Source organism: Embiotoca jacksoni, unplaced genomic scaffold (assembly GCF_022577435.1).
Source record: "Embiotoca jacksoni isolate LCO1_2020_lvr unplaced genomic scaffold, fEmbJac1.0.p SCAF_54, whole genome shotgun sequence".
In the NCBI taxonomy this organism is placed as follows: domain Eukaryota; kingdom Metazoa; phylum Chordata; class Actinopteri; family Embiotocidae; genus Embiotoca; species Embiotoca jacksoni.
Genome location: NW_027185408.1, coordinates 1134256 through 1195203, shown reverse-complemented (window position 1 = coordinate 1195203; position 60948 = coordinate 1134256). Strand labels below are relative to the sequence as shown.

The window sequence follows — 60948 nt, the reverse complement described above, 5'->3', positions numbered from 1 at the left end:
GACGGGATCTGAATTCACCTGGTGAGGATTTAATTTACTTCTGCCTGAATTCATCACATCACCTCCTTTAAACAAGTGAAATATAACTTCTACCAGGTAGATCAGAAAAACACACCTGGACAGAAATGAAGAGAGTTCATGTTGTTTCCTAACATCCATCCTCAGTGGAAATCTGAACAGGATCTGAACTGTATTTACTTTGGCGCCCTCTGGTGGTGGAATCCAGAGTGACACTGTTGTAGTGTGAATGTTGTTGTACGTACTGAGCAGGTTGTTGTGTTTGTGTGAAGCTGTGGGCTCTGCTATGGATCAGTTGGAGGACAGAGAGGACGGAGTCCGTCCCTCTAAAACCACTCTGTGTGGGGAACATGAGAGCCGGACCGAAGCTCAGAGGTGAGACGACCGTCTCTAACTGTCCACGACTCTTCTCCACGTCACAGCTCAGCACTCACATCACTGCACCATCATTATTCTCACTCAGAGCTCTGTGTGTTCTGTTGAAGAACAAAGCAGCAGCTCAGACCTGCTGGACCTGGACCTGGACCTGGACCTGGACCTGGACTTGGACCTGGACCTGGACATGGACCTGGACCTGGACCTGTTCCCAGCTGTGTATCCATGAAGAGTGACTGGTCTGTGGAAAGATTTATTGACTTCAAAGATGGACACCAGTCTGTTAAACAAAGGTAATAATGTTTAAAGTTTGTCTTTTGGTTTCAAACCCTCCTGATGTCATAACGTCTTTGTGTTGAATTTATGATTCACCTCGATAGAAGATTGGAGACATCTGGAGAGACAGTTGACAGCTTGGACAGATGATCTCAGGCAGTTGAATCTGTATGTTCGTTGAAAGGAACCAAACTGTCTTCACACAGAGACTCAGAAGGAAATCTGTTCAGGGAGCTGGAGAGGAGGAAGAGTTGTCTGTAACAAGTAACCCTGCATGACGTGGTCCTACAGTCAGAAACCTCAGAGCAGGCCATCATGTTTGAGCTGACAGTGAAGATCAAATTAAAGAGGCCCACAAGAAGAAAATGGTCAAAGATCACAGGGGTGGGATCACCTCAGCTCAGAGGATCAAAGGACGTCAGACTCAGATTCTTTAGTCTCTTTAGTTCAGCAATGCCAGTTTGTTGGAACTGCAGGTTCATGGAAACACACTGGATGTATTCATGTTTCTGTTAGCGTCCAACAAAACACACAATCTGCAGGGTTAAAACTGAAAGCTACACATCTCTGTTTCCATCAGGATCCTTCAGCAGGAACTAGATTCTCTTGAACCCAGCTGTGTGTCCATGAAGAGTGACCGGTCTGTGGAAAGACATGTAGACTTCAAAGATGGACACCAGTCTGTTGAACAAAGGTAATAATGTGAAATGTTTGTCATTTAGTATCAAACCCGCCTGATGTCATAATGTCTGAACTCATTGATCACTTTCTTTCCATTCAGTGTGAAACTGAAACCCAACTGTTCTTGTGTCCGGGTATTCAGAAAGAGGGTTTTCCAGTGTTCAGCAGGGGTGATCATATTTATACATTTAAAGACTCCATGCAGAGCCGGGCTTCATCGGACCACACAGAGGAGACCCATACAGACCAGGCTGGTGGCTGCCTCCACATGTCTCTCAGTCTGAAGAAGTTCTGTTTTGAAGTTTTGTTGATGAAGGGCAGTAATTTAAAACGGATGTTTTGTCTTCCTGTTCAGCTTCTGTCAGGTGTTGGTTGTCTTGGTAGTTAAAAACATGAAGTCTCTTTACTTTATGTTTCTGGATTAATTGTGACCAAACATCTTCTGTTTTGATGTTGACTTTACAGGGTTGATCAGCAGGACTCAGACGTTCCTGAAACAAACCTGGACTCCATATTTCTGGTGTGTAAACACACAAACTAAATAGTGAATTACCAAAACTCACATTGTCCCTGCTGCACTCTGTAGACCAGCAGGATTTCAGTCCAAATTTAAAATGATCTGATACGTTCTGTGTATTAAAGTTGATATATTTCTCTGTTTCAGCTGCTGGAGGAGAACATGATCAGTTTTGTAAAGAACGAGCTGAAGAAGATGCAGAAAATTCTGAGTCCAGATTACCCAGAATGCTTAGAGAGTGAGGATGAGGAGGTATTGGAGGGTGAGGATGAAGAGCAGAGGAGGAGCAGAGAGTCATTTCTGAAGATCACACTACACTTCCTGAGGAGACTGAAGCAGGAGGAGCTGGCTGACCGTCTGCAGAACAGTAAGAGGATTTTAACAGCTGGAACATGATGGAAAGAGGAAACATGGGAGAAACTTAGATTTCCAAACTCTGCTGTTAATATGATGCAAACATCTTCATCACATCTGTGAATTCTTCTGGACTGAAAACAATCAGAAACTGTTTGTCCACAACTGATGTGAAGAATTGATTTCATGTAGACAAAATATTTAAAACGTTTATCTTCAGGTTTAATGAGACATTCACTTGTTGTTTGTTTGTTTGTTTGTTTGTTTAGGAACTGTTGTTCCTGAGTGTCGACAACATCTTCAATGTAACCTGAGGAAGAAGTTCCAGAGTGTGTTTGAGGGGATTTCTAAAGCAGGAAACCGAACCCTTCTGAATGAGATGTACACAGAGCTGTACATCACAGAGGGAGGGACTGCAGAGGTCAATGATCAACATGAGGTCAGACAGATTGAAACAACATCCAGGAAACCAGACAGACCAGAAACAACCATCAGACAAGAAGACATCTTTAAAGGCTCACCTGGAAGACATGAACCAATCAGAACAGTGCTGACAAAGGGAGTGGCTGGCATCGGGAAGACAGTGTTAACACAGAAGTTCACTCTGGACTGGGCTGAAGACAAAACCAACCAGAACATCCAGTTCATGTTTCCGTTCACTTTCAGAGAGCTGAATGTGCTGAAAGAGAGAAAGTTCAGTTTGGTGGAACTGGTTCATCTCTTCTTCACTGAAACCAAAGCAGCAGGAATCTGCAGCTTTGAACACTTCCAGGTTGTGTTCATCTTTGACGGTCTGGATGAGTGTCGACTTCCTCTGGACTTCCACAACAATGAGATCCTGACTGATGTTACAGAGTCCACCTCAGTGGATGTGCTGCTGACCAACCTCATCAGGGGGAAACTGCTTCCCTCCGCTCGCCTCTGGATAACCACACGACCTGCAGCGGCCAATCAGATCCCTGCCGAGTGTGTCGGCATGGTGACAGAGGTCAGAGGGTTCACTGACCCGCAGAAGGAGGAGTACTTCAGGAGGAGGTTCAGAGATGAGGAGCAGGCCAGCAGCATCATCTCCCACATCAAGACATCCAGAAGCCTCCACATCATGTGCCACATCCCGGTCTTCTGCTGGATCACTGCTACAGTTCTGGAGGACGTGTTGAAAAGAAGAGACGGAGGAGAGCTGCCCAAGACCCTGACGGAGATGTTCATCCACTTCCTGGTGGTTCAGGCCAAAGTGAAGCAGGTCAAGTATGATGGAGGAGCTGAGACAGATCCACACTGGAATGAAAAGAGCAGGAAGATGATGAAGTCTCTGGGAAAACTGGCTTTTGATCAGCTGCAGAAAGGAAACCTGATCTTCTATGAATCCGACCTGACAGAGTGTGGCATCGATATCAGAGCAGCCTCAGTGTACTCAGGAGTGTTCACCCAGATCTTTAAAGAGGAGAGCGCGCTGTACCAGGACAAGCTGTTCTGCTTCGTCCATCTGAGCGTTCAGGAGTTTCTGGCTGCTCTTCACGTCCATCTGACCTTCATCAACTCTGCTGTCAACCTGCTGAAGGAACAACAAACAACATCTTCTTTATCTAAAGTCTTCAGAAACAAAACAAAACTAATCCATCTCCACCAGACTGCTGTGGACGAAGCTTTAAGAAGTCCAAATGGACACCTGGACTTGTTCCTCCTCTTCCTTCTGGGTCTTTCACTTCAGACCAATCAGACTCTCCTACGAGGCCTGCTGACACAGACAGGAAGTAGCTCACAGACCAATCAGAAAACAGTCCAGTACATCAAGAAGAAGATCAGTGAGAATCTGTCTGCAGAGAGAAGCATCAATCTGTTCCACTGTCTGAATGAACTGAATGATCGTTCTCTAGTGGAGGAGATCCAACAGTTCCTGAGATCAGGACATCTCTCCACAGATAAACTGTCTCCTGCTCAGTGGTCAGCTCTGGTCTTCATCTTACTGTCATCAGCAGAACATCTGGATGTGTTTGACCTGAAGAAATACTCTGCTTCAGAGGAGGCTCTTCTGAGGCTGCTGCCAGTGGTCAAAGCCTCCAGCAAAGCTCTGTACGAGGATTTATTAACCATTTCAAACATGTTTCATTTTGTAAATGACAAATAAAACAGTTTGTGTTCATTGTTAATTCTTCTCCAGGCTGACTGTCTGTAAGCTGTCCGAGAGAAGCTGTGAAGCTCTGTCCTCAGTTCTCAGCTCCCAGTCCTCCAGTCTGAGAGATCTGGACCTGAGTAACAACGACCTGCAGGATTCAGGAGTGAAGCAGCTGTCTGCTGGTCTGGAAAGTCCTCACTGTAAACTGGAGACTCTCAGGTCAGGAAATATCTGGTCATTGATCAGTTAATTATTTCTTAATATTAATTTTGCTGCAGATGTTCAACCTCTGTAGGATTTTCCTTCTTGTTTCTGGAGTTGATGATATTTTTCTGACTCCAGTCTGTCAAGTTGTCTGATGTCAGAGGAAGGCTGTGCTTGTCTGGCCTCAGCTCTGAGCTCCAACCCCTCCCATCTGAGAGAGCTGGACCTGAGCTACAATCATCCAGGAGACACAGGAGTGAAGCTGCTGTCTGCTCATCTGGAGAGTCCTCACTGTAAACTGGAGACTCTCAGGTCAGGAAACATCTGGTTTTTGATCAGTTAAATATTTCTTAATATTCATTTTGATGCAGATGTTCAATGTTTGTAGGATTTTTGTTCTTGTTTCTGGAGTTGATGATATTTTTCTGACTCCAGTCTGTCAGGTTGTCTGATCTCAGAGGAAGGCTGTGGTTCTCTGGCCTCTGCTCTGAGCTCCAACCCCTCCCATCTGAGAGAGCTGGACCTGAGTAACAACGACCTGCTGGATTCAGGAGTGAAGCTACTGTCTGCTGGTCTGGGGAGTCCTCACTGTAAACTGGAGACTCTCAGGTCAGGAAACATCTGGTTTTTGATCAGTTAAATATTTCTTAATATTCATTTTGATGCAGATGTTCAATATTTGTAGGATTTTTGTTCTTGTTTCTGGAGTTGATGATATTTTTCTGACTCCAGTCTGTCAGGTTGTCTGATCTCAGAGGAAGGCTGTGGTTCTCTGGCCTCTGCTCTGAGCTCCAACCCCTCCCATCTGAGAGAGCTGGACCTGAGTAACAACGACCTGCTGGATTCAGGAGTGAAGCTACTGTCTGCTGGTCTGGGGAGTCCTCACTGTAAACTGGAGACTCTCAGGTCAGGAAACACTGAATTCATCAAACTCGACTTTTATTGAGTTATTTAACTCTAATTTAACACGTTTTTTGTTTCTTTCAAGTCACAAATCTTTGCGAAAATCTCCCCTACATTATTGTGGTTTTGTTGTAATTAAAACATTTTTAAATTAAATACATGTAGAGTAACAACCAAACTAAATGTTTGATTCCAGTAGTTTCAGTGATGTCAGCTTTTAAATAAATGTGGGGTAGCCAGTTATTAGCCAAACAAAATGGAAACATTTTTATAATTGAAGACATATTCTTAAATCATATCAAGATTAAGATTAATTGGGTCAAATATGTACATTTGGTTTTCAGGCTGACTGACTGTAACCTGTCAGAGAGAAGCTGTGAAGCTCTGTCCTCAGTTCTCAGCTCCCAGTCCTCCAGTCTGAGAGAGTTGGACCTGAGTAACAACAAGCTGCAGGATTCAGGAGTGAAGCTGCTGTCTGCTGGTCTGGAGAGTCCTCACTGTAAACTGGAGAATCTCAGGTCAGGAAATATCTGGTTGTTGATCAGTTAAATATTTCTTAATATTAATTTTGATGCAGATGTTCAATGTTTGTAGGATTTTCCTTCTTGTTTCTGGAGTTGATGATATTTTTCTGACTACAGTCTGTCAGGTTGTCTGATCTCAGAGGAAGGCTGTGCTTCTCTGGCCTCAGCTCTGAGCTCCAACCCCTCCCATCTGAGAGAGCTGGACCTGAGCTACAATCATCCAGGAGACTCAGGAGTGATGCTGCTCTCTTCTGGTCTGGAGGATCCTCACTGGAAACTGGAGACTCTCAGGTCAGGAAACAATGAATCCATCAAACTCGACTTTTATTGAGTTATTTAACTTTAATTTAACAATTTTTTTGTTTCTTTCAAATCACAAATCTTTTAGAAAATCTCCCCTATATTATTGTGGTTTTGTTGTCGTTAAAACATTTTTAAATTAAATACATATACAGTTACAACCTAACTAAATGTTTGATTCCAGTAGTTTCAGTGATGTCACATTTGTATAATTGAAGACATGTTCTTAAATCATATCAAGATTTAGATAAATTGGGTCAAATATGTCCATTTTCTTTTCAGACTGACTGTCTGTAACCTGTCAGAGAGAAGCTGTGAAGCTCTGTCCTCAGTTCTCAGCTCCCAGTCCTCCTGTCTGAGAGAACTGGACCTGAGTAACAACGACCTGCTGGATTCAGGAGTGAAGCTGCTGTCTGCTGGTCTGGAGAGTCCTCACTGTAAACTGGAGACTCTCAGGTCAGGAAATATCTGGTTGTTGATCAGTTAAATTATCCTTTAGTTCATGTTGGTGCAGATGTTCAACATCTGAAAGATTTTCCTTCTTGTTTCTGGAGTTGATGATATTTTTCTTACTCCAGTCTGTCAGGTTGTCTGATCTCAGAGGAAGGCTTTGCTTATCTGGCCTCAGCTCTGAGCTCCAACCCCTCCCATCTGAGAGAGCTGGACCTGAGCTACAATCATCCAGGAGACTCAGGAGTGAAGCTGCTGTCTGCTGGTCTGGAGGATCCTCACTGGAGACTGGACACTCTCAGGTATGGACAGACAACCAGAGCTCACACAGTGCAGGTTTGTCTCATTGATTTGACTTCATGTGTTGTTGCTCAGGTCCATCATCATGAAGGATGACTTGTTTCTCTAGTTTCTGTTCAGAGGAGTGAGGAGGTCTGAGTTAGGAAACATGTGGATCCTCAGAAGTCTTTTATCAAATGGAAACAGCTGTTCATTAGAAACATTGTGAAGTTGGTGTCAAATCCTTCTCATCTTGAACCATGTTATCAGCCTGGCTGTTGGAACGACAGTGTTCATCAGTCGATCACCACTTTGGTCCAAACTGATTCATCTCAACAACTAATAAACATAATGAGATGAACTTCTGTTCACACAAATTTGAGAAGTTCAGGATTCAAAGTTCAGCCTCAGTCTTCATTCTGAAATACAGTCGTTTTTACATTAAGTTTTAAAATCAAGTCAGTTTTATTTTTCAGTCCAGAGTTACAACTTTTCCTCCCAGAGCTTCAGTCTCTACAGCTGACTCCCTCCATCATTACACCCTCGATTCTGAACATGTAAATTACACAAACCAACTGAATGTGGTGGTTGGACTGATCTGTGAACAGTCTGGAAACAGTTCAGCTGTTCATGTGAATGTTGGTCAAACTGTTCATTTTAAGGGACAACAGGCAGAGACCAATATTTCACATGTGGGAGGACATCAATAAAAACAGAGCAGATCAGTGGAGACTGAGTTCTCTGATTATTTCTACATCACTTCTTCTTCAGGTGTTTTCCTCACAGACAGCAGTGAAACCATCAGAGAGACAGTTGACACTGATGAGTTTCAGCCTGTTTCTGTGACTCACTGACAAACGGAGGAACTCTGAGGTAGAGAGAAAGTGGAGAGGAAGGGAGGAGAAGGGGGAGAGGAGGGAGACAGGAGGGGGAGAGGAGGAGGAGAGGAGGGGGAGAGGAGGAGAGGAGGAGGAGGGTAGGAGAAGGAGGAGAGGAGGAGGAGAGAAGGAGGAGAGCAGGAGGAGGAGGGAGAGAGGAGGTAGAGAGGAGCGGGAGAGGAGGGGGAGAGGAGGGGGAGGGTTGAAGACAAGTCGAGTTGCTGCATTCTGGATGAGCTGCAGAGAACGGATGGTACTAACAGGTAGACCTGCCAAGAGGGAGTTATAGTAGTCCAGGCGTGAGATGACCAGAACCTGGATCAGAACCTGGATCAGAACCTGGATAAACACCTGGACCAGAACCTGCGCCGCCTTCTGAGTGAGAAGAGGACGTATTCTCCTGATGTTGTGCAGCATGTATCTACAGGAACGTGTTGTTGCAGTGATGTTGGCAGTAAGAGAGAGTTGACTGTCGAGTGTCTCCGAGGTTCTTAACAGTCAGGGTCGGGATAACAGAGTTGTTGAAGGTAGTAGTCAGGTCGAGGGTGGGAGAGTCTTTCTCTGGAAGGAAGAGCAGTTCAGTCTTGTGGAGGTTGATTTTCAGGTGGTGTGAGGACATCCACTGAGAGATGTCAGTCAGACAGACAGAGATTCATGCTGCTACCTGTGTTTCAGATCGGGGAAAAGAGAGGATCAGTTGGGTGTAATCAGCAAAGCTGTGGTAGGAAAAGCCATGTGAGTGAATGACAGAGCCGAGAGAGTTGGTGTACAGAGAGAAGAGGAGGGGACCCAGGACGGAGCCTTGAGGGACACCAGTAGTGAGAGGACAAGGTTCAGACACAGATCCTCTCCAAGTTACCCAGTAAGTGAGGTCGTTGAGGTAGGATGAGAACAGGGAGAGAGCAGAGCCTGAGACACCGAGGTCCTGAAGGAGGAAAGAAGGATCTGGTGGTTCACTGTGTCAAATGCAGCAGAAGGTCTAGAAGGATCAGGACAGAGGACAGAGAGGCTGCTCTAGCAGTGTGAAGCTGATCAGAGACAGAAGGAGGACCGTCTCTGTTGAGTGGTCTGTTGAAACCAGACTGGTGGTCAAGAAGATTGTAGTTACAGAAGCTGGGTTTGAAAATGAGGATCATATATCATCTATCTTTTTAGTAAAGTAGTTGATAAAGTGGTTTGGTAGGAGGGAGGAGGGAGGAGAGGGGGGGGGGTCAAGGAAGTTGGATAAGATGGAGAAGAGGTTTTTGGGATTGGAAAATGAGGATTGAATCCTGGTTTGGTAGAAAGAACTTTAGGCTGCAGAAATAGAGGCAGAGAAAGAGGAGAGGAGAGATTGATAAGTGAGCAGGTCGTCAGGGTGGTTAGATTTTCTACATTTCCTTTCTGCTGCTCTCATAGTGTCTCTCAGACAACCACGGAGCTGGGGAGGACTGGAGGACATGGAGGAGGACAGAGACAATCAAGAGAGGAAGACAGAGGAGAAAGGAGAGTGTCTGTGGCTGAGTTTGGATGCATGAGGGAGAAAGAGTCAGTTGAAGGGAGGGCAGATAAAACAGAGGAGGGAGAGAGGAGGGGGAGAGGAGGGGGAGGGAGAGGGGAGGGGAGGTTGAGAGGAGGGAGAGAGGAGAGGAGGGAGAGAGGGAGAAGAGAGGAGAGGGAGAAGAGGGAGACAGGAGGGAGAGAGGGGAAGAGAGGAGGGAGAGAGGATGAGGAGAGGAGGGGGAGAGGAGGAGGGAGAGAGGAGGGGGATAGCAGGTAGAGAGGAGGGAGAGAGGAGGGGGAGAGAAGGGGGTGAGGAGGGAGAGAGGAGGAGGGAGAGAGGAGGGAAAGAGGAGGAAGAGAGGAGGGAGAGAGGAGGGGGAGAGGAGGGGAGAGAGGAGGAAGAGAGGAGGGGAGGGGGGAGGGGAGGGAGAGAGGAGGAGGAGGGAGAGAGGAGGGGGAGAGGAGGAGGAGGAGAGGAGAAAGAGAGAAAGGGGACAGGAAGGAGACAGGTGGGGGAGAGGAGGTACAGAGGAGGAGGAGAGGAGGAGAGGAGGAGGAGAGGAGGAAGAGGGAGACAGGAGGGGGAGAGGGGGAGGAGAGGAGGGAGACAGGAGGGGGAGGAGTGGAGAGAGTGGGGAGAGAGGCGGTGGAGAGGAGGGAGAGAGGAGGGAGAGAGGAGGAAGAGAGGAGGTGGAGAGGAGGTAGAGAGGAGGGAGAGAGGAGGAGGAGAGGAGGGAGAGAGGAGGGAGAGAGGAGGGGGAGAGGAGGGGGAGAGGAGGTGGAGAGGAGGGAGAGAGGAGTGAGAGAGTAGGGGAGGGGAGGGGGAGAGGAGGGAGAGAGGAGGGGGAGAGGAGGAGAAGAGAAGGGGGAGAGGAGGGATACAGGTGGGGGAGAGGAGGTACAGAGGAGGAGGAGAGGAGGAAGAGGGAGAGAGGAGGGAGACAGGAGGGGGAGAGGGGGAGGAGAGGAGGGAGACAGGAGGGGGGGAGTGGAGAGAGTGGGGAGAGAGGCGGTGGAGAGGAGGGAGAGAGGAGGAAGAGAAGAGGTAGAGAGGAGGGAGAGAGGAGGAGGAGGGAGAGAGGAGGGGGAGAGGAGGGAGACAGGAGGGGGGGCAGTGGAGAGAGAGGCAGTGGAGAGGAGGGAGAGAGGAGGAGGAGGGAGAGAGGAGGAGGAGGGAGAGAGGAGGGGGATAGCAAGTAGAGAGGAGTGAGAGAGGAGGGGGAGAGGAGGGAGAGAGGAGTGAGAGAGGAGGGGAGGGGAGGGAGAGAGGAGGTGGGGAGGAGGTAGAGAGGAGGGAGAGAGGAGTGAGAGAGGAGGAGGAGGGGGAGAGTAGGGGGAAAGGAGGGAGAGAGGAGTGAGAGAGTAGGGGGAGAGGAGGGAGAGAGGAGTGAGAGAGGAGGGGAGGGGAGGGAGAGAGGAGGTGGGGAGGAGGTAGAGATGAGTGAGAGAGGAGGAGGAGGGGGAGAGGAGGCAGACAACTTAGTCCTTAATAGAATTAGAATAAAAGACCATCAGTTGAACTCTAAACTTGTTCTCTTTGACTCTCAGTTACTTGAGTGAAAACAAGAATCCAATCACAAACAATTCCAGCTACCAAAAACCATCCAAGCTTTATCAGTCAAGATATCCTAAAACAGCAGATGCAATAATAAACTTGATCAGAGAAGCGTATTTAAAGATTCTACTTTGTCTTAGTTCAAGTGATCCAGCTGGATGTCGTCCCCCAAAAGTCAAAGCCTGACAAAAAGTATCATCATTAAACTTTCTATGAACGAACAACAAGTCAGGAAGTAAAGAAAGAAAAAAGCCATCAGATGTGTCAGATGATAAACTGCAGCTGTGTCGTGTCTTTTTCTCTCCATCAGATTTCTGTGAACTTGAACTGGACACAAACTCAGTAAACAGAAAACTCAAACTGTCTGACAACAACAGGAAGGTGACGAAGGTGGAAGAAGATCAGTCATATCCTGATCATCCAGACAGATTTGACTGGTGTCCTCAGCTGCTGTGTAGAACTGGTCTGACTGGTCGCTGTTACTGGGAGGTCGAGTGGAGAGGAAGAGTTGTTATAGCAGTGAGTTACAGAGGAATCAGAAGGAGAGGAGACAGTAATGACTGCTGGTTTGGAGGGAACAATCAGTCCTGGATTCTGATCTGCTCTGATGGTGGTTGTTACTCTGTCTGTCACAATAACACAGTAACATTCATCATCTCCTCCTCCTCCTCCTTCTCCTCCTCCAACAGAGTAGCAGTGTATGTGGACTGTCCTGCTGGCACTCTGTCCTTCTACAGAATCTCCTCCGACACTCTGATCCACCTCCACACCTTCAACACCACATTCACTGAACCTCTGTATCCTGGATTTAGGTTCTGGTCAGATGGTTCCTCAGTGTCTCTGTGTTCTCTGTAGGAGGAAGAGTCTGTGGAAGTGACAGCAGCTTTAAATGTTGATGGTGGATGAAGTTTCTCTTTGGTTCACCGTTGAATCACTGATTGTGATGTCAGAATATGTTTTGTGTCAGAAGTAGTGAAATGATGTCCTCACCTCTGAACTTTGACCTTCACTTCCATGTGGACAGATGAAGGTCAAACTGAGCTCTTTGGCTGCTAAACATCAGCAGATTCTGGATGCAGACGTCCTGCAGTCAGTCAGGACAGTGAAAAGAGGCTGGATTCTACAACAGGACAACGATCAGAGCAAAACCTCACAATCCACCATGAACTGCTTGAAGAAACACCAGCTCAGGCTGTTGGAGTGGCCCTCAGGGGCCCCTGACCTGAACATCACTGAACATCTGTGGGGAGATCTGAAACCTGCTGCAAGATGGCCTGAAAATGTCTCCGAACTGGAGGGGCACAAACTTTTACACCTCATAAATCCTGTTGAAATGTTTTCTGTCTTTCAGTTGATGAAATGAAACGTGACCGTACTTAGATATTTGAAGAAAGGCTCATTTAATGTCTGTTTGCTGTAGAGGTTGTGTTTAAGATGTTGTTTGAACAAACTATGTCCAACCCTCTGTAATATCACTGAAATGTTCAAGTATTGTAAATAATTCACATTTCTATCAGCTGACAATAATTGTTGAACTTAACCTGTTTCTGCTGAATCTACAGTTTGTTTCCAGCTGAAAGAAGTTGTTCATGAATGAAAACTAAAGTCTGTATCAAACAAATGCAGCTTTTAGAATTATTGACAATTTATCAGCTCCAAATATGTGAAATTAGAAGTTTATAAGAGCTTCTGTTGGTTTGTTATCAATAAAAGTAAAAAGTCTACTTTTTAGTAGTTGATTTTTTTTTTATATTTTAACCACGATTTAAAAAACATGACCGATCCCCAGTATTACCATCTTTACACTATTGTTTTACACATACTCATGTTTTCCAACTGACTTGTAAAAGAAAATTAACACATAAAATAACAATAATCTCGTCTTACATGAGTATTAAACTGTTGTAGAAATACATTTTCTGTCATTCAAACAGTTTGGAGTGTGCTAGTGTCATCTAGAAAGCTACTTTTAGTAAATAACTGGATTAAAACTAGTCTAGTAAAGTAAACAGCTTACTGGATAAAAACCTGAACCTCGACGGATACATTTTTTTTTTTTTTCACTACAGCAACATTATAGATACAGGAAAAGCAATCAAACAACAGAGTAAAAATATGAAATACTAAACATAAAGATGCACAATATATACAATAAAATAGAATAATATTAATTAAATTAACCTTAACTAAACAATAGTACAAGGATATAAACAAACAACCAACGGTGTTATTGTTGTGAGATTGATTTGACCAGAGGTGAGTTATTGTACAGTCTTATTGCATATTTGCACTTATTGAAAGTAGCAGGAAGTGTCCAGGGACCGTGAAGAAGGAGAGCCGAGCTGGTAGCAGAAATGAAAAGGAGCCTGAGGTGGAAAGAGGAGGACGAAGGAAAACCACAGACTGATGAGAAAACTGTTCTCTGGGTTTGAAAAGTGAAACCATGAAGTGTAAAACCTCTACGGGCCACTAGGGGCTCCAAAAACCACCTGTCAACTTCCTCAAACTTTTATTTCCTTGTTCGGAGGAAGTCTGAGAGCTGAGAGACGTCTGAACTCGTCCTGCTGTCCGCTCCATGTTTCTTCTTTCTCTGCTCGGTTTCCATCTTAAAGCTGCTGATTAACTTCTTCACTCGCCGGCTTCACGACGATTATTTCCTCCATCAGAAGGTAACAAACAGTTTCCATCTTCATCTGATAGGTTTTTGACACGGAACCGGTCCGATCAATAAAAATGCCGTCGCTGTCTGTCAGATCAACGCTGACTCTTCTGAAGCAGCTCCTGAACTTTTAAACCCAGCTCAGTTTTCCTGAACTCGTTCTGTGTTTTCTGTTGCGACCGCATGAAGAGTCGACATGTTCAGTAACTTTGAAACCGTCGATCATTTTAACGGCCCGTGTGATTCAGTTAGTGGGGAGCGTTCACTGTCCGGTCTGACGTTGTTCACAGCTGGACTGGTTGGTTATTAACAGGTAATAAAGTCATCAAATATGTGACAGTCAGTCAGAGATCTTTGAAAATGTTCACAGTGAGGAGGAAACAGAAACACGTTCAATTCTCTTTCTGGAATAACGGAGCATGTTTTTCACATCATGTCTGCATCATGTGTTCAGAAACATGTTTTATATTCTCACTGTCTCACTGATGAATGTTTTGCTGTAGATGATGTGGGATTCATAAAAAAACAACAAGGTTCAAAGTTCTTTTATTGCAGCTATAAAATGATAAAACCTTCTGTGATGACATCGTTATCATCCATCAATGATTAAACAGCAAAGACATCAAATACGACACGACTACAGAAACAGTTTAAAAAGATGTTTTTCACTGAGGTCATATTTCAACATCAGCGACTCTTAGAAACTACAGCTGTGTTGAATGTTTTCATGGATCTGTTCAGACTCTCTCAGCTCTTTGTTGAGCTTCAACACAGATGGAGGCGTCGCTGAAAAACAGCCTCAGCTCCTCCAAATGGAGCAGATTTTACAAGTCAAAGAAAATATGAACTTTTATAGAAAAGTTACAGCCTGTTTAGGTTTAATACTTTTACAGACTCTCTGTTCTTTCCTTCTTTCATGTAGCAGATAGAAATATTCACATTTATCTTTGGACTCTGAGATATTTTATTTTCTTGTGATCTGAGTTGAACTCTGGTTTTCTGTCATCTTGAAGTTTCCAGACTTTGACAGTGAGGTTCTGAGAGGATGACGAAGACGTCAGACTGATGATGAAGCAGAATCAGCAGCAGCTTCTCTCTCTGTGTTTCCTCTGCAGGTGAAGGTAGAACGACTCTGTGACGGGATCTGAATTCACCTGGTGAGGATTTCATTCACTTCTGCCTGAATTCATCACATCACCTCCTTTAAACAAGTGAAATATAACTTCTACCAGGTAGATCAGAAAAACACACCTGGACAGAAATGAAGAGAGTTCATGTTGTTTCCTAACATCCATCCTCAGTGGAAATCTGAACAGGATCTGAACTGTATTTACTTTGGCGCCCTCTGGTGGTGGAATCCAGAGTGACACTGTTGTAGTGTGAATGTTGTTGTACGTACTGAGCAGGTTGTTGTGTTTGTGTGAAGCTGTGGGCTCTGCTATGGATCAGTGGGAGGACAGAGAGGACGGAGTCCGTCCCTCTAAAACCACTCTGTGTGGGGAACATGAGAGCCGGACCGAAGCTCAGAGGTGAGACGACCGTCTCTAACTGTCCACGACTCTTCTCCACGTCACAGCTCAGCACTCACATCACTGCACCATCATTATTCTCACTCAGAGCTCTGTGTGTTCTGTTGAAGAACAAAGCAGCAGCTCGGACCTGCTGGACCTGGACCTGGACATGGCCCTGGACCTGAACCTGGACATGGACCGGAATCTGGACCTGGACCTGGACATGGACCGGAATCTGGACCTGGACCTGGACATGGACCTGAACCTGTTAGCAGCTGTGTGTCCATGAAGAGTGATTGGTCTATGGACAAAACTATTAACTTCAAAGATGGACACCAGTCTGTTAAACAAAGGTAATATTGTTTAAAGTTTGTCTTTTGGTTTCAAACCCTCCTGATGTCATAACGTCTTTGTGTTGAACTTATTATTCACCTCGATAGAAGATTGGAGACATCTGGAGAGACAGTTGGCAGCTTGGACAGATGATCTCAGGCAGTTGAATCTGTATGTTCGTTGAAAGGAACCAAACTGTCTTCACACAGAGACTCAGAAGGAAATCTGTTCAGGGAGCTGGAGAGGAGGAAGAGTTGTCTGTAACAAGTAACCCTGCATGACGTGGTCCTACAGTCAGAAACCTCAGAGCAGGCCATCATGTTTGAGCTGACAGTGAAGATCAAATTAAAGAGGCCCACAAGAAGAAAATGGTCAAAGATCACAGGGGTGGGATCACCTCAGCTCAGAGGATCAAAGGACGTCAGACTCAGATTCTTTAGTCTCTTTAGTTCAGCAATGCCAGTTTGTTGGAACTGCAGGTTCATGGAAACACACTCGATGTGTTCATGTTTCTGTTAGCGTCCAACAAAACACACAATCTGCAGGGTTAAAACTGAAAGCTACACATCTCTGTTTCCATCAGGATCCTTCAGCAGGAACCAGATTCTCTTGAACCCAGCTGTGTGTCCTTGAAGAGTGACTGGTCTATGGGAAGACTTATCGACTTCAAAGATGGACACCAGTCTGTTGAACAAAGGTAATAATGTGAAATGTTTGTCATTTAGTATCAAACCCGCCTGATGTCATAATGTCTGAACTCATTGATCACTTTCTTTCCATTCAGTGTGAAACTGAAACCCAACTGTTCTTGTGTCCGGGTATTCAGAAAGAGGGTTTTCCAGTGTTCAGCAGGGGTGATCATATTTATACATTTAAAGACTCCATGCAGAGCCGGGCTTCATCGGACCACACAGAGGAGACCCATACAGACCAGGCTGGTGGCTGCCTCCACATGTCTCTCAGTCTGAAGAAGTTCTGTTTTGAAGTTTTGTTGATGAAGGGCAGTAATTTAAAATGGATGTTTTGTCTTCCTGTTCAGCTTCTGTCAGGTGTTGGTTGTCTTGGTAACTAAAACCATGAAGTGTCTTTACTTTATGTTTCTGGATTAATTGTGACCAAACATCTTCTGTTTTGATGTTGACTTTACAGAGTTGGTCAGCAGGACTCAGACGTTCCTGAAACAAACCTGGACTCCATATTTCTGGTGTGTAAACACACAAACTAAATAGTGAATTACCAAAACTCATATTTTCCCTGCTGCACTCTGTAGACCAGCAGGATTTCAGTCCATATTTAAAATGATCTGATACGTTCTGTGTATTAAAGTTGATATATTTCTCTGTTTCAGCTGCTGGAGGAGAACATGATCAGTTTTGTAAAGAACGAGCTGAAGAAGATGCAGAAAATTCTGAGTCTAGATTACCCAGAATGCTTAGACAGTGAGGATGAGGAGGTGTTGGAGGGTGAGGATGAAGAGCAGAGGAGGAGCAGAGAGTCATTTCAGAAGATCACACTGCACTTCCTGAGGAGACTGAAGCAGGAGGAGCTGGCTGACCGTCTGCAGAGCAGTAAGAGGATTTTAACAGCTGGAACATGATGGAAAGAGGAAACATGGGAGAAACTTAGATTTCCAAACTCTGCTGTTAATATGATGCAAACATCTTCATCACATCTGTGAATTCTTCTGGACTGAAAACAGTCAGAAACTGTTTGTCCACAACTGATGTGAAGAATAGATTTCATGGAGACAAAATATTTAAAACGTCAAAAAGTTTATCTTCAGGTTTAATGAGACATTCACTTGTTGTTTGTTTGTTTGTTTGTTTGTTTGTTTGTTTGTTTGTTTAGGAACTGTTGTTCCTGAGTGTCGACAACATCTTCAATGTAACCTGAGGAAGAAGTTCCAGAGTGTGTTTGAGGGGATTTCTAAAGCAGGAAACCGAACCCTTCTGAATGAGATGTACACAGAGCTGTACATCACAGAGGGAGGGACTGCAGAGGTCAATGATCAACATGAGGTCAGACAGATTGAAACAACATCCAGGAAACCAGTCAGACCAGAAACAACCATCAGACAAGAAGACATCTTTAAAGGCTCACCTGGAAGACATGAACCAATCAGAACAGTGCTGACAAAGGGAGTGGCTGGCATCGGGAAGACAGTGTTAACACAGAAGTTCACTCTGGACTGGGCTGAAGACAAAACCAACCAGAACATCCAGTTCATGTTTCCGTTCACTTTCAGAGAGCTGAATGTGCTGAAAGAGAGAAAGTTCAGTTTGGTGGAACTGGTTCATCTCTTCTTCACTGAAACCAAAGCAGCAGGAATCTGCAGCTTTGAACACTTCCAGGTTGTGTTCATCTTTGACGGTCTGGATGAGTGTCGACTTCCTCTGGACTTCCACAACAATGAGATCCTGACTGATGTTACAGAGTCCACCTCAGTGGATGTGCTGCTGACCAACCTCATCAGGGGGAAACTGCTTCCCTCCGCTCGCCTCTGGATAACCACACGACCTGCAGCGGCCAATCAGATCCCTGCCGAGTGTGTCGGCATGGTGACAGAGGTCAGAGGGTTCACTGACCCGCAGAAGGAGGAGTACTTCAGGAGGAGGTTCAGAGATGAGGAGCAGGCCAGCAGCATCATCTCCCACATCAAGACATCCAGAAGCCTCCACATCATGTGCCACATCCCGGTCTTCTGCTGGATCACTGCTACAGTTCTGGAGGACGTGTTGAAAAGAAGAGACGGAGGAGAGCTGCCCAAGACCCTGACGGAGATGTTCATCCACTTCCTGGTGGTTCAGGCCAAAGTGAAGCAGGTCAAGTATGATGGAGGAGCTGAGACAGATCCACACTGGAATGAAAAGAGCAGGAAGATGATGGAGTCTCTGGGAAAACTGGCTTTTGATCAGCTGCAGAAAGGAAACCTGATCTTCTATGAATCCGACCTGACAGAGTGTGGCATCGATATCAGAGCAGCCTCAGTGTACTCAGGAGTGTTCACCCAGATCTTTAAAGAGGAGAGCGCGCTGTACCAGGACAAGGTGTTCTGCTTTGTCCATCTGAGCGTTCAGGAGTTTCTGGCTGCTCTTCACGTCCATCTGACCTTCATCAACTCTGCTGTCAACCTGCTGATGGAACAACAAACTAAATCTTCTTTGTCTATTTTCTTCAGAAACAAAACAAAACTAAACCATCTCCACCAGACTGCTGTGGACGAATCTTTAAGAAGTCCAAATGGACACCTGGACTTATTCCTCCGCTTCCTTCTGGGTCTTTCGCTGCAGACCAATCAGACTCTCCTACGAGGCCTGCTGACACAGACAGGAAGTAGCTCACAGACCAATCAGGAAACAGTCCAGTACATCAAGAAGAAGATCAGTGAGAATCTGTCTGCAGAGAGAAGCATCAATATGTTCCACTGTCTGAATGAACTGAATGATCGTTCTCTAGTGGAGGAGATCCAACAGTCCCTGAGATCAGGACGTCTCTCCACAGATAAACTGTCTCCTGCTCAGTGGTCAGCTCTGGCCTTCATCTTACTGTCATCAGAAGAACATCTGGACGTGTTTGACCTGAAGAAATACTATGCTTCAGAGGAGGCTCTTCTGAGGCTGCTGCCAGTGGTCAAAGCCTCCAACAAAGCTCTGTACGTGGATTTATCAACCATTTCAAACATGTTTCATTTTGTAAATAACAAACAAAACAGTTTGTGTTCATTGTTAATTCTTCTCTAGGCTGACTGGATGTAACCTGTCAGAGAGAAGCTGTGAAGCTCTGTCCTCAGTTCTCAGCTCCCAGTCCTCCAGTCTGAGAGATCTGGACCTGAGTAACAACAAGCTGCAGGATTCAGGAGTGAAGCAGCTGTCTGCTGGTCTGGAGAGTCCTCATTGTAAACTGGAGACTCTCAGGTCAGGAAACATCTGGTTTTTGATCAGTTAAATATTTCTTAATATTCATTTTGATGCAGATGTTCAACATCTGCAGGATTTTCCTTCTTGTTTCTGGAGTTGATGATATTTTTCTGACTCCAGTCTGTCAGGTTGTCTGATCTCAGAGGAAGGCTGTGCTTCTCTGGCCTCAGCTCTGAGCTCCAACCCCTCCCATCTGAGAGAGCTGGACCTGAGCTACAATCATCCAGGAGACTCAGGAGTGACGCTGCTCTCTGCTGGTGTGGAGGATCCTCACTGGAAACTGGAGACTCTCAGGTCAGGAAACAATGAATCCATCAAACTCGACTTTTATTGAGTTATTTAACTCTAATTTAGCACATTTTTTGTTTCTTTCAAATCACAAATCTTTTAGAAAATCTCCCCTATATTATTGTGGTTTTGTTGTCGTTAAAACATTTTTAAATTAAATACATGTACAGTAACAACCTAACTAAATGTTTGATTCCAGTAGTTTCAGTGATGTCACATTTGTATAATTGAAGACATGTTCTTAAATCATATCGAGATTTAGATAAATTGGGTCAAATATGTACATTTTCTTTTCAGACTGACTGTCTGTAACCTGTCAGAGAGAAGCTGTGAAGCTCTGTCCTCAGTTCTCAGCTCCCAGTCCTCCTGTCTGAGAGAACTGGACCTGAGTAACAACGACCTGCTGGATTCAGGAGTGAAGCTGCTGTCTGCTGGTCTGGAGAGTCCTCACTGTAAACTGGAGACTCTCAGGTCAGGAAATATCTGGTTGTTGATCAGTTAAATTATCTTTTAGTTCATGTTGGTGCATATGTTCAACATCTGTAAGATTTTCCTTCTTGTTTCTGGAGTTGATGATATTTTTCTGACTCCAGTCTGTCAGGTTGTCTGATCTCAGAGGAAGGCTGTGCTTCTCTGGCCTCAGCTCTGAGCTCCAACCCCTCCCATCTGAGAGAGCTGGACCTGAGCTTCAATCATCCAGGAGACTCAGGAGTGAAGCTGCTGTCTGCTGGTCTGGAGGATCCTCACTGGAGACTGGACACTGTCAGGTATGGACAGACAACCAGAGCTCGCACAGTGTAGGTTTGTCTCATTGATTTGACTTCATGTGTTGTTGCTGAGGTCCATCATCATGAAGGATGACTTGTTTCTCTTGTGTCTGTTCAGAGGAATGAGGAGGTCTGAGTTAGGAAACATGTGGATCCTCAGAAGTCTTTTATCAAATGGAAACAGCTGTTCATTAGAAACATTGTGAAGTTGGTGTCAAATCCTTCTCATCTTGAACTATGTTATCAGCCTGGCTGTAGGGACGACAGTGTTCATCAGTCGATCACCACTTTGGTCCAAACTGATTCATCTCAACAACTAATAAACATAATGAGATGAACTTCTGTTCACACAAATTTGAGAAGTTCAGGACTCAAAGTTCAGCCTCAGTCTTCACTCTGAAATACAGTCGTTTTTATGTGAAGTTCTAAAATCAAGTCAGTTTTATTTTTTAGTCCAGAGTTACAACTTTTCCTCCCAGAGCTTCAGTCTCTACAGCTGACTCCCTCCATCATTACACCCTCGATTCTGAACATGTAAATTACACAAACCAACTGAATGTGGTGGTTGGACTGATCTGTGAACAGTCTGAAAACAGTTCAGCTGTTCATGTGAATGTTGGTCAAACTGTTCATTTTAAGGGACAACATGCAGAGACCAATATTTCACATGTGGGAGGACATCAATAAAAACAGAGCAGATCAGTGGAGACTGAGCTCTCTGATTATTTCTACATATCTTCTTCTTCTTCAGGTGTTTTCCTCACACACAGCAGTGAAACCATCAGAGAGACAGTTGACACTGATGAGTTTCAGCCTGTTTCTGTGTCTCACTGACAAACTGAGGAACTCTGCTTCATGTTGAACAGCAGTTAGGACTCCTGTTGGATAGAAAATCATTGTGACTGTTTCTTCCTCCAGGGTGGACCATGGTGGAGAGCAGAGGTTAAAACCTGGTCTGAGGAAGTGTAAGTTTGACTGACACACATTACATTACATTTAATTTAATTTAGTTGACGCTTTTGTCCAAAGCGACTCACAATAAGTGCATTTCAACCATGAGGGTACTGGCTGAGTTAGGATGCATGAGGGAGAAAGAGAGGAGGAGGAGGGATAGAGGATGGAGACAGGAGGGGGGAGAGGAGGGGGAGAGAAGGGGGAGAGGAGGGAGAGAAGGGAGAGAGGAGGAGGAAGAGAGGAGGGAGAGAGGAGTGAGAGAGAAGGGGGAGAGGAGGTAGAGAGGAGGAAGAGAGGAGGAGGAGAGGAGGAGAAGAGGAGGAGGTAGAGAGAAGGTGGAGAGGAAGGGAGGAGAAGGGGGAGAGGTGGGACACAGGAGGGGGAGAGGAGGGAGACAGGAGGGGGAGAGGAGGGGGAGAGGAGGAGAGAAGGAGGAGGGGAAGAGAAGAGAAGGAGGAGAGCAGGAGGAGGAGAGAAGGGAGAGAGGAGGAGGAGGGAGGGAGGAGGGAGAGAGGAGGGGGAGGGTTGAAGACAAGTCGAGCTGCTGCATTCTGGATGAACTGCAGAGGACGAATGGCACTAACAGGTAGACCTGCCAGGAGGGAGTTATAGTAGTCCAGGCGTGAGATGACCAGAACCTGGACCAGAACTTGGACCAGAACCTGGACCAGAACCTGCGCCGCCTTCTGAGTGAGAAGAGGACGTATTCTCCTGATGTTGTGCAGCATGTATCTACAGGAACGTGTTGTTGCAGTGATGTTGGCAGTAAGAGAGAGTTGACTGTCGAGTGTCACCGAGGTTCTTATCAGTCAGGGTCGGGATAACAGAGTTGTTGAAGGTAGTAGTCAGGTCGAGGGTGGGAGAGTCTTTCTCTGGAAGGAAGAGCAGTTCAGTCTTGTGGAGGTTGATTTTCAGGTGGTGTGAGGACATCCACTGAGAGATGTCAGTCAGACAGGCAGAGATTCATGCTGCTACCTGTGTTTTAGATCGGGGAAAAGAGAGGATCAGTTGGGTGTCATCAGCAAAGCTGTGGTAGGAAAAGACATGTGAGTGAATAACAGAGCAGAGAGAGTTGGTGAACAGAGAGAAGAGGAGGGGACCCAGGACGGAGACATGAGGGACACCAGTAGTGAGAGGACAAGGTTCAGACACAGATCCTCTCCAAGTTACCCGGTAAGTGAGGTCGTTGAGGTAGGATGAGAACAAGGAGAGAGCAGAGCCTGAGACACCGAGGTCCTGAAGGAGGAAAGAAGGATCTGGTGGTTCACTGTGTCAAATGCAGCAGAAGGTCTAGAAGGATCAGGACAGAGGACAGAGAGGCTGCTCTAGCAGTGTGAAGCTGCTCAGAGACAGAAGGAGGACCGTCTCTGTTGAGTGGTCTGTTGAAACCTGACTGGTGGTCAAGAAGATTGTAGTTACAGTAGCTGGGTTTGAAAATGAGGATCATATATCATCTATCTTTTTAGTAAAGTAGTTGACAAAGTGGCTTGGTAGGAGGGAGGAGGGAGGAGAGGGGGGGGCGTCAAGGAGGTTGGAGAAGATGGAGAAGAGGTTTTTGGGATTGGAAAATGAGGATTGAATCCTGGTTTGGTAGAAAGAGCTTTTGGCTGCAGAAATAGAGGCAGAGAAAGAGGAGAGGAGAGATTGATAAGTGAGCAGGTCGTCAGGGTGGTTAGATTTTCTACATTTCCTTTCTGCTGCTCTCATAGTGTCTCTCAGACAACCACGGAGCTGGGGAGGACTGGAGGACATGGAGGAGGACAGAGACAATCAAGAGAGGAAGACAGAGGAGAAAGGAGAGTGTCTGTGGCTGAGTTAGGATGCATGAGGGAGAAAGAGAGGAGGAGGAGGGATAGAGGAGGGAGAAAGGAGGGGGAGAGGAAGGAGAGAGGAGTGAGAGAGGAGGGGAGGGGAGGGGGAGGGGATGGAGAGAGGAGGAGGAGGGAGAGAGGAGGGGAGAGAGGAGGAAGAGAGGAGATGGAGAGGAGGGAGAGAGGAGGAAGGAGAGTGTCTGTGGCTGAGTTAGGATGCATGAGGGAGAAAGAGTCAGTTGAAGGGAGGGCAGATAAAACAGAGGAGGGAGAGAGGAGGGGGAGACGAGGAGAGATGAGGGGGAGAGGGGGGAGAGAGGTGGGAGAAAGGAGGGGGTGAGGAGGAGGAGAGGAGGAAGAGAGGAGGAAGACAGGAGGTAGAGAGGAGGGAGAAAGGAGGAGGAGAGGAGGTAGAGAGGAGGGAGAGAGGAGGAAGATCGGAGGGGGAGAGGAGGGAGAGAGGAGGTGTGGAGGAGGTTAAGAGGAGGGAGAGATGAGTTAGAGAGGAGGGGAGGAGCGGGGGAGAGGAGGGACAGGGGGGAAGGAGGGGGAGAGGAGGAGGAGAGGAGGGAGAGAGGAGGGAGAGAAGGAGGAGAGGAGGTAGAAAGGAGGGAGAAAGGAGGAGAGGAGATAGAGAGGAGGGAGAGAGGAGGGGGAGAGGAGTTAGAGAGGAGGAAGAGAGGAGGGAGAGAGGAGGTGGAGAGGAGGGAGAGAGGATTGAGAGAGTAGGGGGAGAGGAGGTAGAGAGGAGGGAGATAGGAGGAAAGAGGAGGAAGAGAGGAGGGAGAGAGGAGGAGGAGAGGAGGTAGAGAGTAGGGGGAGAGGAGGTAGAGTGGATGAAGAGAGGAGGGAGAGAGGAGGGGGAGAGAAGGAGAGGAGGAGGAGAGGAGGAGGAGAGGAGGAAGAGGTTGAGAGGAGGTAGACAGGAGGGGGGAGGAGTGGAGAGAATGCGGAGAGAGGCGGTGGAGAGGAGGGAGACAGGTGGGGGAGAAGAGGTACAGAGGAGGAGGAGGAGAGAAGGAGGAGAGGAGGGAGAGAGGAGGGAGAGAAGGGGGAGAGGAGGTACAGAGGAGGGAGAGAGGAGGAAGAGAGGAGGTAGAGAGGAGGGAGAAAGGAGGAGGAGAGGAGGGAGAGAGGAGTGAGTGAGTAGGGGGAGAGGAGTTAGAGAGGAGGAAGAGAGGAGGGAGAAAGGAGGAGGAGAGGAGGTAGAGAGGAGGGAGAGAGGAGGGAGAGAGGGGTGAGAGAGTAGGGGGAGAGGAGGAAGAGAGGAGGGAGAGAGGAGGTGGAGAGGAGGGGAGGGGAGGGGAGGGAGAGATGAGGAAGAGAGAAGGGGGAGAGGAGGTACAGAGGAGGAAGAGGGGGAGAAGAGGGAGAGAGGAGGAGGGGGAGCGGAGGAGAGGAGGAGGAGGAGGAGAGGAGGGAGACAACTTAGTCCTTAATAGAATTGGAATAAAAGACCATCAGTTTAACTCTAAACTTGTTCTCTTTGACTCTCAGTTACTTGAGTGAAAACAAGAATCCAATCACAAACAATTCCAGCTACCAAAAACCATCCAAGCTTTATCAGTCAAGATATCCTAAAACAGCAGATGCAATAATAAACTTGATCTGAGAAGCGTATTTAAAGATTCTACTTTGTCTTAGTTCAAGTGATCCAGCTGGATGTCGTCCCCCAAAAGTCAAAGCCTGACAAAAAGTATCATCATTAAACTTTCTATGAACGAACAACAAGTCAGGAAGTAAAGAAAGAAAAAAGCCATCAGATGTGTCAGATGATAAACTGCAGCTGTGTCGTGTCTTTTTCTCTCCATCAGATTTCTGTGAACTTGAACTGGACACAAACTCAGTACACAGAAAACTCAAACTGTCTAACAACAACAGGAAGGTGACGACGGTGAAAGAAGATCAGTCATATCCTGATCATCCAGACAGATTTGACTACTGGTGTCAGCTGCTGTGTAGAACTGGTCTGACTGGTCGCTGTTACTGGGAGGTCGAGTGGAGAGGAGGTGTTGATATAGCAGTGAGTTACAGAGGAATCAGAAGGAGAGGAAACAGAGATGACTGCAGGTTTGGAGGGAACGATCAGTCCTGGAGTCTGAACTGCTATAATGATGGTCGTTACTCTGTCTGTCACAATAACAGAGAAACATTAATCTCCTCCTCCTCCTCCTCCTCCTCCTCCTCCTCCTACAGAGTAGCAGTGTATGTGGACTGTCCTGCTGGCACTCTGTGCTTCTACAGAATCTCCTCTGACACTCTGATCCACCTCCACACCTTCAACACCACATTCACTGAACCTCTGTATCCTGGATTTGGGTTCTGGTCATATGGTTCCTCAGTGTCTCTGTGTTCTCTGAGGAGGAAGAGTCTGTGGAAGTGACAGCAGCTTTAAATGTTGATGGTGGATGAAGTTTCTCTTTGGTTCACCGTTGAATCACTGATTGTGATGTCACAATATGTTTTGTGTCAGAAGTAGTGAAATGATGTCCTCACCTCTGAACTTTGACCTTCATTTCCATCTGGACAGATGAAGGTCAACTATGTGATAAAAACAGCTGTAAAACACTTTGGTGATATTTCTTGAAATTTAGAGTGTAAAAATGTTTCATATCATACAACAACAAAATACTTCCTTTATCACAAAGTTATTTTCCATCTTTACAGCAAGTGATTTTTCAGATGATGCTACAATACAATATTCAGATGCACCATCGTAAAGTCCATTTCCTAAAACTCGTTTGTTCAGATCTGTACCGATGTATTTCTCTGTTTTACTGATCAATCATACTTTTGTTTCGGTGATGTCTTTTTGATTTCATGTTCACGAGGCGATAGTTGCTTTCCTCAGCAGATAATTCAATGTGTAAAAGGTCGACAGATCCAAGTTGCGTTAAAAGTCCTTTTTCTTCAGAAGCTTCTCTTGTGCACACTGAAGCTTATTTCATGTTGAGGAAATGTAAAACACGATGTAAACAACGCAATATTAAAGCATTGAGGACAAACTGTGCATCAGTGTCTGCATTCCAGCTGTGCATTACGACTGTGTTTTACTTGTTTACAAAGACACCACAAGGCCTCTTCTTTAGCAAGAACAATACCTCAGAGGTGCCCTGAGGGTGAAGGTGTGGGGGTTAGGTCATTGGTGATGTTCCCTGAGGTATGCCATTTCCATTGGACACTGAGCCTGTGGTCTCACGGCATCGTAGGACTCGTGGGGTAATTGCAGATGTACGTTGAGGGTCGAGGTAAAGGTGTCGGCGTCAGGACAAATGGACATCCTCATCTCTTCCACGTTAAAGGAGGTTTTTATTTTTTATTCTTAACTAGTTGATATTCTGTCATTTGGTCTCCAGGAACGTGAATTTCACTCCTCAAACACCAGAGTTGAAGAGATACGAAGGTTGTCTTTTTTCCATACCCTCGGTCCTGTTAAAAGTTATTGGAATTGGACTCGTCTGTTTACGAGGACGTAAAGTGGGGCTGAGGGTACGGCAAACCGACCGCCTCATTTCTTCCAAGATAGAGGCGGTTCTTTACATTGTTTACGTTGAACTAGTTGATATTTTGTGAGCCGAGGAAGAACCCGCAAAATCTGAATCACTGGTCCGACCCACATCTCACATCTCACGTCTCATGAATGGATGAATGGGAAAACGAAGCGCCTCGAGACCGCCGAGTTGACAAAACGCCACGTAAGCGTCGATCATTCGTCGCACCAAAACCCGCGTGAACCGGTCCAGGTAATCTTCTGCGTTACAAACATGTAATCTGCTCAAACGTGATACTGCACTCGGGGACGGCGGCTTCGTAGACAACCAGAAGGAGAACCAGAGCCGGTGCGACAGATGAGATGGGAGACTTCATCTCGGCACGTCGTTCTCACAGTTGTGTGGTTGAAGTGGACCATTGAGCCCGGTGGATGTTGGTGTTGGTGTGCAGACAGCAGGGATACGTCGGTGTTATGAACAGGGAGGTACATGAGTGACAGCATGATGTTTTTTCAGACACAGGACGGAGGCTGTGTTTGCTGTGGGTTAGCACACACACACACACACACACACACACACACACACACACACACACACACACACACACTCTGAACAAACAGCTGCTGTCGGCGGCTGAGCGGCCGCTGAACTTGGATTATTGCAGGGTGGACGCTGTCGGATCGACGGGAACCATCTTCGAGCTCTCAGCAGGAAACTTTGGAGAATCTGAGGATGGCAGAGAGGAGGACGGCGGCAGAACCCGACTTCCTGCAGTTTAACGATCTGGCCTGTGAGACGGTCGGAGGGAAGGTGAGTCGCTCTGAGTGCTTTACGCTGACTTCCTGTCTGTCAACGCGCTCCTCTTTTCTGTTTGCCTCTTACTAAATCAAACAGTTCCTCATTTCTCTCTCTGCACTGAAACTTTTACAGAAGAATTTCATATTTTAGAATTTATATCTGTTCATTTTAACTTCTTTCTTTCAGCTTACATTTTGTCTTTTATGTTTGATGTTGATAAATAAACTTGCCCTGCCATGCTGCCATGTGCGTGACTATCCGTGGTGTTACGGTCCGGGTGCTCGGAGCGACCAAACAAATGACCAAAAGAGACCCGACTTCACCAAACGGGTCATTTAATAGACCGAGAAGATGGAGTGATATTCTAGTGATGAGCGGGGTGTGTTGTCATGGTGATTTGAACACGTTCCAAATGTTCAGTTGACCAATCAGATCTCTGGGTCAGAACTACTTGTTGTGTAATCATGAATAAACCCAGACGATGAAGTGCGTTGCTCTTCCTCCAGGTTGTTTTTGCCACAGACGAATGGTTTGCTCCGGCCAGCAACCTGCTGAAGGTACGAAAACTGAAATGAGAAAATATCACGTCAGAACAACACGAGCGGAAACATTTAAAACGTGTGTGTGTGTGTGTGTGTGTGTGTGTGTGTGTGTGTGTGTGTGTGTGTGTGTGTGTGTGTTCGTGCAGAGAGAGCCGCCTCAGTTCATCGTCTCGGCCTTCACCGAGTTTGGAAAGTGGATGGACGGATGGGAGACGAGGAGGAAGAGGATACCTGGTTCGTATTCGTATTTCCCACAATCCCTCCTGCTCTCTGCAGGTCACCCAAGTCGGACCACGGCACAGAAAGACGCTCTCATCTTCTGACTCTTTACTTTTTACAGAATCAAGATTTCCAATATATAAACATAACATATTACATCCAGTGTTGTTTATGAGAGTTCATCGACCCCTGAAGGAGAATTCACATCCAGCAGCACGTCGACGAGGCGAGAAATCTGTAGACGTAAAATTATTTAAATGAAGGAAATAAAAAAGTAAAAAAGTTCAATAAACACATTGTAATAATTATAAATTAGTGATAATTAATAATTGCATAAAGGAAATGCGCTAGCTAAACGCCACGTAAGCGTTCAGGATAAAGTGTGAATAGTAACATGTAACGTAATATAGTTCACGATGTTATACATGTGCGTTGTATGTAATATACAAAACTCTTATAAAATAACAAAACATATTTGAACATACAACATAAAAATCTGTCTTTAATATCCCTTTAATTTATTCATTAAATTTGGTTCCAAAGACACTTTCTCTCCGCTGTGGACTTCCCCTCAGTCACATGACATTAAATCTCCTCGCAACATCAACAGCACCCTCTAGTGGACTGACGCCTCTATTACACGGGATCCTCACTTTCCAGTCCGTCCACGAGTGCTCTGGAAATAACCGTGACATTTGAACGCATCTCCTGTAACGTATCTTTGATTATTTCACCGGGAAATCAACGTGTCTTCATTTCCTCTGTTATAAACGCGTTGATTCTTCTGTCCAGCGGCAGCATGGTGCAACGCAGTGAAAAATAAAAACACAATGAGTATTTTTATTTTCCCGAAGGTCACGACTGGTGCGTCGTCCAGCTGGGAGTCCCGGGGCTGATCCACGGCTTCGATGTCGACACGTCCTTCTTCACCGGAAACCACTCGCCTCACGTCTCCATCCAGGCCAGCTGTCTGGGTACCAGCTGCTCCGTCTCATCACCACTTCCTGTTTTCTATGTTAAACCTACCTGTTGGGTTTGCGTCTCTCCGAGTAGCCTCTACATTTAAAGACCACTTCCTCTTTCAATGACCACTTCCTGTTCCTGTTCCAGACCTGCTGCCCACCGTCACCCTGGAAGGAGACCGAACTGGCATGGCCGCCTCCGACACTCAGATGGCTGCTGTCGCCAAGGTAACACTGACATCCGTGCGATCGCCAGGGTAAGAGTGAGCGGGGGTCACCGTGGCGACACTCGGCCGTCTGCCGACAACTGCTAGCCACACGGCAGCGAGTCAGACGCCGCGACGACCCTCGCAAAAACGCGACTGACGGCCGACCCGTGGTTTGATTGACAGCTGGGTTCGGGGGCGTGGCCGGAGCTGGTGTGCGTGTCGCCGCTGAAGCCGGGATACGCAGACAGCTGCCACAACTACTTCAACGTCACCTTTAACGAGAGAGTCACACACCTGCGCCTCAACATGCACCCAGGTACACACACACACACACACACACACACACACACACACACACACACACAACATTACACAGTATGTGTGTGTCCTCAGATGGAGGGATAGCCAGACTGCGTGTGTACGGTGTCGGCCAGAGAGACTGGGCGTCGGTCTCCACCAATCAGCACGTGGACCTGCTGGCTCTGACCAACGGAGGAGTCTGCCTCGGCTACAGCAACGCCCACTTTGGCCATCCGCGCAACATGATTGGTCGAAATCATCACCTCTAAATATCTCTCGTTAAGTTACTGATGTTCAGTGAGCGCTGAACGCTGACTGGAGGTGAACACCGGTGACAGCCGTCTGTCTCTGCAGGTCTCGGTCGAGCTGCCAACATGGCCGATGGATGGGAAACAGCCCGCAGACTGGACCGACCCAAAGAACTGCAGGTTTGAACTCATGTTCAACTCACTCGTTTTCCAACTTTAAAACAAAGTCCGTTTTCCTTTGACTAAAATGAACCACCTTTAGAAAAGCTTGTTCTAATATAATCTCCAAAATGTTTCTAAATTTGCGCTTGATTTCCAACAACTTCCCTAAAATCTTCTCACTTTTTAAAAATGTTCAGTGTCCTGAAATTATAAAAAAATAAATAATAAATGTCCATGTTGTCTTCTCGACTTCACAACGACAGTCTAACTCTGCCGGGCGTTAAGTGTCTCCCTGCTGCTCGTCTCGCAGGCGGACCAGCGGGGGATCCTGCAGGTGCCCGGCTGGGAGTGGGCGGTGTTTCGTCTCGGCCGTCCCGGACTGATCGGCGGCATCGAGGTCGACACCAACCACTTCAAAGGTGGAGACTCCGGCCGGCCGCCTCTCTTCGTCCCGTTTTCCCTCCCGAACGCGACCTCACATCCGGTGTGTTTCCGTCCAGGTAACTTCCCGGACTCCTGCCGGGTCGAGGCGTGCACCCTGACGGCCGAGGAGGAGGCTCAGGGCATCAGGACCCGGTGGACCTCCGGGAACTGGCAGGTCCTTCTCCCCCCTCAGAAAGTGAGTTTTCAGCACCCGCGACAACGTTTTCACCCGCGTGGCGATCGACCTTCCTCACCGCCGTCTTCCCTCTCAGCTCCGCCCACATCACAGGCATCACTACGGGGAGGCGGAGCTGACGCCGAGCCGCCCCGTCAGTCACGTCCGTCTCGTCATCGCCCCGGACGGAGGAGTCAGCCGCCTGCGGCTCTGGGGTCGACCCGTCCCCGTCGCCGCCGCTCCGGCCAATCGGAAGAGAGCGGCGTCCAAACTGTGACGCGGCGGACGAATCAAACGTGGATCGACTTGAGTCTCTAAAGATGTCAGAAAAACGCTCATCACTCTTTAAAAAAGTTCATTTTGAGTATAAATGATGGGAAATAAAACAAACAGCGGTTGATTCTGTTTGCCTCCAATATTCAGTCACATAAACCACCTGCAGGACTCCTCCCACTCTTTACTGTGTCTGTAAGAACAACAACAACAACAACAACCTGCTGATTTACTCTTCATTATAGAACCTCTCCTCTGGCTACAATTTACCCACAATCCCCTGTGTTTCTCATTTATCTAGATTTATAAGCTCATCGGCCGCCTCTCAGTCAGCTGAGCGTTTCCTCTCAATTAATAACCTGAAATAACCGATCCGGAGGAGGAGGATCGACGACGTCTCCACCTGCTTCTTCTTCTCCTTCTTCAGAAATTAGAGATTTAAAAAAAAAAAAAAAATCAAATAGGCATCGATCTCCCGGCTCATTGATTTCCTTTAGTTTCAGCTCTCTTCCATCTGTCTGTGTTTTCTGCCTCTTTCTCGTTCCCTCAGGCTCAAGGTCGACTTTAATCAACCTCAGACCCCCCCATACCCCCCCCCCCCACACACACACACCACTACACACACATACACACACACATACACACACACACACACACACACACACACACACACACACACACACACACACACGCACACACACACACACACACACCTCAGTGAAGACCTGAATTAGCTGCATCGTTTCACCCAGTGGGACGAGTTTCTTATTTTATTTATACTCTATTACTATTATTATTATTATTATTATTATTATTATTATAAACAGAACCTGCTGAACATGCTGTCACGGATCTGAATGAATACGTGGATACATGAAGTCCTGCGTGTCCCCGAGAGGCCGGCGTCCCTCTGAAGAAAGACGTCTGTTCGCTGCTCGCTCACAGCGCCGAGCTCGGACCCGACCTTTGACCCCGCCTGGGCAGCCTCAGCGGTGAGGCGGACGCGCGTGTCAGCCGCTCAGAGCTGATCACATTACGGCAATCAGCCGCCCTGTGTGGCCTCGCCTCACTGTGTGTGTCTGTGTGTGTGTGTGTGTGTGTGTGTGTGTGTGTGTGTGTCTGTGTGTGTGTGTGTGTGTGTGTGTGTGTGTGTGTGTGTGTGTGTGTGTGTGTGTGTGGGGACAGAGTAGTGAAGGTTTTCAGGAAAATGTGTTTTTAACACAAGAATTTTTTTCGATTTTAAATAAAACAAAATTGGACAAAAGAAAAAAGATATAAAAAATGTATGACTTTAATGGGCGAGGAGCGATTTACTTTCTGATAAGTGAATTTAGAATAAAGGTGAATTCTGTCTTTGAAAATAATATTTTCCCAGCGCGGCTCTGACCTGCCGGTTTGACGCCCGTGCTGCCGGCGTCTCCTCGAACCAGAGCTTGACCCTCCCGAACCGGTCTGACGTTAATAAAGACGAAGCACGGAGAGGAAATTAAAGGCCCGCTTCCCTCTTCTAATGAGATCATATCCATCATGCTCTGCTCTTTAACCTTTTCTACCCCCCCCCCCCCCCCCACATACACACACACACTTCTGCCGCCATCTTCACCTGCTCAGTTTAAGACTGACAGACTTCCTGTTTCCTGAAACTGTCAAAACAAAACGTGACACAGATGCAGGAAATGAAGGAAACCCATCCCGCAGCTGTCGTTAGTCGTCAGCAGGGGGCGACAGAGACACAGGCCGACTCCCCCCTGGATGGAAAGGGTCCCTCGGCTGGGCCCTGTGGAGATTATTGCTCCGTCTGAGGGGGCTGAGGATATTACTTTGCCTCAGGCAGCACCTCGCATGCTTATTTCCCCCGAGACTCCCTGAATCACATTTACAACGACCGAAATCTGGTGAAAAGCGTGTCGGTGCGAATCCCCCCGAGAGACAGGGTTTCTTAGCATAACGCCGAGCAAATCAAAACCCAGCGGGGAGGCGGAGTCAGCTTTCACCTCCTCCTCCTCCTCCTCCTCCTCATCATCATCATCATCATCATCCCACCACTGAGGGTTAAAAACAGGCCGTTTAGCGTCGAGGTAACTTTAAGAGCAGTTTGGGGTTAAAAAGACAAAGTGAAATAAAAACAACCCTAACAGACGCTCTGCTGGAAGAACCGCAGACTTTCAAAATAAAACTGACGACTGCTTTTGTCCTTTATGAAGACGCCCGGATTGATCGAGAAATTATTCAGATCTGGACCTTCGACATTCACGAGACGACGTGTTTCCGTCTCCGATGGCGACCGACCGACCGTTTGGAAGTTTTTTTCTGAGTGTTGCGCCTGCAGTCGCCACCAGGGGGAGCCGGCCGACCTGCTCCGTGACCATCTGTATGCAGAACACACTCCGCCCGCCGCCTCCTCTGCTCAGCTCTCCGTCATGCTCGGCTGCTCGGGTCTGGAACACACACACACACACACACACACACACACACACACACACACACACACACACACACACACACACACACAGAGGTGTGAAGGCAACGAGTTCACCAGGATCGACATCCTTAGAGGAACTGGATCGATTCAACACACACACACACACACACACACACACACACACACACACACACACACACATACGCAGGATGTGTTTCCTGACACATAAACACACTGATTCATTCACTCTTTATGCAGAAACTCTCCTCACAAAGTACCGTTGTATGTGTGTGTGTGTGTGTGTGTGTGTGTGTGTGTGTGTGTGTGTGTGTATGTACACTTTGACCTTTGACCCTCTTGGTCATATCCATTAGACATTAGAAGTGTAAAAAAAGACACGATTTGGAACGAGCTTCCTTAATGCCTCATTTTCGTCGTCGTCATCTTTCGCGCCTTCATCGCTTTCTTTTTTGTTGTCTTCATCGTCCCCTTCATCGTCTTCTTCACCGTCTTCTTCTTTGTCTTCATCGTCTTCTTCTTCATCGTCTTCTTCGTCGTCTTCTTTTTAATCGTCTTCATCTTCTTCCTCCTTTTGTGGGCGGAGCATCAGCGCTCAGTCTTCGGCTGCCGAGGATTGTGGGTCGGAGCAGCAGCAGACAGAAGCACTCGACTGCAGCTGCTGCTGTGGGTCAATCTGTGGCGCTCGGCTGAAATATGGTCTCTTATCTTTAGATTTGTGCTCCATCATCCGTCACAAATGCACTTCAGTCTCCTGCTGAACCCAGATCACATTTCTGTTTGTTTTTCTCTGGGCGGGTCGCGGCGGTGTGGGGGTCAAAGGTCGATGAGGAGAGGGGCGGTGTGGGGGATGTGTGGTGGGTTCAAGGCCACCGGGAGAGTCTGGGGAGGACTTAACAAGTCGCAGGGCAGGAAGAAGACGGAGCGACGGAGGCCCAAAAACCTGACAGCGGTTTAATTTGTCCGTCTGGAGGATTTCAAAATAAAAGCGAGTTGACTGACGGGGGACGGGATGAAGTCTCAGCCAGGAAACAGGTCACGAACATCCACCACAACAACAAGTCAGACCGACTTCCATCAGCAGCAGAGACAGAAAAGTAGAAATAAAAACCTAAAACTCCTCAAAGCTTCGACTCTTTTATTCTCTCGTGTTTGTTCCAACTTTTTTTCACTTCATAAAACAGTAAAAAAAAACACTTCCTCCAACCGCTGATTTCACAAAGGGACATGTGTTCCCCGAGTTTGTCCTGAAGGATGGACACACACACGCACACACACACACACACACACACACACACACACACACACACACACACACACACACACACACGCACACACACACACACACACACACACGCACACACACACACACACACACACACACACACACACACACACACAAAGAGTGAACATGTTGCGACTTGCATTGCTGCAGTCATACAATATTAAACACCATCAGTCGATATTCTCACTGATCTGCAGGGACGCATCAGCACTTTTCTGCCTGACACGGCTACACGCACACACACACACACACACACACACACACACACACACACACACACACACACACACACACACACACACACACACACACACACACACAGAGTCGTGTTTCCATCGCTTCAGAGTCCATTTCATTTATTTACATTTGATTTCCGACCTCAGTGAATAAGTCACAATTGAACAATTTGGGACATTTTGGAGCCATTGAGATTGAAGGCAGACGACAGGAAACAGGTTAAAACAGGAAATAAACAAAAACAAGAGCCACTAAAAAGTGCAAACAGGGTTTAAAAACCCTGCCGTGAAATAACACCATCTAACCGTGTTTAGAAACGTCCTGATGAGAGCCGACTACTGGATGTGACGATGTTAGTTTTGTTTGTTACTGTTAAACACGGTAATCGTGTGTCCTTCAAAATAAAAGCACTGCCTCAGAATTTGTAAAGACAACCGCGAAGACAACGACAACCGCAGCGGCGTCTCAAAAAAGAAAAACATGTTCATTCCTCAAACCGCGACGACCACAACGTGTCCAAGACGTTAGCCAATCGGAGCCCAGAGTGTGTAACCATGGTGATGGTAATGACAAGCTAAAGACGTAGACTGTTTATAGAAAAGCCAATGCAGAAATGTCTTAAAGTGTAATACCGCTGAGATCCACTAGGGGCTCCAAAAAACCTCTATAAAAAGTCAGTAAATGTTTTCCCCAAGTCATCATGGTGTCATTATAGAAATTGCTTTATCATCGAGCTCCTGTAGGGGGCAGCAAAGGTTCCCGAAGCTGTGGAAAGATCTGTTTTAAATGGAGCCCAGAAGAAGAAGAAGAAGAAGCAGTCAGACGGGATTTGTCAGCGTCTACAGGTGAACTCGCAGGTGTATCGACAGCCAGACGAAGCTAATCATCGGCAGCAGGTGGATCCATACGTCTCCCGACACACTTCAGTCAGCTGATTACACCGAGCGGCAGACGCTAATTATCAGCCGGCGAGACGCTCCAAACGAGCCGTAATTAGCGGAGACACAAACGAGCCGAAGGACGGAGACGGATGTTTGTTCAGCTCAGATTCTCACAGACAAAACTGATGCAACTGCAGACCGACTTCAAACGTCCGCTTCAGGGGTCTCGAACCAGCTGTAGAGTTACAGGAGTCCGTTTGTCAGCTGTCCGTGTCCCTCCGTGTCCGTCCACTCGTGGAACATCTGCAAAGAAGACTTTGAAGGAAATTTGTCCCCCAAACAAAAAAATGTAAAATAGGATTCTGAGAGAACACCGAGTTGTTGCCGTGACAACAGACGACGCGTCTGAAACCAGTTTAAAACCCGTCCAAAACACCATCTAAAATGAGTCTGAAACCGGGTTTAACACCGGTTCAAACCCACGTCTGGAAGCAGTTTAAAACAAATCCAAAATCAGGCCCTAAGTCCTTAACCCTAAGTCCAAGACTAAGTTTTAAACCAGTTTAAAACAACTGCAAAGTCCATCAAAAATAATTCTGAAACAGGGTTCAAAACCACATCTTAAGCCAGTTTAGACTGAGTCCTAAACCAAGTTTTAAAACCAGTTTAAACCAAGTCCACCCAAGATTGGTGTCATTTTTATTCAAGCCCCAGCAGAGTAACGAGACTCTGTGTTTTGTTTTCTTTGTTTTTTTCCGGTCACAGAAATTTGTAAAATATTCGACTGGACGATGATGAACAGAAACATGATGATGTCACCGTGAAGGTGACCTTTGACCCGTGAGTTTGTTTAAACTTCCTGCGGAATCACAACGACATGGTGGACAGTTGCGTTTAAGGTTCGATGTCACCAATGATTCGATCACTGAGGTGAAACGCTGAATTTCATGATGTGAAATGTGAAGCTGTGACTCCCCCCCCCCCCCCCGTGGAGCCGATCAGTATGCCGAGCAGGTGTCACCTGTTAAGAAGCCGGCTGATAATTATTGATTGTGTCTCTTCATGCATGAGACAGTTTGGGGACGTTCCTCATTTGCATGCAGTCAAGGGAGGATTCAGGTCTGCTGTAATCTCTGCAGGGAAGATTTAATATGTGACACGTTCCTACTTCCTGTCTGGGAGGCTCCCACACGGCGCCATCGTCTCCCGACACGCAGGAGGGACCTGATCTGATGAAGGGTCGGAAACGGACTTCAGGTTTGTAGATTTGTCGTCCAAAATAAAAACAAAAAATGAATGGAGGGTTTTAAACTGGGTCTTTAGAGCGCCACCCTGTGGCAGCATTTTGCATTGCAGTGAATCAGCCAGTCCAGGATTTCACTAATTTTCTTTTGTGATTGTTGTGATCAAAAATGATTGATTGTGCAGCGATCTTTCTCAACAGTTTCTAGTTTTAAGTGAGTTTTTTGCAGTAAAATTGCGGAAATTACAAAAAATGTGCAAGTCAGGGAAAAGAGCAATGTGCTGACTTCCTGTGATAATAATCCTGCTGCACATCACAGAAATATTTGACTGGCAATATGTTTTTCTTTTCTTTTGTTTTCTTTCTCATCATAAGACCACATTTCACACAAACCCCGTCACTTCCTATTGTTCCGGTTAGCGAGCAGCAGTTTAAAATTTTTGCAAAATTGCAAGCTTGCGCAGATATTGTGGCAATTGCTTGAATTTGCATTGATTATTGCGACCGTGATTTCCTGTAAAGAACTGTAACCTCGTCCAGGTGACGAGCACCAGGCGCACCTGGGCGTCGGTTAATGAGCCTCTTCCACGTAAACAAACTGTAGACGCCGGCGTTGTCACACCAGGACACACGGGGGGTTAATTAAAAGTTCCTCGGGGAGAAATTCCATCCTGAACTCGTCATCTTTTCTCTTTAATGAGGCGCTCCAAAAAGCCTCCGGCTCCATAGACTCCCATTCAACTTCTCTCATCAAATCCAAAGTGAATAAAATGTGTCCATCAGTTATCTCGGTGTTGTTAGCTAAAGTCACTCCTTCTTCTTAGTTTTCTGGAGGTCCATCTGAAAATAATCCCTCATTCATTAGAAGAGAAGATTCAAGAAGACCTGTTTTGGGGGGCGTGTCTGTTTGATTGACAGGCCTGTGGTGCAGTCAGGTTACAGCTATCGGTGGGCGGGACGTAGTATCGTCAGGTTTCCAATCAGATCGGTCAGATCCACCGCTGGCTCCTCCCCCAGCTCGTCCAAATATGGTCACTTCCTGCTCCAAACTGTTCTCCGAACTAGCAAAGATGGTGACGGACAGAATCTGAACTGGAGGATTCATAACGTTCACAAACCAACGATGACATCATGTTTTGTAAGTAAAAACATTTAGATGAAGAAAACCTCCTTTATATTGATGTGTACAGTCTCTGCTGTTTACATGTAGGTCTGTTTGTTGTTGTTGTTCTCTTTCTATGCCCCTCGCCCCTCCCCCTTGTTTTTATTTTCCTTTTATTTTTTGGGGTGAAAACGTAATAATAGAAGAAACGTAACTGAAGAGAAAGCAGTTATAAAAAAATACAACATACATGGACGTCTGCAGCTCCTCGCAAGACCTTCAGTGGTGGCTGGTTAAAAATGCATTACATACATTAACACACACACACACACACACACACACACACACACACACACACACACATACACACACACACACACACACACTCTCAGTGTAAGTGTGCTGTGATGGGTTTCATACCTGCTTTAAGTGGCGACAGACTCTTAACATGTCACAACTAATATGTCAGACTGAGATTTATCATTTATAATGCAGGACGTTCTCTCGCTTCACACTCCATTTAAATAAATGATCGTCAGTGAAGGCAACCTCCTCCTCCTCCCCCTCTTCATCTTCTCTAAGCAGATAGATAAAATAACTGGTTTTTTTTTTGACGCCGTCTCCTAAAAAACATCCAGATTCAGCTATAAAGCTCCGAGCATCAGAGACAGAATCAGACATCCAGTCGGAGTCTTCGTCAGCAGGTCGGAGGAAGATCTGAAACACCTCTGCTCATTGAACGGACAGCTGTTCCTATTATTTAGGAAACCCGGTATCACGGCAAAGCGTGAAATAGACACGCAGGTCCACTACAGCGAAGAAACGTGAGATAGCCATGTGTTGTGCTGTCGTGACGAAAAACAACTGAAACCTTGAAACAAACGAAAACAACTGAAACCTTTAAACAAACAAAAACAACTAAAACCTTTAAACAAACAAAAACAACTAAAACCTTTAAACAAACAAATAAACACAATCGAAACCTTTAAACAAACAAAAACAACTAAAACCTTTAAACAAACAAATAAACACAATCGAAACCTTTAAACAAACAAACAAACAAACACAAGTAAAAATACCAAACAAACAAAACAACTAAAACCACCAAACAAACAAAAACAAATAAAATCTTCAAACAAACAAAATCAACTGAAACCTGTAAACAACTGAAAACTGAAAACAAATTAAAAAAAATTAAAAAATTAAACCTTCAAACAAATACAACTTAAAAAACGAACCGTTTTCATTGTTGGCTACATTTTCTGATTCATATTAAAACTCATCTAAATTATTGTCGAAGCTGCTGCTGCTTCTACAAAGTTCTGAATCAAAGTCCTGAATACTTTTATGAAAGACAGATTTAATACATTTTTTGCTTCGTGTGTTGAAAACGCAGCTCTTCGGCGTGAACGCGTCCGACAGCTTTCTGAAGAGTCCGTGTTCGTCCTCAGGCGAGCCGACCAATCGCAGATGAAGTCGTCACCGCCGTCTACGTCTGGACTGACGGAGTCCCGCCTGGGGCCTTTTTTTTTTTCATTTCCAGCCGGTCCGTCACGTGACAGTTTCTGCTCCATCCAGAAGACAGAAGTCATTTTGTTGCTCTGAAATAGAATAAAGAATACATTATTCATGCCGGGAGCCCTGGAGGAGCTCATTAAACTCCACACAGCAAACGCAGGAGACAGCCTCGTATTAAATGTGTCTCTGCTCGCCGAGACGAGGCGTCCTCGCTTTGATGTGTCGGAGGGAAGACGAGAGAATCAAACTGCTCCGAGTTTGAAGTCAGCACTTCTACGGAGGACAAAACACGACTTTAACAGAAAGGAAGAGATTTTAATGTAGAAAAAAAAAAATTGACTTTGTTTTAGTTTTTTCTTTCTCGCCCTGTTTCATTGAGTCGTTCTTTATCCTTTCGCTCGCTCCTTTATTTACAGCGCACTTTATTTCTGTATTGTCGTTTTTTTTTCTGTTAATCTACGGTCGTGTAATTATTACTATTTTTTTGCTATCTTAATCTTATTTCTGTACCATTTTCTGAAAGTTTGAAAATAAGAAAAAGATCCAGAAGAAAAATCAAGAAAATTCACGAAGGAAATCAAATAAATTCAGGATCTATTTGTAAATATATGACTTGCTTTTGGTTTTCTAAAAATTCAGTTTCCGCATTTTACTTGCAACTTCGATCAATAATTAATAGTTGTACAAACTTCTTCGTGTTGTTTAATATAGTAAATTTCAACTTTTTGTTCGTCTTTTATTGTAACTACAGAATTCGTTTAACATAAAACAGATCATGCTGAAATTTTATTTATTGATAATTTTTCCAAATATTTCCCTAAAACAAACTTTGAGGAATTATTGTTGCGATTTTATTTCATTATAATATAATCGTTCGACTTTACGTAGAAGTTATATTTTTCTAAACATTTCCTGTGTATGTTTTTCTCTTCAGGCAACTTCCATCGACACAAACTTGAGGTTCAGTGTCTTGCTGAAGGACACTTTGGTCAGTGGACAGGAGGAACCGGGGATTGAACCACCAACCTTGCTGCAAGTGGACATTTTCTGAAGGGAAATAACTTTGGAAAACTAGCCAGTTAATCATGTAAGCACTATGAATGCATTCATTAGACACATTTAAATGGTACATTTTACACATTTGTATCGTCCCTTTAGTTCTCATGTTTTATGGACGCACCTTGTTTGTATGTTGTCAGATTCGATGACCTTTTTATTCACTCATTTATCTATTTGTGATGTCGTGTTTTGTCCTCCGTACCTCGCCGCCGAGTGACTTAGTGTTCGCGAGGTGGAAACCGCCGACGAGTCGAGGATCCCCCTGACAGCCGACTCGGGGATTCTCCGTTAGCTCGGGGGGGAGAGGGGAGAGGGGGGGTGAACGGGAAGTTCTGGCAGCGGCAGGAAACATCAAACGCCGACCTGCCGGTGAACTTCGGTGAACTCCGCCGCCCCAGCGGGGGATATGTTCCTCTTCCTAATTAAAAATGCAGCGGCGTTTGAAGTGCTGCTGCTGTGATGCTGAATGTTTCACGATGATGATCAGACGGAGAAGAAATCTGCTAACGAGACGTTCGAGCACCGAGACGGTAACGAACGCTCAGCGAGTCCCATCGATCAATAAATAAAACCAGGATGTAAAATTACACTTCAGATGTAACTTTGCTTGAGTCCAGGTTGGGTTTTATTGGGTTTTATTGGGTTTCATTTTCCGAACTGTGTTCTACAGGTGGAAACCGAAAAACATCCGGTTCCGGCCGAGACGGTGAAGACGTCTTGTGTCCAAACTGAAGGACTGTTGCTCGCTGACGAGGATGAAAACGGACTTTTTACCTTCTGGTCAGACTGAATTTCATAAAAGAAAATATTGTTGCATGTCCGCTAATCTGTCGCAGACTTGTATCCAGAACTCAACTCCAGAACCGGGCTCCTAAACTCTTCTCCAGAACTTTTTTTTATTTTTGTTCTGCCGGTCCTAAAACCAAATCCTTTTCTGTCTTTAACAAGCAATAGTTCAGCGGTAGGACTTGAAAAGCTAAAGTCCTACTGCAGGACCAAAACCAAATCTAAAACCAGTCTGAAACCAGTCTGATAGAAAGTCCAGACCAAGTCCTAAATTCAGGACCAGGTCCAGAACCACTGCAAGCCAACTGTGTTTTATTATTCTTGTGCTGCCGGTCTTAAAACCCGAACCTGTTTCTGTCTTTAACAAACAAGAGTTCAGCGGTAGGACTTTAAAAAGACAGAGACGGAGATATCAAATGTCCCCACATCTGATGACACCGGAGGAGGAGGAGGAGGAGGAGAAGGAGGAGAAGGAGGAGGAGAAGGAAGAGGAGTCTGAGTGTCGTCTGGTTACCTGCCAAACACACGTCAATGAGCTAACTAACCGAGCAGCTGCAGTCACACTGAGCAGCATTTGGTTGGCTGATGGTGTTTATTCCCGGTACTCTCCGTCCTGTCTGCTCATTTGGCTGAAATCCTGGATAATGAACACGACGTCGCCGAGCCGCCGCACGGAGCCGCAGCTGCTGACCGGCAGAGCGGCCGCGGGGACCCTCGGCGATCAATGAGCCGATCAATAAATCAGCGGCGGCCGTCCATCAGCTCGGCTTCGGTTCACGTGGCTCCACGTTTTTTAACAGCAGTTTGATGGAGCGGGCGGGTCGTCCTGCGCTGGCAGCGGTATTGATCACGTCTATCAGTAATTACTGATCCGCCTCCGACTGAAACAAACAAAACGTCCAGCAGAGGATTCCTGGTTTTAAAGATCTGCAAGCTGAAAAAAAAATCTGCTCTGTAAAGTTTGTTTAGGAAATCTAAATAAACGACCACACGTGGGGAAATAATACTTTCAAATACAAATAAACATGGGTCAGAACCACGTTTTAATCTATGAAACATTCAAATTCACTTTGTAAAATTCAGCAGTTTGAATCAAAAATATTTAAATAAGCAAAAATAGAAACCAAATAAAACAGAAAAAAGGCATGTTCAGGACATAGGTATCTGTCCTGGTCCTGAAACCAAGTCCAGAACCAATTCTAGAACTATTCCAAGATCACTGCAAAACCAGTCCAGAACCAGCCTGAAAGAAAATCCAAAACCAACTCTAACGAAGTCCAGAAAAGGTCCGAAACCAAATCTAAAACCAGCCAGAAACAAGTCCAGAAGCTGGTTCAGATCCAAACCAGAAACACAGCAAAACAAAATAAGAAATGGAGCTTCAGCGGGAGACGGACGAGCGCAGATGTCGGGATCAGCTGTCTGTAACGACCAATGAGAGGCCTCGTCATGGCCTCTGACCTCATCGGCAGCGAGGTCAGCGGCGCCTCCGGTCGGACCAGCTGAGGTCCGAGAGGTCGGAGGAAGGTAACAGTCAGAGATCTGATCCCGTCTCTAAAGGATAGTTTCACCCGACAGAGATAAATATCAAACAATAATAATAAAGATAATGAATAATTACTGGCTGTTAGAAAATTGTGCCATCGAATCAAACTCATCTGATTCTTTTATTTGGGTTCTTTCACGGAAGAAAACCAAAGTTCGCGAGCAATTTGAAAACAAATTCTCGGTGGTTCGGACCGTTCGAGTCCAGGGGGGGGCGCTGCCGGCACGCTAGCCCCGCCGTGTCTTCTGTTTTATTTCAAGAGCGGTGACCTCACCGGTGAGTCACAGATGACATCAGCGCCTCACCTGACGGGACGGCCGTTACTCACGCAGGTATGTGCAGCAGCTGAGCTGCGTGGCCGCCAGCTCGCTGAGTCAGCGTGCCGTCGGCGCTCGGCTGCACCCGAAGACAAGCGGAGACACGTCGCGTCCCACATCCGGCTGCTTGTTGCCTCCCAGCCGAAGACACGACAGAGACTTTCAAAGGTTGGTGTGAAAAAACCCCAAAATCAGAGGTCTTGTTGGAAATCAGGATGTTTTCAGCTCCATTCGTTCAGTAAATGTTCACTTCATCGGATTTTGAGGGAATCTAACTGTCTCAGTGAGATTAGCATCAAATATTGGGGTTATTTTTTATTTATTTTTTATCAATAAAAGCCCCGGGGGGAAACGTCTGTGGAGGAGATCCTCGGAGGATCTGCGGTGTTGTCAGATCTGCAGATCCTGTTTAATGATGCAGGTTTTTTTTTTTTTTTTGTGCTTTCTGACTCCTCTGAAGAGGCAATGCATCAAAGCGACAGGCCAATCAGCAGCGAGCCGCTCTTCATCCAACATGATTAACTGTAATTAATCTGCTCACCGTGTGAGGTGTGAAGCGTGCCGAGCCGCCTCGTTTATCTTCATTACGTTAACCCTCGGGAAGACGCCGAGTCGCCGTCCTGCTGCTCGGCCGACCCGAAACATTCATCCGAGCTGATTTAGTCTTTTATGTTTTCTCGGGAAACAGGAAGTGGACTCTGAGGAGAGAAGCTTCGTTGGACGTCCTTTAGCTTCCCGCGGTCGACACCTTCACGTCGTCTTGTATTTACGTGTAAATAAACTCACCTGACGTGAGGAACGTATTTCGTTAAATCCAGACTGAGATCTTTTGTGGTTTCGGGGATCTGAACCGGAAGAAAAACCGCTGCGTCTCTCATCCTGCGACGAGAACCGTGGTTACTTTAGAAACATTTACCAGAGTGGATCGAAAGCTTGGACGTGTTTGTTTGTCGGACTCTCGCAGCCCAGATGGCTGATGGGAAAGTGGTTTTGTCGAAGGAACTGTTGCCGCTGTGGTGTCGAAGCCTTCGGATCGGGAGGATTTGATGATCCTCGGAATAAAACTGTTTTCATGCCGTCAGCGTTCGACCTGTGCGACACACACACTCTCTCACACACACACACACTCACACACTCTCACACACTCTCACACACACACACACACACACTCTCACACACTCTCACACACACACACACACTCACACACTCTCACACACACACACACACACACACTCTCACACACACACACACACACACACACACACACACATACACACACACACACTCAGCTGCAGCAGATATATGGTCGCTGTAATAAAAGTGGAAAATGCCAGATTAAGTGATTTTTTTTTTTATATGAAGTCGTTAATTTGAAGAAGGTCAGAAGAAAAATAATTTAAATCGGGGCAGAATGAGGAACAGAGAGGCAGTTAATAAAGGACCAGACGAATGTTTTTACACCTGAAAACTGCTCGAAACATCTCAAATCTTCTTCCCTCCTGTAACAAGCAGTTTCCTGCCTGTAAACAGCGTTAACGTCGACAGTCCGAGTTTTTGAAAGCGCCAATGTTTCCCGCCAAGCGCTAAAAAAGGAGTGTTTTTATTTATGTTGCCCCAAATCCCGACGTCTGAAGTCGCTTAAGACTGGAAGGAAAAACTCTTTCAACAGGAAGGAAAACCTCCAACAGCAGGAAGGAAAAAAAGCCCTCCAGGCGTGAAATGATCGCGAAGACCTGATCCTCAGCTCCGAGAGGTCAGAGGTCACACAGAAAGGTCAAAAGGTCAGAACATCCATCCTCGGCTCCGACACGCTGCTTCAGAGCGACGGCGAAGGGTTTGAAATATTTTCTGTTCCTTCTTTCCTCCTCGTCTTCCTCTTCTTGACGACGAAGAGAGACGTCAGAGGAAAGTCAGATTCACGATCGAGGAAAATAAACCGACACGTTTTCTGATTCTTCAAACTTCGGTAAAACAGATTATTTGGTGTGTTTTAAAACGAGCCGGAGACGTAGCGGTCCTTTCAAACTTCAGGTAGCAGCTCGGTGAGACACCACAAACAGGAAGTGACACGTCAGGGCTGAGCTCGATACCCGTCCGTCCGTCCGTCCGTCCGTCCGTCCGCCTTCATCTGCAGCAGAATCGTGGGAAAACCGCCTCGGATCATCTGAGCTTCAGACCGGAGAGCAACAGGAGTTCGGATGGCCGCAGTCCGGCCGCCTCGGGGATGTTGGAGGCCGAATAAATCTTTATGAATCGATAGTTCCAGTCCTGCAGACAGCAGGGACGAATAAACAGGAACACCAGCTCCGGCTCGTTAATGAAGGAAACAACAGCAGCTCCTTCAGATCGATGGGACGCTTCACGCTCCACACTTTACAAAAAAACAAAAAACAGAAAAACCTGCCGGAGACTCAGAGACACGTCCGAAGAGTCGCTTCAGTTCGGTTCAACGTCGGGATCAGACACGAGAAGCTGCTTCATCGGCTGATCATCAGATCACAGAGACGTTTGACACACAGAGAGACATTAAAGATGCTCGCATGTCCTCCGGTTAAAGGGACAGTCCCCCATTTTAGGAAAACACGCCCATTAGCAAACGTGTCATCAGTCACATTTTCCTCAGCGATATTTTCGTTCGGCAGTTGTGTATTCCTCAGCGACATTTCCGTGGTTTTCTCCAGCTGTTTGAACAGACCGTCTCTCTCTCCGTCCGTCCTGCTCGCCCCATTAAATCCACTATTATCCTCCAAATGAAGTTGGAGATGCCACAGAACAGAATCAGGCCTCTGGTTAAGCTCACAGATGTGAAAGCATCCCTTGTTCGCCCTCCGAGCGGCCGATGATGTCGGTCGGTCGATCGCGGCGGTAACAGCAGCAGATGGAGCCGACTGTAAAAACCGTCGCAGGGTGTCAGGACAGATGTTGCTGATGTCCATTGGGCCGATCCATTATCACAACACCCGCCTGTTTCAGTCTGCCGCTTGGAGGACGTCCGGGACCGCCGTCATCATCGGCCGAGGCCAGAACCATTTCCCCCCGACGTCTTGAAATGCTGCTGAGGAAGTGTGTGGATGGATGAGGGAGCAGGGCGGCAGTGATGAAGACGAGCGCACTCTTCATTCAGACTCACCGCTATAAAACCAATATTTACTGTCTTTACGGGGAGGAGGAGGAAATCGGCCTGCAGACTCGGGAGTAAATGTTTCCGTTAACAACCAACTGTGTAACATATGGAAACACTGCAGCAATAATAACCTGTAGAAACACAGACCACGTTATTCTGCGTCAAGTTAAATTGATCAACATCAGCAACGGAGTTCCACACGTTTTTGTTTTTGAATTTGATTTTGGGGGACAGAAAATCTTCGACACAGCCAAGTGTTCCTGAGCCCATGCAGTGATTTCCACCGCAGAATTGTGAGAGCTCACAGCCGACCAATATTTTTGTTTTTTTTGGCCAAACTCTGGAAATCGTCAACAGAGACCATTTGACATTCTTCAGAAGGTCGGTGATGAACCGGGCGACCTGTTGGGTCTGATTTTGGAGAACAAAACATCTTCGACACGCCCGCTTAACAGCCGAGCGTTCCTGAGCCCATGCAGTGATTTCCACTACAGGAGTTTTGGCTGCAGTTTTACAAATTTGGTTACACAAATGTTCAAAATGATCATTTTAATGAAAATAAAAAAACGCGTCATTTCCTGTAGCATGCTTGCTGCTAACACGTGACGCCGCGTCTTTAATAATAAGCGTGTTGATTATAGTCACTTTTTTTTCTTTTTTTTCTAATCAAAAGCAGCAGGGGGTTCCACATCCTGACATTTCTCCTCTCCCGTCTGATTTCCATTTCCAAACACTTCAATCCTGCACTAAAAAAAAAAAAAAAAAAGAAAAGAAAAGAAAAAAAGAGCATCATTACGAGCAGCGACACGTCGAAGACGAAGGCAGAACAAAGAGAATCGCTGAGCAGATCCTGAAGTGTGACTGAGTGGGAGAGAATACTCGGGAGTTTACGTCCTGCAGGAGAATCTAAATATTCATCTTTTTATTTTTTTGTATCTAAAGTGTCTTTTGAGTCCCAGCAGGAGGAGAAGAAGAAGAAGCTGCTGTTTACGCAACCTCATTAAAGCACAGAAGAAGAGATGAAGGGGAAGAGTCTGCAGGCCGCCTGCTGGGCGAGTCATCGGCCTATCAGCGGGGAGGATCAGACGATGACATCATCGCGCTGCAGGACCCGGCGTCACCTTCGGTCACGTCGCTTTGAGCCGGAGGTTTCTGGGATTCGCTCGAGCTGACGATGAAAAACGGGAAGAGAAATTTTAAAAACGTGTTTTTTACCCTATGATGTCACGTGAAGACTCGCTGGTTTCTGAGACCGAGATCAGGACCCAGAATATTTTACTAGATTTTACTGCTGCTGCTTTCATGCTTTCTTTCTTTATTTGAATTTGTTCCTTTACTTTGTTTAATGTTTTTCCTTCACGGACCGCGACATTCTAATTGATCACAATAATTTACGCGAATCCAAGCAAAACTGACTTTATTACAAAAAAATAAGCGTTCATTTCCAACCGGCGAGGGTTGAGAGCGCTGTTGTGTCCGTGTTAGCGGTTAGCTCGGCAGTTGCAGCGACGTTGCGTCTTTGCGTCATCAAACTTCCAGCTGTTTTCAGAGGATGAATATTTCCTTCCGCTTCTCAGTGGTTTTTCCCAAAAAAGGAAAAGTAAAAAAAACAACAACAATAGCACTCGAACTGAACTGCTGATGCCGTTTGTTTTTTTTAAACCCTCATAGGACAACGTGGTCTCCCGGCTCCGTGGAAAGCGTTTATCTCCAGAACATAATGAGCTGCTCATAAAACAAAGCTCTTAAACTTTTATTTAACACCTTTTGTGTTTTCTTTGTGCGGAGCTGAGACGGCGTCTGCGATGAAAGACGAGCCACATTATTCCTGAACGCTCGGCTGCTCTCCGCCACACAAAGACTCCTCTCCATTATAAATGACTCCGCCGATGTGTAATTACATGAAACCCGGGGCTGAGGGGCGGCGGGCGGACAAACAGCACGGCGGCAGACGTTATTATTTCACAATTAGTTTGTTCATTTTTACCGGTGTGAGGAGAATGTTTAATAACGCTGCCGTCTGAGGAGGGAAGAGGAGATAATGAACACAATGCTTCTCCTGAACGGGCTCTTAATTAACTCAATGAGAATCATTAACACGTTCGTTCAGGGCTGCACACGTGTGTTTCTGAGATAATAATAATAAAAAAAAAAAATGAAACTGAATTAATGGTGTTTATGGAGGCAGCGGAGGGCGATGAAAAACAGGAGGACAACGGGAAGATGACATGACCTCATGGCTCGGCGTGTGGTGATCGAACAGCGGCTCCTCCAACCGGAAAAAAAATCACGACGGTGCGATCAATAACCTTCGTGAGGAAGTGTTCCAGTGTTCTTGATCGACATCAGCACCCGAACGTTCGCGATTTCACCGCAGACCTGAAACCTGAGTAGAGAAACATCAGAAAATCTTCGGCATGCTCATTTACAGCTCAGTGTTCCTGAGCCCATGCGGTGATTTCCACTACAGAAGTGTATTGTATGTTTTTGAAGGAGCACCACCGGAGGGCCCAAAGAAGGAAGCCTCATCCCGCTGCATCGACTTTTTGGGTCAAACCCTAGAAATTGAATGTTGTTTTTTTTTGTACCAGGTCGTAAACACGTTTATTTGTGCTGTGAAGTTTTGTCCGACAGACTGCTGGAGCTTCTCGTGAGACATTTGAGAAACTGCATGTTTTCACACTTCTGCATCGGCTTCCTCAAAATGTGGTGAAACGTACACAGACAGATGTTTTCAGATGTTCTTTAATGTCTAAAAACAGAAGCTACTTTCATCAATAAATGTTCGATATTCGCAGCCGATAAAGTCGTCAATGATTCTGAGAGCGGCGTTTGTATTGATACGGACTTCCGTTTAATGAGCGGCTTGTTTCCGTGGAAACCAACTGTAGACACTGGCATCTGCACAGCAGGAGGAGGGGGGGGGGGGCGCTGGTGCTCAGAGTTAGCTGAATTTAACAGTCTGGTTTTTAAATTATGTAATTTGATCCTGTTTTTGTTTTTTTTATTTTGTATTAAATCCATCAGTCATCGTGTGGAGGTTTTCTCCCTGCAGCCCTGACTCATCATCACCTCCAGACTTCAGCTGAATCATCTTCTAATCGTGTTCGATACCGACACTAATGGTCCAACAGGAAGTCCTGTCCTGATCCATATTCAGGTTTAATCCTCTCTCTGGTTAAAAGCTGCTCATTGATCCACGGTGGTCCCGCTGAGTTTTCTCCCCCTTGTCCTCTTCCTCCTCCTCCTCTTCCTCTCTGGTTCACAGTTTCCTCCTGAAAGCTTTAAGACTGAACTCTACTTGTAGAAAACAAATGAAATAAATAATCTGTATATTCAGATTTTACTTAAAACAGGAGTGAAAATCTGCACACTCCATAAAAATACTAAAAATAAAGTCATTGATTTGAACTTTTTGATTTGGAGCTCGGAAGAGGAAAGTTCTTTAAATCTTGAAATAATAATCGTAAAATATTAAATACATATTGATTTTTTTAAATGTTAATCAGCAGGATGTTTTTTTTTTGTCATTTCAGACCGACTCCCACCTGTCATGTCACAGAGGAAAACAAAGATGATGGGAACCAAATCGGATATTCAGGTAAAGTGAATTAGCTTTAGCGACGGCTAGCTGTACGACGTTTTTACTTCAGTGAAATTTGACTTTTTTTTTTTTTTTCTGCGACTAAAACCTGAAGTCAAGTCTGACTTTAACGCTTCATCTGATTCTGGAGAAATCACAACATGACGCTTTGTGTTGGTGACAGAGAGGAAACCTTCAGGGACCATTACGCCACCCCCCGACCCCCACCCCACCCACCCAACCACACCCCTCCTCTCTCTCTCCGGACCCTCGCCATCTGCCACAGCTGTCGCTCGCCCCAACCGCCACTCTAATTGACAATGAACCCAAAGGCGCGGTGATAATTACAGCCGGCCGCTTGGCAACTTCTCCGGGTTTCAATTCCTCCTTTTCAGGATTCATCAGGCCCCATCTGCCGGGGCCCGAATCTGGCATCTGCCTCGCCCCCCCCCCCCTCCCCCTCGGCCTGCTGGGGGTTTTGTGTTGGTGCTTATTAGCGAGCCGGCCTGTAACCCTCGGAGGTGAAGCGGCCTCGAGCAGAAAGACCGGCTCTGTTTGTTCAGCCAGAGAAAGTCGCTCGCGGAGAAAAGGCTCCTTGTGGTTTTCTCGTTTTTCTTTCTCCGCCTTCTTTTCTTCTTCTGCTCTTTCTTCCTCTTTTCATGTTTCTCTGCTTGAAGAAACCAGAATCTGAACAGCTTTATTAGCACAGTGTGTCGCCAACAAAGAGCTCTCTGAAATGAGTAAAAAAAAATTTTTTTTTAAATCCATTTAGGCTGCATAAAAACATAAATAACATCATCTCACTTCGATCTGATGTTGAAGTTTTAAAACGTCTTTAAAGTCAAAAATCGCTGCGGCAGAATCGGAAAGATTTTTAATTTGAGAAAAATCGAACGAGAAATCATTTTGATGCCGTTTGGTGTCATTTGGAAGTGATTTTATTCGCCTCGTCTGTTTTTGTCGGCTTTTTAGTTTTCGGTCCTATTTGCACTTGTTGTTGTTTTTTTAATGAAGTTTTCTTGTGTTTCGTGTGTTAGCGTCTCTTTTCTGAGGCTGCAGTGTGTCGAGCGCATCACAAATTAACCTCGAGGTCTTTACAGTCTGGACAACGTAGTTATCACCTCTTTTATAGAAGAAGAAGAAGAAGAAGAAGAGATGGACATGCAACGGATGCAAAAGAACAAATCAAAATATACCCGAACAAAAATGAAAGTTTCCTTGTTGTACTGGTAGAAAATCTGTTTTTTAAGTTTTAAAGTTCAACATTTAAATACATTAAAAAACAACAACAACAACAACAACAACAACGGGTCATTAATAAATCCTCGTCTCAGGATTAAAGCTGTAAATTAATCAATTCAGTTTCAGATTTTAGTTTGTGGGACCCCCCCCCCCTCCCCCCCCTCCCTCCCCCTTCCTCCCCCCCCCTCCCCCCCTTGCAGCAGCAGCAGCAGCAGCAGCAGAAGAAGAGAAGCGTGTCGTGTGTCGCAGCCCGTCGGGGGGTTTGCTTCGGAGGAAGGAGAGTGTTTTGTTTCCTAAAGCTTCCTTTCTTCTCTGCTGCAGGCTGCTCTGTGTGCGTTTGAAGCCGCCTGCTGTTTGCGAACGCAGCGCAGAAATCTCAGTCTGAACCAAAGTGCAGGAAAAAAAAGAGAAGAAAAACCTGCAGCTTCACTTTTGTTCCTGTTTTACTTCGGTCCGAATCGTTCCCTCGTCTCTGAAGCACATCAGCTGATGTTGGATCTTTATATTGAAACCGAAGCGTCATTAAATCCTCAATCTTACTTCAGTGTCAGAACGCAGAACATTTATCGTCCCTCACTTTCCTCGTCGTTCTGTACATATTTTCTGAAGATGACAGAAACGTGATGACGTCGCAGTGAAGGTGACCTTTGACCTTTTGGATATAAAAACATCATCAGTTCAGTTTTTGTCGCAACTAATTGAATGGATTTTGGAGTTACATCCACGAGCGGTTTTTTTTTAGTTGACCTTTGACCCGCACGAGCTAATCTAATCAGGTCACCTCAGAGAGCGTCAGGTCACGACGACGTGACGAAGCAACAGAAACCAGAACGGCCGTCATAAATATATCAGGATTTTAGTTTTGATTTTATTAAATCAAAGTTTACGTAAACGCGTTACCGCGGAAACAGATCCGGGATTAAAACCGGGGATTAGATGTATCGGCTGTACGGAGACCACGGATTAAAAATAAGACCTGGGATCAAACCAGGTTTGGGACTGGAGGTTCCTCACCTGCACGCAGCCGACCAATCACAGTGAGGTGATGGTCTGCCTATATATATATAGATATATAGATATATATATCTATATATTTATATATAGGCAGACCATATTAAAAAAAAAATATATATATATATACATATATATATATATATTATTATATATTATAAAAGTTGTATTAATGTGGGTTTCGATGTGATTCAGGATTTTCCAGCAGCTGTTGTGTGTTTGACCTCCTGCTTTGGGGCTCCTGCTTCTCCCCCTGAATGGCCCTAATCCTGAGGAGGAGGAGGAGGAGGAGGAAGAGGAGGAGGAGGAGGGTGGTGGTGAAGGACAGCCTCTACCCCTCCCCCTCCTCTTTACCATAATGGAGAGATAGGGATGGGGGGTTGGGGGGATGCAGCTTGGTCTCATTTCGTGTCTTTAGAAAAACCAGCTGCTCTGCTCTCAGACTGAACTCGGCTTCAGTCTGGACTCCGTTAAATCACGACAAATCGGCCGCCTCATTGTGAGCTTTTCCTGACGGTGGCGTTGCAGCAAGGGTCGATGACATCGTCCTCAAATCCGTCTCACAGTCTGCAGTCCCGGGTTAATCCCGAGTCTCTCAGAGGTTAATCCCGAATCAGTGCGATCCCTGTCGGTCTCAGGTTAACTCCCGGTTTACTAACGTCAACCGGCGTAATCCCTGTTTTGGGGATTTTGTGTCCCGGTATGTAAATTAGAGACACAAACTCGTCCGCCTCTATTCTTCCCGTTGAAGCCGACATGTCATCGTCTGATTGGCGGTTAATCACGACGGCCTCCCCCGTCGTCAGCAGAAATAAAGTCCGACAGCCAAATCCATCAGCAGCTCGTCTTCGGAACCGGGACGCTGTCGCGTCTTTGACAGTTTCTGTTTGGAGGCTGTCGGGGCCGATCGTCCCGCCCTCAATCAGACGCCGACCGCCGGCGTCGTCCGCCTCATTCAAACAGACACATTTCTGATTATCTGCACAGACGCCTGGTTTTGCCGCCTGAATCTGAAGCGTGAAGGACGTTTCACCGCCGCGGAGCCAAAGAAGACATCAAAGACATATCTCATCACGACGTACTGTTTATGATGACGTCTCATGGAAGCGTTTTATTTTGATGGGCTCGCCTACAACTATTGACGAGATGATCAGAATCGGAGTTCCCTGCTCTCCTCCGTGACATCACACGGGACACAAACACGATGACGTCCGTGCTTCAAAGCTCTGAATAAAGGTCCGGGCCCCGCGGGGGGTCACGGATGACGGGGGGAGAGTGGGAGCAGGGGTGACTCCCCCGCTGTGGAGGAGGGGGCAAAAAGTGGCAGCTCTCCCAGCATGCCTTGGAAAGCCTCGTGACCTTTTTTTTTTTTTTTTTTTTTTTTTTTTTTGGAGGAGCTCTGAAGGTTGCCGAGCGCCTCAAAGCTTCAAATCTTATAAACGTTTCTCGTAGCTTCTGGGTGTGAAAAATAAGCCCGATGCAGAGCTGCAATACCACTGAGGGCCACTAGGGGAGTGCTATGAAAAGCCTCTGGCTCCAATAGACTCCCATTCAAGTAAAAAAAAATGAAAAAAACGAGTTATCTCGGTGTTGTTAGCTAAAGTCACTCCTTCTTATTAGTTTTCTGGAGGTCCATCTGAAAATAATCCCTCATTCATTAGAAAAGAAGATTCAAAAAGACCTGTTTTTGGGGGCGTTTCTGTTTGATTGACAAGCCTGTCAATCAGGCCAGCAGACACATATGGCTATAATATTTACACACATCACACCTGTTTACTTTTCAAAAACACACGTGTGTATGTATACAAACATATATATAATGTATTTAGACATAATAACATAACGTGTAAATAATGAAACACTCAATACAGAATACATTATTATTACATGTGTTGACCCACACATACGTAATTATAAATAGGCTATAACCTACATATCCATATATGTATATGTAGTTATAAAAGTACATATACACGTATACATGCATGTACTTTAACACACGTAGCCCACGTCCACCCCCTACCCCCCACCACGCCCTGTCATCACCATCACTGGTGTTGAATTTCAATGATCATCCATAATGCATGACGGGGCCGTTGCCGTGACAACATAAATCCAAGGTTACACAACCCCCCCCCTGCATCTGATCCCCCTCCCCCTCCCCCTCCCCCCAACCCGCCCTACCCACCCCTCTTCCCGTCCCGACACATAATTGGTCGTCGCGGAAACCGGGCTGCTCTGAATTCTCCTCGTGGAGGGGAGACATCCATCAGACCGCCTCCGCCGCTAATCAGCCCAGTGTGGTACTGGGAGGAGCAGGAGGAGCAGGAGGAGGAGGAGGAGGAGAGAGGGTGGGGGGGGATTATTTCCTGATTTTCCTGCTTCATTATTTATTGTGTGAATTTTAATGCAGAAGCTTCTCCAGACGCTGCTGCAGATTCATCGATAAATAATAATAATAATAATAATAAAATTATTGAAATAGAAACTTAAAAAAATTATTTTGTGTGTGTGTGTGTGTGTGTGTGTGTGTGTGTGTGTGTATGTGTGTGTGTGTGTGTGAGAGAGAGGTCAGCCACAGGTGAAGGTCGGTGAGTTTTACCTGCCGATCAGCTGATCAGGAGCATTGATCCGGTGTGACGGGACCTCAGTGACCCTCCTGCTGGTCGATCCTGTTCACAGTTCAGTGTTTGTAACAGCTGCAGGTGTTTCGGTTATTCTGTCCAGCCCTCACCCCGCCCTGTTTGACCTGAGGCTGCTGCAGAGGTCAGAGGTCACAGCCTTATTAGCCGTGCAGTAAACAGACCTGAGGTCAGACCAGGCAGGTAACACTTGGACTCACCTGAGCTCGGAATCCACATCGGATCGGAGGTGTGAAGTGAACAGAGGTAAGAAGTCACCTGTTCAGGTGTTACTGCCGTTTAATTCTTGTTTTCATTTTGTATCAATGATTTGTTGTTGTTTGTTTTGTGGAAGCCGGCGGTTGTTTACATGCTGTGTTGTTGGTGTCATGTGATCCCAAATTTAAATGAATCTTTTCGATGCGACACGAAAAACAGAAATTAAACCTACGAACTCTGATCTGTCACTTCCTGTTACACACACGCATTCTAGTTTCCATCACTTCTGAGGACATCCCACTGACTTCCATTACTCTCCCGCCGACTTTAACCTCAAACTACTTGAATGATTTACGTTATGAGGACTCGTCTTCGTCCGCAGTTGGGAGGCAAATCCCCACAATGTCAATATGTAAACAGATTTACCTGTAGGTCCCCACTACATGAGTAAAACAAACACACACACACACACACACACACCATTTCAGCCAATCAGCTGTCAGCCTTCTTGTATGCGAGCTGCTGTTGATAACATCTGAGCTGCTTCCCTGCTGCTCTGCACACACACACACACACACACACACACACACACACACACACACACACACACACACACACACACATACACACACACACACACACACACACACATACACACATACACACACACACACACAAGGACCGTCACACCTTCTAAACTGCTGCTACAGAACTAAAAACAAACACCTTAAAGGGTCCTTTCACCCAAATGACTTCCTCCCGTCCCATCCTGCCTGAATGCAAAACATTTTTCCTCCGTCGATCAGAATAAAATATGTTCAGACTCTCACCACACTAAAGTTAGAAACAGCAAATATTTAAAACTTTAGCTTTAAAAATGACTAAAATGAAGATCCGCTTTTATAAAAAAACAGCTGCTGATGAAATTATCATTGATAAACTGGTTGATCGATTGAACTGATCTCAGACTGGAAGACTTTTACAACATTTACAGTCAGTAAGAGTAAAACCGTTGCTCTCCACAAACTGTAAGAAAAACATGAAACATTTAGTTGAAAGAACTCATCTTTTAATGTTGACGTCATGTAAACAGAGAAGTTGTGTTCATTTGATTTGTTGAGTTACTTCAACTCAAAATATCTCGTTTTCGTGGTTGAGTTATTTTGAGCTGAATGAACCATTTAAAGAAAGTAAAAGGAGCCGGTGAGCAGACTTCCCAGCATGCATTGTTACACACTCTAAACTTGCTGAGTCTGCAGAATAAAACCGAACCAGAGAAAACATCATTTTCTCCGGTCGCCTGAAGCTTCTCGTGTTTTCCAGACAGATGTTCACCTTCAGGTCCAACATCTGCACGTCCAACTGTAACCAGCGTTACTCTTTTAAAAACAACTGTTTCAGCAGCCGCTTTCATTTCAAACACAAACTTTATTCATACGACAGCTTTCGAACAGCATTTAAAACCAACAAATAAGTTCAAGCAACAATAAAAGGAAACAAAGAGTCACGTGTAGAAAAACCAGAACAAAGCGTCATGGCGGCCTTTTTGATTTCAGTGGATTCTTTTACGCACGTTTCATTTGTAGATTTATTTTCAGCAGTTTATCAGTTGCTTTTATTCAACTGTGTTTCGGGACACTGATTTGAATCATAACGACAATAAACATCCTTCTAAATCTTTATTTTAAACGGATCGAGGTGATCGATGTGTCCCGATCGACTTCATGAACAGAGCGAGCTGCGAGGTCTCGCACAGAGAAACGCAGCTTCTTTTCAGACCTGCGGCGTGACGATCCAGATGCAAATGAAGCTGCAGTTAAAGAGGAGCACAAAAGGAGCGGCGCGCCTCTCTTTGTGGAGGAGAAACGGAGCGCGGCGGACAAACATTCGCCTCTCGAATCGGAAACTCTGCTCGGCGTGTTTTCGAGCAGCTTCACCACGCCTCCTCCCGCGGCGGAGAAACACCAGCTGATGGTTGTTTTTTTTTTTTACTGAAGTGAAGTCAGTAAACCGGCAGCTTTAATAAGCCTGAAAGGTGCTACGTTTTCTTTTATTTAAATATGTCATGTTTGACATTGAGTCGATTTAAAAACAATAAAAATAAAAATACCAGCAATAAGGCAAAAACCAACAGAATCTAGGCTATAACGCAGCTTAACTAATAATTAACTATTTAAATGTCAAATTATGGAAGATAACTTCAATAATATAAATAAACAAAAAGATAAAACTTTGAGACATAAGGTAGGCGGTTTGGCAACGCAGGAAGTTGGTGGTTCAGTCGTAAAAACACCGTTGCTCGGGAACGGCAACGCGTACGACATCTAGAAGCAACGGGAGGCTAACAATTTAGCAAGCTAACAGGAGGGTAACGTCAAACATTTCAACATTTTATTCAGCCGTATCGGCTATTATCTAAGTTACGAAGACAAACGCTACGTGACTAAAATTACAATATATCAGCTGAACATCCAACCAAAAAATGAACCTCCATGACCTCCGACCTTTCTGTAAACGTCAGCAAACAACGTCACAACTCGTGAACTCGGTGGCTTATAGAAGAAGTTCTGACGTCGTGAACGCCACAAGAGGTCGACGTTCGCACGGAAATACGACCGGACATGAAGGCCGGTACACCTGAATCTTCGTCCGCCACACCGAGCTGTTGGAGCTCATTCACATACGCCAATCGTGTTGGAGACTTCCAGCCTCCACCCCCTCCACCTCCTCCCTCCTCCTCCATACACGTTAAACAGGAAGAGGAGTTTTCAACACTACATGTGAGGAGCAAATCAACAACCGCAACAAACCTGAAACAGCAGGAGGTTATTTCACTGTTATCAGTCGTTTTATCTGTTTTCACAAAACACAAGTTCCATTTCTTTTTGTACGTTTGAAGACTTGACACCAGACTCAGACAATCATACACAACATGTTTACGTTTTATTTTTAATTCCTTTACAGGAATAAATCTGGCCGTGGCGTCCCACCTGGCTCCGTTCTCGGTCCCATTTATTTTCCCATTTAGAAGCTACTGTCGGCTCTTTATATCATCTTATTTTAATGTATTTGTGGATATTTTTACATATTTTCCTTTTTGATTTAAGAACAGAAATAGCGCACGTCACACAAAACCAACAACGATAACCACAACAACATCATCATCTCTGACAGCTGTGCAATAAGAATAAACACTAAATGCTTTGATTAGGAAGTTTTATCTTGAGAAGTATACTGCTACTTTCCTCGTCCAATCAGGGTCGGACTGAGAAGCCGGCAACCAATCGGGAGTTCGGCGCTCTCTGTTGTCATGGCAGATAGAATTGATTAGTTATAACATTTCCTGGCTTCCTGTTTCCACCTGAAGAGTTCTCACCTCTGCAGCGGCGGCTCGACCTCTGACCTCTGACGGCTCCCAGAACAACAGCCACATTCCTGACTAACTGCTGAGCTCATCTATGGAAGGCTGAAAGACACACACACACACACACACACACACACACACACACGCACACACGCGCACACACACGCACACACACACACACACACACACACACACACACACACACAGTCAATAGTCACATTAACAGCAGTGATTGTCCTCGCGGCTGCAGTTTGTTTTCACATGTAAAAGTCAGATTTTACAGCCAGAGGAGCAGCCGGCCTCCAACCAAACCCTGTGCAAATTTTAACCGATTTTACAGAAAAAGAGTCAGATGACATTTCCTGTTGACATTAGGAGGAAAACGTATCTAACACGGTCCAAAATGTTGATACTGCAGCGTTATGAAGCTGCTTCTGTTTAGATTTAACTTTTCATTCCTTTCAGTTCCCCATGTAAACATCACAGTTCAACTGAGGAAAACACTAACAGTTACAGTTATACGCATAAATTATTTAATTATCTAAACATTAAACATGAAGTCTCTTTTTGGTTCATAAAACATGTTATTTTTCACAAGTCCAGAGTGAAAACCAATAGAAAATTATTTGTTTCTAATTTCATGATTTGGAATTTTCATTGTTTATTTTGTTTTTTATTGGGACATCTGTGCAGTGTTTTATACACAGTGTTTGACAGGATGCCACCTGCTTTTATTAATGTATTATTTATCATCAATGTGTGTGCGTGTATGTTTAATGTACCGTTTTTAGTCACTGCACAGCAAATGTCGTTGTACAAAATATTGTGCAATGACAACATTCGATTCTATTCTATTAAACTGAAACCATCTGATGTCTCCATGAAATGAACATGGGCTGTGTTTTCTGCAGCTCCATGCGGTGACTGCAGCGCCGCATGGAGCCGGTCTCCGGCTGTGGACGCCCTCTGTTGGCCGAGACCGGGCTGATCCGCATCGGCGGCCTCCGGGCCGTCTGAACACGCCAAACATCTGCTGGAAAAGAAAACACAGCAGTTTATCTCAGAGCAGAGTAACAGGACTGAAACCCTCCTCGAGGGCCTCCTGCTTCGGCCCTCAAGGATTCCTGGAACGAACTGAAGGACACCCAGAGGGGGCCCCCGGAGAGCCGGCTATAAATGACCCTTGAGAGGCTGAAGAGCTCTTGAACATCCCTGGAAAAATAATCTCAAATCTTCCTGGAATCTGCTGCCACTCCCACACAAAAACGTTATCCTGCTTAGTCCTAAAAAAATAAATTAAAAAAAGACGCTAAAATCAAAGTTATTGATTATATTTCACGTTTGTGACTTTTATTATCTTCTACTTTAAATTTAAGACTATCCCTGGTGAAAACACTTGATTTCATATTTGATTAAATTCTATTATTTATTTTTTTTAATCGTTTTTAAAAGGCATCATGTGTCTGTATTTGAAATAAAGATGAATGTTTGCAGCTTTTCCTTCCAGTCCTGACAGGCTGAATTTGCATAAAAACTGCTGCCACACAAACGCTGCCAGCAGCAGGAAAACTCCTGCTTAAACGTGTTTACTTTGATCCGCAGGCTTCGTAAGTATTGATCCTGTGATCCAGTGCCACTAAACACCGATAACAAAAACCTTTAGATATCGATTACGTTCACCGTAAGGATCCATCAACTGAATCTGAATTGAAGTAAAAGCCGGACGCCGGTGGGCGGGAACAAGGGGGGGGGGGGACCTTTGGGAGCTGTGATTGGCTGAGGGTGCGGTGGAGGCGGGAAAGTTTTGGAGAAGCAGAGCCCTGATTGGTCGGGGGCGGTAACGTCTCGCGCTTGGTCATCCGGTTAATACGACGCCGGTTTGCGGGTTTGAACAGAGAGAGAGATGCTGTCGGGCTGAACGGAGACCGGCGGCGGTGAACACGTGAAAACACCGAGAACAGGGACAGAAAGCGGCCCGAGAGAATCACCGGAGTCCGGTTTGAAAGGTTAATCCGGACCATGGTCCAACACACGCAGCAGGCAGGGGCCGGAGTTAACGCCGGGTCCAGCGAGCCGACCGAACCGGAGGAGAGCGAGCTGCTGGCGGCCTCGGCGTGCAGCCCCGTGCCGCTGAAGCTGGACTGGTGTAAGACGGCGTCGGGTCACATTAAACGACCCATGAACGCGTTCATGGTGTGGTCCAAGATCGAGAGGAGGAAGATCATGGAGCAGTCACCGGACATGCACAACGCCGAGATCTCCAAGCGGCTCGGGAAGCGGTGGAAAATGTTAAAAGACACGGAAAAGATCCCGTTTATCCGGGAGGCGGAGCGGCTGCGGCTCAAGCACATGGCCGACTACCCGGACTACAAGTACCGGCCCAAGAAGAAACCCAAGACGGACGGCTGTGCTTTTC

At 45.9% G+C, this 60948-nt stretch overlaps 4 protein-coding genes across 4 annotated transcripts in view; all 4 read left to right on the top strand.

Annotated features, from left to right (window-relative positions):
* Positions 1-304: 304 nt before the first annotated feature.
* Positions 305-12636, top strand: LOC138212237 (NACHT, LRR and PYD domains-containing protein 12-like). Its single transcript, XM_069172540.1, is given in 14 exon segments — positions 305-393; positions 1250-1363; positions 1828-1870; positions 2015-2218; positions 2508-4294; positions 4383-4556; positions 4680-4853; positions 4977-5150; positions 5274-5447; positions 5789-5962; positions 6551-6724; positions 6847-7054; positions 11144-11743; positions 11745-12636. Coding segments are annotated over 14 exon segments (4134 nt in total). The 3' UTR covers positions 11790-12636.
* A 1018-nt stretch (positions 12637-13654) lies between these two features.
* Positions 13655-26162, top strand: LOC138212236 (protein NLRC3-like). The gene is made up of 13 exons (XM_069172539.1): positions 13655-14728; positions 14998-15100; positions 15211-15435; positions 15999-16112; positions 16565-16619; positions 16764-16983; positions 17264-19067; positions 19156-19329; positions 19453-19626; positions 19918-20091; positions 20214-20387; positions 21306-21352; positions 24967-26162. The coding sequence occupies exons 2-13, from the start codon at positions 15012-15014 to the stop codon at positions 25533-25535; spliced, it is 3819 nt and encodes a 1272-aa protein (XP_069028640.1). The 5' UTR covers positions 13655-14728; positions 14998-15011; the 3' UTR covers positions 25536-26162.
* Positions 26163-27292: 1130 nt separating this feature from the next.
* allc (allantoicase) lies at positions 27293-31343 on the top strand. The gene is made up of 11 exons (XM_069172690.1): positions 27293-27453; positions 27948-27998; positions 28130-28217; positions 29057-29176; positions 29313-29392; positions 29557-29689; positions 29767-29922; positions 30028-30101; positions 30394-30502; positions 30584-30702; positions 30779-31343. The coding sequence occupies exons 1-11, from the start codon at positions 27376-27378 to the stop codon at positions 30956-30958; spliced, it is 1188 nt and encodes a 395-aa protein (XP_069028791.1). The 5' UTR covers positions 27293-27375; the 3' UTR covers positions 30959-31343.
* A 29088-nt stretch (positions 31344-60431) lies between these two features.
* The window catches only part of LOC138212207 (transcription factor SOX-11-like), a 2653-nt gene continuing 2136 nt past the window's right edge, over positions 60432-60948 (top strand). Inside the window, exon 1 of the mRNA XM_069172517.1 lies at positions 60432-60948. This exon is cut by the window's right edge and continues 2136 nt beyond it. Coding sequence (XP_069028618.1) covers positions 60552-60948 — 397 coding nt within the window. The 5' untranslated portion in view covers positions 60432-60551.

Excerpts from the sequence above, each read along its gene's own strand:
- LOC138212236 (XM_069172539.1), top strand. The coding sequence starts at position 15,012 with ATGGATCAGTGGGAGGACAGAGAGGACGGAGTCCGTCCCTCTAAAACC. Across the intron at positions 15,436-15,998 it reads CACCAGTCTGTTAAACAAAG|GATCCTTCAGCAGGAACCAG; the intron begins GTAATATTGTTT and ends TGTTTCCATCAG. Across the intron at positions 21,353-24,966 it reads AAAACCTGGTCTGAGGAAGT|ATTTCTGTGAACTTGAACTG; the intron begins GTAAGTTTGACT and ends TCTCTCCATCAG.
- allc (XM_069172690.1), top strand. The coding sequence starts at position 27,376 with ATGGCAGAGAGGAGGACGGCGGCAGAACCCGACTTCCTGCAGTTTAAC. Across the intron at positions 27,454-27,947 it reads GTGAGACGGTCGGAGGGAAG|GTTGTTTTTGCCACAGACGA; the intron begins GTGAGTCGCTCT and ends CTCTTCCTCCAG. Across the intron at positions 27,999-28,129 it reads CGGCCAGCAACCTGCTGAAG|AGAGAGCCGCCTCAGTTCAT; the intron begins GTACGAAAACTG and ends GTGTTCGTGCAG.